At 39.0% G+C, this 60,948-nt stretch overlaps 5 protein-coding genes across 11 annotated transcripts; 4 read left to right on the forward strand and 1 right to left on the reverse strand.

Moving 5' to 3' along the window:
• Positions 1-683: 683 nt before the first annotated feature.
• LOC105055611 (ATG8-interacting protein 1) lies at positions 684-7,021 on the forward strand. 5 transcript variants are annotated; one of them, XM_073246577.1, is made up of 4 exons: positions 1,111-1,712; positions 2,250-3,090; positions 4,339-4,397; positions 6,648-7,021. In XM_073246577.1, the coding sequence occupies exons 1-3, from the start codon at positions 1,708-1,710 to the stop codon at positions 4,348-4,350; spliced, it is 858 nt and encodes a 285-aa protein (XP_073102678.1). In that variant the 5' UTR covers positions 1,111-1,707; the 3' UTR covers positions 4,351-4,397; positions 6,648-7,021. The 5 variants fall into 5 exon arrangements, with proteins under 5 accessions (XP_010935792.1, XP_010935793.1, XP_073102677.1 ...); XM_010937490.3 differs by lacking the exons at positions 1,111-1,712; positions 4,339-4,397 and adding an exon at positions 684-836 and having other exon boundaries at positions 2,262-3,090; XM_010937491.3 differs by lacking the exons at positions 1,111-1,712; positions 4,339-4,397 and adding an exon at positions 704-836.
• Positions 7,022-15,794: 8,773 nt separating this feature from the next.
• Positions 15,795-22,668, forward strand: LOC105055612 (uncharacterized). The gene is made up of 7 exons (XM_073247138.1): positions 15,795-15,982; positions 16,899-19,456; positions 19,630-19,713; positions 20,113-20,217; positions 20,338-20,446; positions 21,778-21,929; positions 22,063-22,668. The coding sequence occupies exons 2-7, from the start codon at positions 16,928-16,930 to the stop codon at positions 22,468-22,470; spliced, it is 3,387 nt and encodes a 1,128-aa protein (XP_073103239.1). The 5' UTR covers positions 15,795-15,982; positions 16,899-16,927; the 3' UTR covers positions 22,471-22,668.
• A 3,154-nt stretch (positions 22,669-25,822) lies between these two features.
• Positions 25,823-31,626, reverse strand: LOC105055613 (sec-independent protein translocase protein TATB, chloroplastic). The gene is made up of 6 exons (XM_010937496.4): positions 31,299-31,626; positions 28,410-28,531; positions 27,026-27,085; positions 26,697-26,826; positions 26,343-26,465; positions 25,823-26,232 (listed from the first exon to the last, which is right to left on the reverse strand). Exons 1-6 carry the CDS (start codon positions 31,516-31,518, stop codon positions 26,114-26,116), a joined length of 774 nt encoding a protein of 257 aa, XP_010935798.1. The 5' UTR covers positions 31,519-31,626; the 3' UTR covers positions 25,823-26,113.
• Positions 31,627-40,278: 8,652 nt separating this feature from the next.
• Positions 40,279-52,102, forward strand: LOC105055614 (uncharacterized). Of its 2 annotated transcripts, XM_073246447.1 has the most exons (3): positions 40,279-40,719; positions 49,487-49,642; positions 50,574-52,102. In XM_073246447.1, exons 2-3 carry the CDS (start codon positions 49,589-49,591, stop codon positions 51,732-51,734), a joined length of 1,215 nt encoding a protein of 404 aa, XP_073102548.1. In that variant the 5' UTR covers positions 40,279-40,719; positions 49,487-49,588; the 3' UTR covers positions 51,735-52,102. The 2 variants fall into 2 exon arrangements, with proteins under 2 accessions (XP_073102548.1, XP_010935804.1); XM_010937502.3 differs by lacking the exon at positions 49,487-49,642 and having other exon boundaries at positions 40,284-40,719.
• Positions 52,103-53,906: 1,804 nt separating this feature from the next.
• LOC105055616 (silicon efflux transporter LSI2) lies at positions 53,907-59,986 on the forward strand. Of its 2 annotated transcripts, XR_002165871.3 has the most exons (4): positions 53,907-55,720; positions 55,978-56,167; positions 59,054-59,158; positions 59,250-59,412. XR_002165871.3 is itself a non-coding variant. In XM_010937504.4 (3 exons), the coding sequence occupies exons 1-3, from the start codon at positions 54,515-54,517 to the stop codon at positions 59,513-59,515; spliced, it is 1,662 nt and encodes a 553-aa protein (XP_010935806.1). In that variant the 5' UTR covers positions 53,913-54,514; the 3' UTR covers positions 59,516-59,986. The 2 variants fall into 2 exon arrangements, 1 of the variants encoding a protein (XP_010935806.1); XM_010937504.4 differs by lacking the exon at positions 59,054-59,158 and having other exon boundaries at positions 53,913-55,720; positions 59,250-59,986.
• Positions 59,987-60,948: the final 962 nt, after the last annotated feature.

The raw sequence follows: 60,948 nt of genomic DNA on the forward strand, positions 1-60,948 counted from the left end.
ACTACATGTCATCACCAGTAACTGCTAATTTGTCAAAATGAGGCTAGATTGGGCTAATATTATGAGCTCCATGGACTCATTTATAGTAATTAAGTAATTTAACAGAAGTTTTAATCGATGTAAAAATAAAATTTTATATTCCGACGGAACGGACGATCTGACCGTCTCATTTTGTAAAAAAATAAAATTTAAATAAAATTTAAATGCTAAAATTTATCTATACAAAAAAAAAAATTAAAAAATAATAAACTAAAAAAATAATAAAAAAATAAAAAAAATAAAGGACATCAACCAAGATGCTTCACTAAGAGGACTGTTAAGATGGAATAGGATGGTGGGGTCATACCTTCGCCCAATGAGATATCTCTATTACTAAAAATATCACGATTCTAAAATTCAAACCTTTTCGAACCTTGAGCTTGTAGGATTTGACTATCGCTTCTTGAGTCAGTTTGTCCCAATCTTTCTTTTTATTGGAAAGGATCAAAGTGTTGGCAGCAGACTAGCTGGCACTCCAACCATGTAGTTTTAAAAAGTAGATAAATACATAAAAAAATAAACAAACAAATTAATTAATAAAGTACGCAATCGTCGGTGCGCTAATGACCCGCAATTTGTTACCAAAAAAAAAAGACCCGCAATTTACCAAGAGCTTCTTCTCACGTGCGTTGCACGTGACCAAATAAAGCCCCGGCATCACATCTCATCGGGATCTGCGAGTTGCGTAGCTTTGTTCGATGGTATTTTTTTCGGTCCTGGAATTGGAGAGGAAACCGCCATTCTTGTTCCAACTCCTGGACCTTTTTCTTGCCGACACGCAGGGGTTTCTCTCTGAGGTACTCTAAACGTTCCTGGATTCGATTGAATGGATTTGGACTGATGTTCTCTATATTAAGATTTTTCTTTCCTGGGTTCTCTGTCCTATAATTTAGGGTTTGGTCGTTCTTGTTTTGGCGAGGAGATGAAAACTTTCGTTTTTTGACTGTTTGAATGCCTTCTTTTTTCGATTTTGACTGCTTAATTGGTTTGGATTGGATAACTAGAGTTTGATCTGCGTCAAGGTATCTTAGCGGGCTGTTTTTAATAGAGATGTGTATTTCTATATGCAGAAAAGATGATCGTTTAGCTTTTTATTCTGTAATTCTATCTACATGATTCTTATGGAAGATAGCCTTTCCTTTGCGCATCTATAATTTTGTGATTTTGCGCTCTGAGAACTTATATGTATTATTCTCTGTGTCTTTCACTTTTGATTCGCTTTAGAGAGTTTTGCCATGGAAGGCTTTCGTTTCGAGATATATTCTGTGTTTTTCTTTTTCGCTTGATTTTGAGAATTCAAGAATCTATTTTAATTCGTCTCCTGTGTGTTTCCTTTCGAATCTTCCTTTGTCAAGGTGTGTAATCTTCGACAAGAGTGCCATGTTCTGGTGGCAGTTTAGCATTTATTTTCGTAAGTTTTTTTTTTTTGGTTTCATATGTATACGTCATTTTCTTCTTCATGCTTTGTCCATCTCTATGTTTCTTAAGAAAATAAAAGAAGGTATAAGAAAGTGCTTCCCGTGGCTAATTACATCCAAAAACTGAATCCCAAGCAACCCAAACAACCTTGCAGAACAAAGCAAGAACCAACACCTTAGAACAGGGCTAATCAAAACTAGTCCAAAATGGATACCAGAGCTTAGTTATTGCTTTATATTGGCCAATTTGATGGGGTAAGTGTGTGTGTGTGTGTGTGTCTATATATATATATATATGTGGTAGTTCATTTTATCATTTTAAAAGGTCTAGAGCAATATGTTATTTTAGCTTGTTGGATGTGAATGCGTGGTTATCTTAAAGTTAGATGGCAAATTCATTTGCTTCTGGTTTTTTATTGCTATAGTCAAGTTCCTTATTTGATTTCTTCCTTTTGGTTGAAAAGAAGTTCATGGAAATTCCTTATTTTGTTTTCAAGTTTAACACCAGATGGTTCTTAAAGTCGTTTCATTTCAGGATTTTTTCATTTACTTGTTGCAGCTCTGATATATGATAGTCTTTATGATCTTTTTTTTTTTTTTGGTGGATAATTTCTTGATTGGTTGGGTTGCCAAATTTTATGCTTCTAAATGAAAGATGCTTTGTAAAATTTTGGGCAGTTGAAAAGCATGCACCCATGAAGTCTTCATCTCTTTCTACCTGAGTTTGATAAGCATATACTTATTAATTTCACCTTGTCTGTATTTTGTAAGTCTGATTCCAATGTGCTTAAGTTTTCTGTTTAGGTTGAGGGAAATGGGAGACAATGCGAAAGAGGGTGAGGAGAATTTGCCCAATGGAACTGACTGGGAGGTTGTTTCTCTTACTGCATCCACATATGCTGCTGCACCTGGTCCCAAACCTTTTGAGCCCACAGATGAGGGTATAAATAAGGACTTTGACAAAAATGAGCAAGGATTTCCTGACACTATGTTCATGTCCAGACACTTTATTTTCCCACCTGGCAAGACTGAGAATCTTCCAGTAGAACCGGACTACATTGAAATTCACAACAAATTCAAGGGCCAAGATGCAAGCCTTGTTGAGGAAGATGATAATGGACCCAAAAATGCCCCTGAAGAAAGTTGCATGAGTAAATCTGATGACAGCCTACATGGAATTCAGTTCTTTGATAATGGAAAGAGTCTCTCTGTTGGTGATATGGAGTTTGGGGAAGGCAAGGGATTGCAACGGTTAAGCTTGCATGGTGAAGAATCAGCCATATTTAATGCTTACCATGCTGAATCAGATATAAGCAGCTCGATTCTATGTAGTGAGAACAATGAAATTGCCAAGCACAATGATCTTTCTTGCCAAAATTCAGATTCTCCTTCGGATTTTACAAATGCTTCAGAGTTGAATGAAGAAAACAAAAAGGATGCCTCTCGCCTTCCATGTGAAGCATGGTGGAAAAGGAAGGCAGTACTTTTGTATAATCATGCAAAGGAAGGGAATGCATTTTGGTCTGTCTTTGTGGCTGCTGCTCTAATGGGGCTTGTGATTTTGGGGCAGCGTTGGCAGAGAGAAAAGTTGCAGATTCAGCAACTTAAATTACAGTTTAGAACCAACAATGAGGTATGTTGGCTTCTGTTTCAAGGATTTATGCCATGATGTGCTCAATAATTAAATGCTCTTTTATCCTTGTGTTCTTTTAACCATCCCTTTGTAGGCATTCAAACATCTTTTCTTTTTGTTAGACAAGCATAAATTTTCTTTTAAAATCCTTAATGCCCTTTACAATGTGTTGTATATAAGTGCCTTATTGAGTTGTGTAGGCTTTGTTGCAAGGAATCTGATGGTCAAGAGTGTGGCCCAGGAAAAAAACCTGAGTGAGGGAGATAGTCAAGGCTAGCTGATTTGATCCATTCTTCTGTGTGAATGGAAAGACAATAACTGAAGAGTTTATGAATCACGACTAAATTTATTACAATAGTTTAGTCAGACATGGTGCAACCTTTCCTCCCAACACAAGATGTTCAAAGAAGAAAATGAGAGCTTGGTGGTTGTCAATGGTTTTCATGGAGTAAAAAAATGATAGAAAGAATACAAAATATGATAATATTTGCTTGATTCATATGGTTTGATATAACCTGATCTAGCATGACTAAAGCACTTGAGTTCGGATAGTCTTTGTTCACTGTGCATTATATGATCTTTTCAAATGCCCATCTGAACACTTATGGCACTTTTTTAAGTTGCTCAAGTAGTATATGTTGTGGTCTTCACCCAATGCTTGGCATTATTGTTGAATTCCTTACTCACTCCTAGCTATTTGGTGGCTGGCAACCCAAGGGCTCGTAAGGCACTGTATATGTTCTGCCTGAGGTTTAACTTGTTTAGGAAAAAAATTGTACTGCTTCTTTTGATACCTTGATACCATTATTTTTGTCTTCTTCTTCCCTTTCTGTCCTCTCTATTAATGTAATTGATTATTCTACAAATTTCAAAATGTCACTTTCTCATTGCTATTCGATTAGCACCTCGGTATGATATTTATTGATGGACTCAAAGGCAAATACTGTCAACACATCTGAAGTTTGACATGTCTCATATGGAAGCCTGTAATTCCCCTTTTATCCTCTTGCAATTTCTATTTTTTCTTTCTGCCTTTTGATTTCACCTGTTGCTAGGAGATGTTGCCAAGATGTATATAGCATCTATTTTTTTATGTAGGATTTGATCGCATCATCACGTTGACATTCAAATTTATCTGTTTGGTACAAATGTCGTCCTTATCTTCTTTAATATTTTACTCATTTCTTAAACTATTTGCAAATTCTATCTATAACATTCCTTCTTTTTTTTTCTTTTCATGTATTGCAGACTTCCTCTTAATAATTACATACCGAAAATTCAGTAGTTGCTTAAAGTTTTAATATCAGGTCATATGCTTGTCACTTGGCTTTTTTTAATGATCTGCTTGATAAACATTTGCTCCTCTTCGTTCTTTAGCCTCTATTGTTAATAGATGATGTAAATTTTCTGCTATTCCTTTAGAGAAATTCTGTGCACTGCGGGCGGTGTAAAAAATCTGATGTGGAGTGCACTGTTTTATGTGATTGGTCCACATAGCCACCACTTTTCAACGCACATTTAATGCCTACAGTTTTGTTTTTTCGTTTAAAAATTTTGTATGATGAAAATATTCTCGCTTTTTGAAAAAAATTATGACATCCTATGGCATATTATGACTTCCTACATGCAAGATGTCATAATATGGCCTAGAAAATTATGACATCCTATGGCATATTATGACATCTTGCATCAAATTATGATTTTCGGTATGCAGGATGTCATAATATGACCCAGGATGCCATAATATGGTCAGAATGTCATAATATAGGAGCAATTTTGTTCAACCACTTTCCAATGCGTATTTAATGTCTGTAGTTTCACTTTTTCATTTGAAAAATTTAAATGACGAAAATATCTTTGCTTTTTGGAAAAAATTATGATATTTTGTGGCATATTATGACATCATGCGTCAAAATTATGACTTCCTGCATGCAGGATGTCATAATATGGACAAAAGATGTCATAATTTTTTTAAAAGAGTAGGAGTATTTTCGTCATTCAAAATTTTCAAACGAAAAAGTAAAATAGCAGGCATTAAATGTGCGTTGGAAAGCGATGCGCTCCACCTCGGATTTTGTACACTGCCCGCGGCATACAAAGAATTTCCCATTCCTTTAATTAGCTGATTTGTGACTGTTTGATTCCGTAACCTATATAGATACCTAGAAGCTGCTCGAGCACTTTTCATAACCTTGGTCATATGATTTGTATATTGCTTATCGGCATCAATAAATATCATAGCTTTTTATTGCAATATGTGAAAATGATTTACTTTTAATTTTGATGTATCCTATCAGCATTCCCTTTTGGAAAAAATAAAACCAGCAAATGCATCATGTTGATCCATCTTATATTATTTTATGATTCAATTCTCTTTTTTAGATAGATTGGTCATGCCACTAGTAGTTTATTCTAGATGGTGGGTAAGTATGACATGTTAAGATGTCTATTAGCATCTTGTTGGTCACTCATCACCTGCAAAATTATTTTTCTGAGTGCTTGCCCTGCTGAGTGGTGATTTAACATAGATTCTACATCTTGGACCCAAGCCAATATTCGGGTAGCTTTGTAATAATGGAATCAACCAGCAAAAAGCATTAGAGATGCCTTTGTTCTGAACCTATGTGTGCTGCATCTATTAAGAGCAGCATGTGGAGTAAGTCAAATCTATGGATATTTATGGCCACCTAATCTTCAAGAGGAAATTCTGGTATTATTCATTTTTGTTATAAAAGCAGAATATATGCTATATTTCATGTGCTGTAGAGGCGGCTAGAGCTGGTTCACATGAATGGTGCAAAATATGTAGGGCCTTATAATTGGTGAGTTTTTTGTTCATTGCATTGTTATTGGCTTATTGCTATTCTTTAGTGCTCATCATGCTCTGCAACCTTTATCTGTATACCGTTCAGAACTTGGTTCACAAACTGTGTCTTGATTACAGCAAAGCTGCCTGATCTTTATTTTAACATCTTTTGCAAGTTAGTGTCTGGGTTGCCAGTTGACTAGGGTGTGGGTTTATGCATGGCAATATAGCACTGTCAGTTAACAAATTTGAGGGTTTGCTGCCTTGATTTTCAAGCTAGATATCATAAACTATGTGCTCAAATTTGGTACGCATGCCATGTTTTTTTGAATTATTTTCGGTTGTGATATGCCAACTTGTGATTGTGAGTTTGTTTTTTAAAATTTTAACCAAATAAATAAATAAATTAGTTGATCTCGGGATAATGAACTGCCTTTTTGGTTTGGTCGTTTCTACTAAATCAGCATGTGCCATAAATTGATTGTGAATAACTCGAAGTTTTTCTACTTGTGTATTGTTTTCTGTTTGTTTCGTAGCTGTGTTACTTTTGTATTTTACATGCCGCTAGTTATTCATGTCCTATTGACTTGCTCTTTTATTTTAACAAAAGAGTACTTCTGACCTGGCTCAAATCAGTATGCTCTGTTGCTACAGTAAATGATGAATTCGAGTTCTTACCACCGTCTTTTGTTAGTGCCATTGCCTTTTAGGTTGAATCTTATTTAATCTTGACAACTTGTTGATGCAACAGGGTATTAGCTGGACAGTGGGACCAATTAGCCAGTTTAAAGGCATTCTGGTAGGTGAACATCAATGCAATCCACTGACCTGCGGTGATGCTGTATTCAACCGTTGAGATTTTTGTTGATGATGATAATGATGTTGACGAAGAATGGTAGTGGGGTGAAGAGGGCCGAGGGTTTGCAGAGAGGTTTGGGAATGTAAATTACTACTGTGACTCTGGTAAAAATGCTGGGACTGTTAGATGTGATTGGCTGTTCAGATGGTGTTGGTGCATTCCGTGTGTTGACATGAACTCTTAAGTAGTATTATACATATAAATATGAGAAAGTTGTATATATAAAAATTTAATAATCCAGTCCCAGTTGGCTTATGCTGCAATAATTGTTATGATTTCTTATACAGTCAGGTAGGTGTTGTAGATTAAATAGGTGATTGATTCATGACAACAGATTCAGAAGCGAGCAGGGTAATGTGGTGGGGGTTGTGAACGGATAGCTCTCAGAATGGAAAGCGCCAGCACTTAGGTAAGGGCTGCAATCGTACGAATGTTTGCTCTGTGGATGGATGGTAGTCTCTTGCACTTATTTTATTTTGTTTATTTTTTTGAGATTGGAAAGGTCAGAGCTGCTCCAGTAGGAGACTGACCGCCTGAAAATTTTCTTCGAAGTACTGCCTGCAAAAATTCTCGGTGGGGGCCGGGTCGAAGTTTTTACGTGGAGGGATGAGTTTGTGGGGAGAGGGATGACACCACTTATGAGCCCTAACCTCTTAGTTGGACGAGTCTTGCATGTTGAAATTGAAAACTTTGTGGTCTCAATAATAGAAATATTATTGGCGCAAGACAAGACCTAGTGTTACATGGTGAATGAAATTGTTTGGTACTATATATATTTAGAGGGTAGGACTTTTGCAGTTGGAATGGCAAAATTATCTTTATTAAGTCATTTAATTATCAATCCTATCATCTTTCCTTGAAGTTAGTTGAGTAAGTTCTGTTTTCTTGATAGGCAAACAACTTTGTTCTATTTTTCCTGCTGTGCATGTCGCCTATTTGTTTCATCATAAGGATACGTCGATGTTTTTAACAGCGAAGTGAGTCAGTGCGGTGCTTCTAATTATTTTTCGCGTGGAACCAAAAGAGGGACAGGAATCCATGTGCATCATCTGTACAAAACTCCAAGTCGTTTCATGCCCATTATAGTTATATCCAACTCCGACCTTGCTTCATGCTCCAGGAGAAGAATTACATGAACACTGAGTTGGCAAAAGTGACTGGTAGAATTTGATGATTTATCTATAAGATGGAAAATATTACAGCAATTGGTGCTTCCTCCGGCACGCATCAGCAGAACCTGAGCATCCGATTCGGTGAGGCTTCAGATGGTCGCTTTTCTTTGCGTGCATCCAAATCTGGTTAGAGGAGAAAAATAATCTAATTAGAGAAAAAAAAAAAAAAAAATCAAATGAGACTGTAATTAGGGGTGCAATCATGTCAAGTCAAATAGTTAGAGGTTCAAGCTCAACTTGATTCAATATATTTTGCTTGAAACTTGACTCAAGATCGATCTAATCTTAATATCTCATGCTTAAGCTCAATTTGATGAAAAAAAATAATACACAAGACTGACTCGGCTCAAATATCAAACGAGCTATACTCGAATTCAAGCTCAAATTTTAATCTTAATCTACTCATTATATATATAGAGAGAGAGAGAGACATTTGGGTAAGGTCGATTGGATTTGGGTTCAGATCCAGTCAAATCAAAACTGGACAATAGAGATCTATATCGATGATCCAAGCCGTTGGATGTGATCTACTACCTCAAAATTGCTTACATACTCAAAATCATATAATTTGAAAATCCCAAGCCTATGCATTAAGTGATCAAAAAATACATCTAATTCAATTTTATTTAAACTGTCCAATTTTTGACTACTTGATGCATAGGCTAAGGATCTCTAAATCATATGATTTTTTGTGTGCAACCAATTTTGAGGTAATAGATCATTTTCAACGACTTAGATCATTGATGTAGGACTCCTATTATAAAGTTTAGATCTGATCAGATCTGAGTCCAAATCCAATCAATTTGATTCTAATCTAACTAACTAACTAACTAACTATATATATAATTAAAAAAATATATAATTTCAAATAGGTTTGTTAGTGTTTAAGCTGAGCATTTTATTATTCAAGCTTATTTGAAAAATAATTCAAGTTATTCAAGCTCGAACAGCTTAGCAAGTAATTTGGCTCATTTGCACACCTAATTACAATTGCTTATGCTTTCTCTTATCATCTACCTTATATGGCAAATGTGTTAAACGTATACATATATTTTAGAGGTGCTTTCCAGCATGTGGCCTGTTTGGTTTGTTATAAGCGGCTAAGCAAGTCTGTTCCATTTCAACAGGGTGGGTGGGCTCACTTCCCTTGTGCCAAGTCAATTTGGACCAACTTTCCCATTCGTGTACTTGAAAAGTGATATTGACTCCGGCCATGGCTTCCCTGGGCTCAACTGATATTTTTTTCTTTTTTTTTTAATCTTTTTTTTTTATACAAGCAGATGAACACACCATTTTGGTATAGGAGTAGTCCAAATAATCAAGGTACAAAATATCTCACAGATCTGACAGACAGACATCCCCTGACCTCCAAATCCAATCCTTCAAATGCTTCGCTACAAAGACAACAACCCGTCTGCTACACTGTTCACCTCCCGATAGACGTACCGGATGGATAATGTAGCGGAATAATGAAGAGAAGTCCAAATATCATGGATCAACTGATGAACCTCCTGCTGCTCCGAGCCATCCTGAATCCAGACAATGATGGTAGCAAAGTCGTCCTCGATGAAGATCCTCTCCACACAAAGCTTTCGTGCAGCAAAGTTGATGCCAGCCCAAGCAACGTAAAGCTCTGCTCTCGAGATTGAGGGTTTATAGAGATGGAACCATCTAGCTACAAGTAGTCGAGCATCAGGGCCGTGGATGACGAAACTAGCTCCACCTCTGCTCCCTCTAACACTACCATCAAAGTTCACCTTGACACACCCCAAGGAGGCTCCCAGGTGATAAATAAGGCCCGCCGGGGCATTGCAGGAGCAGCATGAGGTCCCAGTGGTCAGGGGTATCAAGGGAACCAGTGGCAACATCGAACCAAAAGTACTCCATAGTGAGGCACAAGGCTCTCTCAAGCACCCTATGCGAAAAAGCCATCTCACCCTCAAAGATAAGCCAGTTCCTAGAAAGCCAAATTTGATAAGCTATATAAATCATCTGTCCGCCATAGGAGTGCTCCGCCTCAGTCATACTCTGATAGATTATGCTCAGGAAAGACTCTAGCCATGAGTCCCTGCTCAACTCCCAGGGATAGATATCGGTCTGTCTCCAAATCAGTCTCGCCCACAAACAACGCAGGATGGCATGCTCGGTCGACTCCTTCTCGAGTCTGCATATTGGACAGGAGATCGTAATGTCCATGCCCCTCCCTCTGAGAAGAGTGCACATCGGTAGGTGATCCCAGGCAAGCTTCCAAAGGAAGAGACTCACTCTGAGATAGACAGCCACTCTCCAAATCTAGGCTGCATCAATCCTCCTAACTGCCATCGGTCTACACATCTAGGTCAGATCACGTAAGGGAATCTTCGGGCAACAAGACCGACCCCAAACCCTCACGTTCTTGTAGGGATGAATTGGGATCGGAGTGGCAAGAATTTGATCAATAAGTGGACCTCCGAACAGGCGATAGACCTCCTAGACTCGCCAACTCCTACCATCCTCAAACATCAGGTCGCAGGCTCACCCCTGAGCAGTCGCCTCGCTACTAACAAATGTCGGCCAACACGAAAGGGGGAGTCTCGAGATCCAATCATCAAGAGTCATGTCAATCGAGCAGCCATTTTCAATCAACCAACTGACCTCATCCATCATACTAAGCCTCTGAGCACAGATCTTCTTCCAAATGAAGGAACAACCATGAGCTGTCTGGATCAAGGACCCCTGGTTCCACTCCCCATATCGAGCTCTCATCATCATACTCCAAAGGTAATTTGGCTAAATAAAAAATCTGACAGCATATCCAGTGATCAAGGCCTCCCTCCTGACTAAGAGGGACTGGATCCCTAGCCCACCATTCCTCACCGACTAACAAACCACCTCCCAGGCCAGAAGGTGTGTCCCATGATGGTCATGACCCGAGCCCCAGAGAAAGTCTTGAAATCGATGCTCCAGCTCTCTGAGGTAAGAAATCGGTACAATCATATTTGCTAGGAGATAAATCAGAAAAGAACTCAAAACTGACCTCACAAGGATCGTCCTGTCCATCAAGGAAAGGATAAAGGCATGCCATCCCTTAAGGCACTCCTAGATCCGCTGCTCCATGGGTCTGCACTCAGCTCTCCAGAGCCACCTCCCCATGATCGGAATGCCAAGATAGGTCAGCATCCCGATTTGCTCCTAGATCTCAAGTTTTGTCTGTACCGCTTGCTTCACCTGGATCCTTGTCCAGGGGCTGAAGATGATCGAAAACTTCTAAAGGTTCACCATCCATCCAGATGATCGGCAATATGCCTCGACAATGGAGATAAAATACACCACATTTTGAATCAACACTCGACTGATGAAGAGACAATCATCTGCAAAAAGAAGGTGTGAAAGCGGTTGGGCACTAAGGGCAAGCCAGTAGGGCTCCAACCTTAACCCCCAAACAGCAGCCCTCAATTTTCGAGACAAAGCGTCAGCATACAAAATGAATAAGCAAGGGGATAGAGGGCAACCTTGGCGAAGACCAATAGAAGAGTGAAAAAACTCCGTCGGGGTGCTATTGATCAGGATGGCAAAGCTCGGAGACTCTACACAATCCATGATCCAACCCATCCACCACTCTAAAAAGCCCAACACTTGAAGAGTCTTTCGGAGAAGGGCTAGCTCATCCGATCATACGTCCGCCCCATATTTAGCTTGATCGCCATCAGACTGCGATGATCAAAGGCATGCTGGAGGTCATGCATAAACTTCTGTGCCAACAGAATATTGTCGGTGATGGATCGTTTACCAACAAAGGCACCCTGTTCCGGACTAATTAGATGAGGCATGATCAGCTTCAGGCGACTGATCAAGATTCTAGCACACACCTTGTAAAGAGTGGTGCAGAGACTAATCGATCTAAAGTGGCTCGGAAGTGATGCGTCAGGCTATTTCGAGATGAGAATGATCGGAGTCTTCTTCCACTCCATCGAAATACCCCTACACTCAACAATCAGCTGAATCACCTCCACAACTTCCTTTCGAACAATCGACCAGTACCTGCAAAAAAAGAGAGGAAAACCATTGGGTCCCGGAGCTTTGTCCTCTTCGAGGTACCAAAGGGTCCCCCTCACCTCCTCGATCGTCACCAAATGAGTCAGGGCAGAATTCTCCTGCTCGGAGATGCAAGTCACCGGTTGGGCCTCCTGGATGGGGCGGTCCTCCCCCAAAGGTGCTGACCAGCGATCCCTGAAGAACTGGGGAAGCTGCCTCCGAATCCCCTCACAATCATCCACGACTCTGCTATCACTGTCCCTCAACTGTCTGATATGATTGATGGACCTCTGGATCATAGTAGACTAATGGAAGAATCTGATATTTCTGTCACCCTCCTGAATCTACTGAATCCTTGACTTCTGCCTCCAGAAGACTCCTGCTGTCTTAATAGATGGTGGTGCTCTGAGAGCTTGCCCCGAAGCTCCTGTAATGTCGGCTCTTGGAGTCCCTCCTCTCGATCCTTCCTCAACTGCAACTCCATGATCTCCACCTCCACCTGCTCGATCCGTCTAAATATTTCACCCACCTCACGACAGTTCCACTGAATGAGCCTACGTCTGGCAAGCTCCAACCTCTGAGTCACCTTATACGTTGCATCCCTATGCATCGGCAACCTCCACACCTCCCGAATGAGGTCCCATAACTATGGATAGAAAGTCCAAAACTTTTCAAATCGGAATGGGGCCCTAGAAAGATCGAGACCATCCGTAGTGATGAGGATCGGACAGTGGTCCTGGATGATCCTCAGCAGGTGCTGAACATGGTATCCAGAAAAATGATGGGTCCACTCCGAAGATGCAAGTGCCCGATCGATCATCTTCCAGACTCGAGCCACCTCCTGACGGTTATTACACTAGGTGAACTGGGGACCAGCATAGCTCAGGTCGATCAAACCAGCCTCACTGATGAAGTCCCAGAACTCATGAAACTCGATGTCATCCCCTACCTGCCTGCCACCTCTCTTCTCATGAGGGCCCACAATGCAGCTGAAGTCACCGACGATGAGTGACGGCAGATCCTGCAACATCAGCTTGGATATCTCAACCCAAAGCACCCTTCGCTCCCTATAGTCGGTGCTCGCATAAATGCTGGAAAGGAGTCAGGGTCCGCCAGTTTACTCTGAGATGATCAGAGTCACCTGCTGCTCACATTTGTGGAAAACGTCCACCCTGACCAAGCCGCAGCACCACATCACCAGGATACCTCCGGACAGGCCCCTAGACTCCACTGCATAGGAGCTCCATATCCTCAAGATCTGCCATCTTGCCCGAGCAAAACTCGCTTCAGACAGTCGGATCTCGCTCGGGACACAAACATCAGAACTACACTGCTGGATCCATAGACCGAAGGTTGATGGGAACAAGGGCTTTCCTGCTCTCTGGGTAATCCAAATCAGAAGTCTCATGGAGAAGGCACAACTGGAGGGGGGCCTTCACTAGACCCCTTTCCATCCTGAACTCCTCCCCCAGCCCCATCATCCGTCGGATCAAGTGGCTCCACACTCACTCCCTCCTCCTAGTGGCCTGTCTCAATCTAACTACAGCATCCACATGGGAGAGGTCCATACTACCGTCCAACTGCCTCAAACCCCCTCCCACAATGTCCTCTCAAGTGTCATCCTCCGAGCATAGCTCCATCGTCTGCACCGACATCCCTATCCTGTAAGGGACAACTGGCCCCCGGGCGCCCCTGCCTGTCATCGAAGCCTCCTCGCCCACCACCTCTTAGGCCCTGACAGAGAAAAGGAGGACCCAAGACTCCCTTGGGCCATCCCTTTGGCCCTAGTCTTCCTTGAAGACCCTTTCTTGGGGCCAACCAAACCCAAAACCTTTTTATTGGGCTTGATTGGCGCCTGGCCCACATCAAACTCAGACGGCAGGGCACGCTTGGGCTGGGATGAGCCCATGGCCCATGGCCCACCCGCCAGGCCCGATGCCCATTCCAACGGGCTCCCCATGTCTCAATCCAAAACCCCATCGCCTAACGAGCAAAGGGGTTCGCGCCTGGCACCAAAGCCTCCTTGACCCCCCGCATGCATTCTGGCGCCATCCGCACTGTCCAACTCGGCAAGCGCTCTCCGTCGTGCGAATTTGGTCGGTTGGATCCAGCCATCCGATCCTGCAGTCGGGTTGACTCGCTCCGAGTCTGCTACTGCCCCAGCTCGTCCGAGTTGACTTGCGACGGATTGATGTATCGACTCTCCAGTCTTCTTCTTCCCTTCATCCGCCATCTCAACCTCCGCTTCACGCCATCGAATAGCCAGCATCCATGGTCCCAAGCGTGGACCATCTGCTCCCAGCCACCCTACCGACTCCTCTGCCTGGACCACATTCTTCGAGTGCAAACCAGCCCTCGCATCCCTAGAGAGCCCTCCGACCCGACACCCTTCCTCCAGTTGGTGGAAGAAGCTGCATCTCAGGCAGACAACCTCCAAGCTCTCAAACACAAACCGCTGCCAGAAAGGCCCATCTGGCTCCTTCATGAGCACCCCCGGCCTCAACAATCGGGAAAGCTCGATCTTTATGGCCATCCGGGCAAACCCAAGCTGTCTCATCTTCACTATGCAGTTGTCGACGAAGGAGAGAATGTCGGCGGGGTGCACAATCTTCTGGATCATCGATTCCTCCCAGTACTCCGTAGGTAAACATGACAGTCGAACCAAAACCAATGCAATGCTGATCACACCGCCTGTCGGAAAGAAATCCAGCCGCCACGATTTCAATGCCAACGGCTGCCCTGCCATGATCCACAGACATTGAAGGACCACATCACGTTTCTCAGCATCTCCAAATCGGAAGAGGAAAAAAACCCTCGCAAGGCCAAATGCCGCCACCGATCCCTTGATTCCAGCACGAAGCCAGAAATCTTGGGCCACTAAGTCCGACGCCACCCATCTTCCCAAACTTCTCGTCACCACCACCGTGGCTGCCTAAAGCTCCGACCTCTCCCTGAGGCTCTCCGTTGCTACCTCGACAACCTTCGGAAACCACCGCGACAGGTCGCTCACCTTCATCGACGATAGCTCCGACGAAATCTAGATGGTGCATTCTTGCATTGCCCTTCTCTGACTCGATTCCGACCGTTCAACACCTTTCGTGCCCTTCGGATGCTCCTACGAACTGCTCGCCATGACTACCAGCACTGACGTCAACGGCAGCCCTTTAGATCTCCTGCAATCACGTCAGAAAAAGTTCCAACACAAATCTTAAAGTGCCCCTCAAGCAGACACTGTAGCGAATAAAAAATTTAAAAAACTTTAAATTTTTTAAATAATTTTTTTGAATTTATCTCCTTTCAAGAGAAAGGAAGGAGGCCAGTTCCACTCACTTTATTAATTAACTAAAAGAAAAAGGTAACCCAATAGGGCAAGAAAGGTGCTAAGCGCCGTTGCAAATGAACGACTTTTAACTCATTTCGCACCCATAAAGAACTTTATTTCATTAAAATTTATTTTATAAAAAATTAATATTAAAATAAATTATATCCAAAAAAAACTTTTGATATATTTAATTAATTATTAAAAAATTTGATACGTGATGTATATTTTTAAGAATGACTTACCTCTATTTTTCTAAAAAAAAATATAAAATATATTTTATATTTTTAATAAATTTATTATCAGAAAAGGGAGGAGAAAAGGGGAAAAAAAAAGGGACAGATTTCTAATTAAACGGAGGCAGAAAATTAAAGTCCGGTTTGAATGTATAAAGCATTTTCTTTTCTGGATACGCCAGTCAGCCAGTGGATCTGGTTCTGATATCGGGCTTGGGTCAGACCTAAACTAACATGTTACGACGCACTGGGTCTCACGGAATCCTCCACCATGTTGACCCGATATTTTTACCTAATTTTTTAGCTCCTCCCACGCGGAGAGGCAGAGGTGCGAAGCGATCCTCCCCCCTCTCCCGAGTCCCCCACGCCCATTGAAGTCGGAAACCCTGGTCGCCGCCTCCGCCGCCGCCTCCACCTCCACCTCCACCAGGCCCTTTCCCCGTCGCCTCCGTGAGGAGCGTCGGCCAGCGGCCACCGACTGCCCAGGTAGGCTATAAGTCTTTTCCCTCTCTCTCTCCCTCTCCCTCTCTCTCTCTCTCTCTCTCTCTCTCTGCCTTGCTTTGCGTCCTCCTTCACCCTCCTCCAGCGGCGTCGCCTCCGGCCCTTCTCCACTCTCCGCCACTGCCGCTGCGCCACCTCCACCGTTGCCCCCACCCTCAATCACACCCGGCCGCACCCTCGTCGGCCTCATACCCCACCTCCAACTTCCGCCGTCGCCATCCCAAGAAGCCGCAATCTTTACGCGTCTCTCGGGTTGTGTTAACACCTAGGATTCCCACCGATCTTCTCTCTATTCAAGGCCAGGTTGGATCTGAGAAGAAGCCTAAACCCTAACCCTAACTTTGGTTGTATCAATGAGGTGGCTTCAAGGTTGGGTTCGGCTTTGGATCGCTTCTTTGCGGACCTTTGATTCAGACGATTTTTTCCAAGGGGAAGAATATATGCGGAATGAAACATATTTAATTCCCGCTCTTCCATGGGAAACCCTCAATTTTAATTACAAATATCTTTTTTTCAACAACCCCGCTAATCTAGGAAATCAAAATAAAGGTAGGAAAATAAGACAAAAATTACAATCAGGAAAAAAGTCTCTAAGGATCTGATGGTAGGGAACCTGTCCGTCAAGTAATTAAAATCGTAAAAATTGCAGTGTAGAAGACCCAGGAATTGAATTTTTCTTTCTTTATGTGTTTCACCCCCGGGGGGGTTTGGAGAAGGCATTCTTGCATCATGATTTTTGGATTTTTGCGGCATGCATTCTGCCATTTTGATTCAGTTTGTTTTCTTAAATTTTTTATTGTGGCAAAGGGGTGGAGTTTACCTTCTCGGAAAATTGATGTTATTTGTGATCTAACAGTTATTAGGGTTATAACCAGTCGCAATTAATTGTTGTTTTGTGCAGTTTATGCAATAGACTTCAGTTGGGGTCACATGAAACTGAATGCAGCTGAAAGTATGGATTTTAGGTACAATAAAACTGAAGAAAATGAAGACTGGGAAAGCACTGATGAGAGGAAGCATCGGTCAAGCAAGTCACAGAAGCACAGTGGTGTAGAAGAAGCTCAGAAACGGGATAGCGGAAGAAGAAAAAGCTCTGGAGATAGGAATGATTATAGGAAGAAGTCAAGTAGCTCAAGCAGTGGAGATGAAGGTGAGTATGACACAAAGAGAGAATCACGTTCCAAGATTCCGAGGAAGAATCCAGAAGAGAGAAGTGAAAAGAGATCGAGTGAAGGGTATCGGGAGAGAGAATCAGAGATTAGAAAAAGCAGGAATGAAGAGATTGAGAAGCATTCTGGTAGAAAATCAAGCACGAAACTTTCTGATAGTAGTTACACAGAGAAATCAGATTCAAAGGGTGGGAAAGCTGTTGACCATAGTAAGCATGGGTCTGTTAGGGATCGAATGCAGGATTATGGAAACGAATTAAGCGACTCCAAAACTAAGGTTGTGGATTCCACTGGTGATAAGGGTTTCAGATCCAGTACTAGGGAAGAAAAAAGAGTAGATGGGGAAACCAGTAGAAGTAGAGGCCGATTGGTTGCTCAAGAAGAAGATATTATGCCCGTCTCTGCACCTCATGAAGTTAGACCGGATATTCATGAAGATGATAAATGGAGAAGGGTGCAGGAAAGATCAAGTGAGGTGGCAGGAAATGAGGATGCCTACAAGTATAATGGCAAGCCACATGAGGAGAAATCTGAGAAAAATAGACAACAGCAAGACTCGGCATATGGCAGTCGTGATGAAGTTCAAAACCGGGAGAGGTCTGTTTCCAGGGATGAAGAGATTAGAGATACAATTGGGAGGGAAGTTAGACATAGTAAAAGGTCTCGAACCCCTGAGAGAAGTGGAAGGTATCACAGGGAGCAGGATGACCATGACCGAGGCTATTCAGAATCTGACAATGAAAGAAACATTGGACTTCGGAGCAGAGAATGGGAAAGAGAAGGGTATAAGGATGATAGGTCTTCCAAGGGAAAAGACAGGAGCTGGAATGACAAAAATAGGGACTGGGAGGGTTCAAAAGACCATTGGAAGAGAAGTCAGACTAGGCAAGATTCCAAAGATAGGGAGAATGATTTTGGCCATATTAAGGAGTGGGATTCTCAATGGCGTGAGCAGGAAATGCTGGATGGTGAAAATATTCACAGCAAACCTGGTTATAGAAAAGATTTTAGAATCAGAGCCGACAGTGTAAAAGCATCATCAACCTCCAGGAATGCTTATGAGAGTTCTGATTCAATAGAGATAAGACCCAACAAAAATCTTGACTTTGGAAAAGAGGAGCCTTCTTCTGTATATTCTGGGAGGAGAGCAGAAGTGGGTCCACAGCAGGATTTCACTTCAGGAGCAAATGATGGAACATGGGAGTATCCACCCGAGAAAAAGGGTAAAACAGCATATGGTTATGGAGATGAATCACAGGAAAGGTATTTAGATCATGGTTCACCTATGGATCAAAGGTCCACAAGGAATTCTTTTGATTCTTATGCCGGAGAAGGACGAGGGCAGGAGGACACAAATTATAGTCATACAGGACTGAGCCAAAGTAATGATTCTCAACATCCGTTTGGGAATGTTCAGGGATCAGGTTCTGTTAATAGGCCTCCCCAGCAAGGATCAAAAGGGGGCAGACCTGCAAGAGGAGGAAGAGGAAGGCTAACTGGGAGGGATGCTCAACGTGATGCAATTCCAATACCTATGATGGGCCCTTCATTTGGTCATCTCGGCTTGCCACCTGGACCAATGCAGTCAATCGGGCCAAACATGCCGCACTTACCTGGCCCACCAATCCCCCCTGGTGTTTTCGTTCCCCCATTTCCAGGACCTCTTATTTGGCCTGGAGCTCGAGGTGTTGATATGAATATGCTAGCTGTTCCTCCCAGCCTTTCTCCAATTCCTCCTCTTGGGCCTGGTGGACCTAGGTTTGCACCTAATATGGGAAGCCCTAATCATGGCATATACTTCAATCAACCAGGCCCTGGAAGAGGAGTTCCCTCTAACACAACTGGTCCTGGTCCTAGTACAATGGGACCTGGCAGCCGCGGGATGCCACATGATAAAGCACCTAGCAGTTGGGGTCCCCAGAGAAACAGTGGGCCTTCTAAGGGTCCTTCAAGGGGAGAGCAGAATGATTACTCTCAAAATTTTGTCGACACTGGTATGAGACCGCAGAATTTCATCAGAGAGCTGGAGCTCACTAGTGTTGTGGAAGACTATCCAAAGCTGAGGGAACTAATCCAGAAGAAAGATGAAATTGTCACAAAATCTGCTTCCCCACCCATGTACTATAAGTGTGACCTGCGTGAACATGTACTCTCTCCTGAGTTTTTTGGCACAAAGTTTGATGTTATTCTTGTGGATCCTCCATGGGAAGAATACGTTCATCGGGCTCCTGGTGTTACTGACCACATGGAATACTGGACGTTTGAAGAGATAATGAATTTGAAGATTGAGGTGTGTTTTTGCATAAGTTTTATTCATCGCTTGTGTTTATTTAAATAATATGCTTGGTCTCTATTTGATATTTCTTGCATGCTTGCTATAAGTATCTTTATTGGCACCTAATAACTCTCAGTATGCTGGGTTTTACTCCTTAATCTGTAACTCTTATCTGTTTATGTCATCAGGCAATAGCTGACACCCCTTCATTTATCTTCCTCTGGGTTGGTGATGCTGTTGGACTTGAACAGGGCCGGCAGTGTTTAAAGAAGGTCAGTTTAGTTTGGTATTCTACCATACTTGCTTAGAAGATCCAGTTTTGATCTTGTTACCAGTTTGAGTGATACCATCATTGTGACACTCTTCCCAACTTTTGGTCCAATTCTAGAAAGGGAGAGAGCAATGTGATTGATATGTTGATAACAGGAGGTTTCTGTCAATAGCCTGTTGGAAAGTACTACCCCTCAAACTTTATGGGATATTGTGGCAAAATTTTGCACAAAGGGTTTCACTCTTCCAATTTGCATTACAGGGAAGAGAGAGGGAGAGAATATATTTATCTGACATGGTTATCCTGCTGATTACCACGGTGTATTTTCAATCATTCAATGATTGGCATTTTTTATGGGGGTTAACCTGTTATCATTTTCTGTTTTTTGTTTTGTATATAGTGGGGGTTTCGGAGATGTGAGGATATTTGTTGGGTGAAAACAAACAAAACAAATGCAACTCCTGCATTGAGGCATGATTCTCGCACATTGTTTCAGCACTCGAAGGTTGGTAAACTTTTGGTGGACAAGTTTATTCTCTGTCTGGATATTTCAAGTTTCGGCTTTTTTCTAAGCTGTTGTCTTTGCAGTGTCTGCTAAGTAAAATAATCCTTTGTTATTGGATAGGAACACTGCTTGATGGGCATAAAGGGAACTGTTCGACGTAGCACAGATGGGCATATCATTCATGCCAATATTGACACAGATGTGATAATAGCTGAAGAACCTGCTTATGGTTAGTGTTTTCTGCTTTTAGCACCTATGTGTTGTTAGTTCAACCTTTGGATCTTTGTTTATCTCTGGTGGGACATTCCATTCTCTAATTGAAGAAAATATACCACCATTATTAATATAAATGGCATATTTAGATGTCGTTAGAAGGTATTTTTAACTGTTTTCTTATTTTCTATGGATATTTTCATTTGGTAAATTCACTCTTAAGGGCAATGTTGCTTGTGCTCTCTCCTCTTAGAATTGTATATTCTTTCCCCAGGTTATGGGCATTGATGTGCCTGTGCTGATGATTCGATTCCAGATCAAGCCGCTAGCATTAATTGGGTCATTCTGGCCTCGTTTTTGCGCATGACCATGAACAACTAGACTGCAATAACCTGCTAAGAAAGCTTTTGTACATTTAGCAGGTTATTTGCTAAACTGGAAAATGGATGTATTATGTCAGGAAATCTGAATCCTGGCAAAAGTATATTGCTATCTATTTGCATTTTGGCTCTCCAACAATTGCCAAGTCGTTTGGAGTTCTCTTCAATTTTTTCTAGATTTTGGCAATATTTTCCTCTGTCTTCCACATTGGTCTTGATGGTCTTCATCTTCATCTGTGTTCTTATTGTGGTACTCAAGAGGGTCACTCTGGCACTCAAGACATGTAAGACATCCAGCCTTCTTTTTTGTTTGGTGCCAAACCTGCTTGGAAATTCCTAGTCTACTCCTGGAAATTCTTGAGGCTCCCTTGTCCATTATTCCTCACCAAAATTTGATCCAAACCTTTTCGGCACAATGTAAAGCAGGTTAATAGAAGCCTGCTTTTGGGAAATCAGAAAAGCTGACAAGCACCTTTTTTCTCTGCCTCTTCACCCTGATAAAGTTTTCTACCAAAATAGTCAAATTTGTTTGTTCGGAATTATTTTTAGTCAAATAAATTTATTCAAATGAATCCCTCCACCTTGCCCCCAATGTTTTCCCCTTATTCTTGATAAAACTATGCTGCTACCAAAGAGCGCATTAACTTCACAATCTGGTGCTCTCCTTTATGCCATTTTGAATTTTAATATAGTTGTGCTATCAAAAAAAGTTTTCAGAGTAAATACTGTTATCAACGATTAAAAGACAATTCCGTCTCTACAGATTCTTGAAGATGTTCTCTTTCATTATCTCTAGGGCCACCGGTTCCCTTTACCGTGACCCCACTTATCCATCCTTGCTCCCCTTTAACGTAACTGTGAGAAATCATCTTTATTTTATGTCCCTTCTTTTGCTACTTAAATATTTGATTCCCAGTAAAATTTCTGAAGGAAATAACCATTTTTTTCATTGTCATGTACATTGCAGGTTCAACGAAAAAGCCTGATGATTTGTATAGGATCATTGAGCATTTCTCTCTGGGCAGGAGGCGGCTTGAACTGTTTGGTGAGGACCATAATATTCGTGCAGGTTGGCTTACAATTGGGAAGGGATTGTCGTCATCTAATTTTAATTCCGAGGTATGAAATTGCTTACCCTAGGTTTCATGCTCTTTTTTCTCCCCCCCTTTTAGATACCAAATTCTCTGATTTTTTGCTTGCATAGGTATCGTTTGCGTTCTGTAATCCTGATGACAAGATTTCTGTACCGCAGGCATATATCAAGAATTTTGCTGACAAAGATGGGAAGGTTTGGCTAGGAGGCGGGGGCCGGAATCCACCCCCTGATGCTTCTCATCTCGTGCAAACAACCCCGGATATAGAAAGCTTACGGCCCAAATCGCCTCCCCCAAAGAACCAGCTGCAGCAGCCCATACCTCTGATGTCCAATAACATTTCTAATAACAGAAGGTCTGTGGGAAATTCTCCACAAAATGCCACATCTATTCCATTTTCTGGGTTTTATCAGGACGCTTTGGGCCCAGACTCTCATTCCCCAATGGGAGGATTGAAGGGGCCAGATGGTGGCTATGGGGGGCCTGAAAATGGATTTTTTGAAGGTTTTGGGTTCAATGCTTGTGCACAAACAAGTGCTGATTATCATGAGTTTGAGTCTCACTGAGCGGTCAGTCTCTTGTAGCTGTAGTGCATGGCTATGCAATTTTTGTTCTCATTATTTTTTGATATTACAAAAGAAACGCTTTGTATCAGCTCTGATTCATTGCATGAGATTATGTCGCAAAAGTTCCGCAGCAGCAGCTGCTGCAAGAATTACAAACAAGTATCTGCCCTGTAGCTTCTAGCCCGTGTTGAGCCGTAATATTTTATTATGATTATCAAATGAGATGTTTCAAGCCACTAAAGTTGTTTATATGTGGGGTGTATGGGTCATAAATCCCCCTCTCTTTTTTCTGTTTGCTAATTTAGCCTCTCTGTTTTTTTCTTTTTCTTTTTTTTTTTTTTTTTTTTTTTTTTTTTTTTTTTGTGGTAAAGGATGAACCTTCGTTAACCCAATAAACTTCAGTTCAGCTTAGTTACAAAACTGCCTGTAGAATACATATAGTCAACAGGCCAAAAGTAATTTGAGAATACATCATTACAGATGGGATACTGTCTTCCTGCTTGGAGTGTGGCAAGGAATAAACAAAAATAAAATGAACATAAAGGGATACTGTCTTCCTGCTTGGAGTGTGGCAAGGAATAAACAAAAATAAAATGAACATAAAGCGTCTTAGGGGAGGAAGCCATCATACCAATCAGAGATTTGTGAGTTCTTGCAGGAGGAGAGCGGGCGAGTCTTGGAATCGTGTCATTAGCGTTGAGAGGTCTGTAAAGCTTCCCGAGTCACAACCGCACAGGGACCGGACCGGGCAGCAGCCGGAGACAGGATTGAGTTTGCTTCGCGTTACTCGAGTTATCAAATCATAGATGGAATACTGGGCTGCTGCATACGCCTTATCAGGAGATTTTTTTTAAAATTCTGCACAGTTATCCATGTATCCTGATTTAGTTAGTGTGTTGGGCTGCTGCATACGCCTTATCAGGAGATTTTTTTTAAATTCTGCACAGTTATCCATGTATCCTGATTTAGTTAGTGTGTTAAAAGCTGATGCCTATTCTGTTGCCTTCCCGAGACATGGATGTGTTCCATCTACTTGATTTTGCAATTATCCCATTCAGGGCTTTCACGGTGATTTACAATTGGTTGTTCATCTTTTTATCTCGGGAGACTTGCTCAGCATACAGTCTTTATTTACATGTTTAATTCATCAGGTCTATTTCTCTATTTATGCAGCTTGGGAGGCCATTGTTCTCTTATATATCACACTCACATTAGGTTTTGTTGGTCACTGTTTCTGCGCAGCTATTGTGTGCCAACTAGTTATAATGGATTTTATATTGTGCCGGGCAGTCGGTTGTTATGTTAAATCCCCATGATCTTGGTGTTTCTTTATATATTGGCAACAGAGTCTGTTAATTCCTCATTTTTGTGTCATGCAGATACCCTTTTCAGTGAAAATACTATATGTTTTAGCTGTTGCCACTATGCTTCATACGACAGCTCTGCCACAGTATTCGTTTTATGTTTTTCTTTTGCTGCTCTTAAGATTAAGCTTCATGACTTCGGCATTATCTATGCTGATTCTCCTGGACATGATATATAGGGAATTACTTGCTGCTTTATTTTTGCATGTTTGAGTTTACATAGCTTCCTCATGCTCTGGTCCAGCATGCATAGTAGGAATTTTGGTGGTAATGCTGAAGTTTTTCAATTATCTTCCTCTTCTCCTGCACAGACATTATTCCATGCTGTATTTCTGGGTTAATGTGTAATTCTACGACGTGAAGTTTTTATCTGAATTCTTTGCTACAGGGGGAACACATTTCTTATGGAAATGTTGCTGTTCAATAGGTGAATTTTATGCTGGTCTAGATGTTGTGGTGGAATATTTTTTTATTTTTGCTTCGTTTATTACTTGGTGATGTTGTTAAGAAGGAAAAATCTTTGAGTTGCAAGTGTCAGGCTGTTCATTCCTACAGAATGGACCTACCGTATGGTATTTCCTTTATGAATGTTGGAAGATATCTGAGAACAGTGTCTGATCATGATTTCTTGATGATTTTCCCATGCTATATCTGTATAGATCTTGATCGGCTTCAATTTATCTGGTTCAGATGTCTTTTGTCCCCCTCTTCTATGTTTTCTCTTCATGGTTCAAGCTTCTTCAAGTTCAGCAGCTCCTTCCTAAAGAATTTGTCATACATCTGCTCCTATTCTTGTGTACACCCGATAATGTGCCGGCAATTGCTCTACGTTTTCGCTAATGTGGCTGTTCCAAGAAGTTTGATATATTTGGTTTCAGACACAATTTTTTACTCCTTTTTGGGTTCTCACTGTTCATTATCTCTTATAGTAACATTGCTGGTTGTCTTCCATGAACCCTTAACTATTGTAATCAATTTACATATCACACATTTCTATTTTTATATTCCTGTTTTGGTTGTATTTTGCTGCTTGCTTTGTATATAACTATATAATACAGTACACTCTTTTGGCATGTAATCTGTTGATATAAGGTAATGAAAGTTGCTTCTGTTTTCAAAAACAAATCATTGATGGAATACAATGTAAAATTCCCTTTTTCTACTTTTCCACACGAGGTTTTCACACGAATCCTATTTTTCTACTTTTTCACAAGAGGCATACGTTAAAATCGAAATTGCAATCGTTCGATCTTTGCTTTCATAGCTTCTCATAAGATTTTGGTGCGGTAGATTGCTTGATGGCAGACTTAGCCGCTTAGCCCACTGCGCTGCCACCGCATCATTGGCATGTTCATGGAACTTGGAAGCACCTATGACCAAACGGCTAAACCAAATAATGATTACCCTGCTCCATTAGATGCAATATAGGTTCCTCATAATTACATATAAGTTGGAAGATGACTATCAGATTTTCCATAACTACTCTAAAAAATGAGGATAAAAATGATAAATATCCGTTGGAAACTATTTTTATATCCAAATTAATATATATATATGGATAAAAAATAAAAAATCCAACTGATATTTATATCCATATTTATCAAAAAAAATATAAATATGAATAAACAACAATCCGATTTGTATCCCAATATCCAAATCTATATATAATCCTATATAATTTTATATAACACTTATTAATTTTAAAAATATATATACAACTATATAAACATACTATTAACTTGATTTATTATCTATTTAATAATATTTTTAATTATATGATCATAAAATTTAATTATCTAAATAATATCTGTAATTATATTTATATTTTGAATATTTTAATTATATCCGTTTAAAACAAATATGAATATAAATTTTTGTATCCAAATAATATCTGTATCCATATTTGTATTTATTAAATAAAATAAATATGGATATAAATATAGCAATATCCGATCTATATCTGATCCAATTTTAATTCTACTTAAAAATATCAAAGAATCTCATTCTATTAGCTGCTTGATGGGGGAAAAAGACATAGACACGTATCCGAAACCCGCAACATGAGCCGGACAACTAGCTTGATAATTCTATGACCCATTAATGATGCTATGCCCATCTCCAATCACATTATACAAATATCACAGACACAAGCCTACAAGGAGTACAAGATTCCCTTCTATCACCAGAAATTTCTGACTTTATAGCTCCAGTTTTAGTATGGACAACGTTATTGTCCTCTTGACCTGTAGCTTCTTATGATGATGCTCGCTTAGAAATTGTCATCTATCATTCTCTGCCTTCTCAGATGAAGGTACTTGAGCAGCAGCATCTGGAGCAACAGGAGAAGCTGGAACTTCTGAGGAATTGGCGGCTGCAACTTCTGAAGTTGATGATGCTACTGTCAGAAGACATGCTAATCTTCATCGCATGAACGAATGACAGACAAAATTGAGGGCAAAATCAGGAGCTTCAATTCAGTGGCATGAAGTAGTCATTACAACGCTATACCTTGCGGTTGTTCTTCAGAAGGGGATGCCTCTGTTTGAGGTCTGGTAGCAGATGCAGCCAGCTGGTCTTCTGTGATTTTCAAAAGTTCTTCACTGGTGTATGGTCCAGCTGAATGCTTTCCATCTGCATAAATAAACTAGTTTGTGTAATTCAAAGAGAGAAAATAAACAAATTCAGAAGGTATGAAGCAACATAATGTTTGAAAGTGATACACAGCAACCAAAAACATAAGATGCACATTTTCCAAGAAATTTTAAGATATTGATGTCTCCCCAAACTATTTGCTTAAATAAAAACTAAAAAGATTGTTACCATCCTACCATATCAGGCATTAAAAAATATCTTTTTGCTCACTTGGGTCAATTACAACTTGTTGATTTTCATTGACATTTGGAGTAGGCTTGATGTTGTAATTTGTAGAAGATGCAACTTCATCAAGTCCTATCTCCCGTTCAAGGGTGCTCTTGAATTCCTTTGACACCTCCTGCAGCATAAGAACAATCAACCTGATATGTGCCCCCTAATTACACATGAGACAATGTTGCTATAGTGTCTTATTTTCTACAAAGCCGTTTCCATTCTTTGGAGATTTTGATAGTTTGTCATTTTTGTCAATAAAAGTACCCTATTTCTGAAGTCAAGTATGAAAAGCATAAGGAAAAATTAGAGCAGTTTTAACCAACCTGAAGCTCTCTTATCGTTGGCTGGAAAGCACGCAAAGTTTTTCCCAAGTTGCGTGCCACCTGCATTTAATTAACTTGCTTAAAAGACTGAATATATAGGTTTGGCCAAAGAAAAATAAATCTTGAATTTAATTGTAATTAGGAAAGGATAACTGGACAGTGAGATAATGTGCACATCATATATAAATATATATATATATAAAATAATACTCTGTAAAGGAGTATTGGAGTGTTGCCAACTCAGCTTCTCAAATAAATTTTATTGTGCCATCTGAAAAGAACACTTCTGCACATTAAATTATATTATTAATGTATACTATTATTATATGGGTATTAAATTATGTTATTAATGTATGGTATTAAATTATGTTATTATGTTATTAAAGCCTATTTATATAGATAGTTGAGAATATGAAGTGACCCTAAGAATTTAAATGAATATTATTTTATTATTTAGATATATTTTTTTTTTCAATCTGATCAGATCTAGAAGAAAAATTATTTTTATACATCCGGACCCGCGCAACATGCAGGTCTTCGACTAGTTCTTTTTTTATGCAGTCCATCATAGCCTCATTTTCCTTCCTTTTACATATAAACTATCTAAAGTGCTGTATTTTCATTTTTAGCTATATAACTAATTTAAGAATGTAATTTACCCAAAAAAAAAAGGTTATCTAATTGTGAGCTGATTTAGTGGGATAAGAACAAAAGGGCTACTCAATGAATACAAGTGTTAGCCGTGATATACAAACTACATTGATGCATTATGAGGACTGGAATTTAAATTTGAAAAATCAAGAGCTCCTCAATAAGTGAAAGAAAGGAACTGAAAAAAAGGCAAACACCTTAAAGTTTTGAAAAATCAACCATATCAGAAACATAACACAAGCATGAAACTACACATATGCACAAGCTCCATCCCATCAGTAAGAGGGTTGCCTTCAAACATGTTTCACCATTTGTTCATATCCAAGGTTATGAACTTTAAAACTATTATTGATCAATGATCTTGCATTAGATTCTACATCTACATTAAATATTCTCTAATCACCTAAAGGTGAATAAGATCATATATTTTTCACTACATATTGAGACTTGGACAATGCTATAGCCGACATGGTAGCAATTATTCAGCCTAATTGCTTATGCTAACAAGTTATTGGACCCTACACCACTGTTGTCACCACTATGGTGCTATTCAAATAGCTAGAAAAATCAGTTTTACCAGTAAATTAAGTGCAGAAAGATCAATCTCCACTTCTTTAGCACCATTAATTGGTCTACAAAGTTTTCTGTCCATGCACGACAGTCAAAATGAAATTATATGCATCATAACATTAATCTGAAAACAAGATTTTATTTCACATAGAAAGGAGCTTACCTCAGCTAGTCCTTTAGGACCAAAGACTAGCAAAGCCACCACTCCAATAACCAAAGCTTCTGGAGCTCCAACTCCAAACAAAGAAGCATAAACAACTTTACCACAACATTTTCCCTTCTTTTCTGCAGCAGAGAAAATTAAGAATCAAATATATCATGTAAATATGATAGTAAATTACCCAACAAGTAATGATAATTAAAGAACAGGTAGGTAATGAAGGCATCACATAAAGCTGACAGCTATAAGAATTGTAGTAGACACAACAAAAGAAATAGTAACTCAATTATCAGCAAGAAGATGGAATAGCGTGGAAGTATTAACAACTCTGCCTCCCATGGGAAAAGGTCAACAAATGAAACAGAACAAGTGAAGCAGAAAGAAGAATATTAAAAATCAGTCACACCCTATATCAGCTAGCCTGCATCTAGAAAAGTTTCAAGAGAAAATGTTCAAGTGAAGGACTCTCATTGCAGAGAAATATACAGGCACACACATACATATATACACACATAGATACACAGATACATACATACATACACCATGCATGCATGCATATATACATACATAATGCAGACGTGTCTGTGTGCTGCATACATACACACATATATAAAAGCCAGTAACTAAGATAAAAATTATGCAGAGAAAGATTTACTATGCAGAAAAGCACCAACGTTATATATTAAAGAAAATATTTGCAGAAGATACAGCCAAGTTGTATATCAAAAAGAATATTTGTAAATGATACAGTGAAAGTGCACTACAAATACTTTTAAATTGGCTAAAAAGGCTAAATACAAACAACAAGAACCAATTTCAGAAAACTAATATCAGAGAGCAATCACTAACTAGCATGAAATATAGTAACTAAACACAATCTAGTATTGGTTAAACATTTTTCTACAAAAAGAGAAAACAAAAAACAAAGTAATTTCACCAGAACTATTACAAATTTTAGGCCTTACAACTGTTATGTAATCGTTAAACTACTCAAAATTCAGCAACTTCCACTAAACTAGTGCTTGCAGAGTACCATAGAATAAGTTGCATGATGTGTAAAGAATGCTGTAGCAGATAGGATACCCCATAGGCAGGGCATTACTTCAAACTATCAAGGTTCAATGGGTTATTTGGGGCATCATCCTAGTTGATTTTTCATGATCTTTTATCCCTAATCCCCAAAAATATAATACTTTCTTCTCATAATTCTGGAGTAGTTATAACATACTTGTGGCACCCAATATTCATAGATTTAGGTTATGAATAGAGGTAGGAGTTGTTAGAGGAGGAACAGGTATAATCTGTATCTAACTTGATTTGGTTCAACTCATATCTGAAATTCAAAACCATGAGTTATTTATCAGTCGCAGGCTACTAGAAAAACTATAACCAGGTGGGAATGAAAACAGTAAACATTAAACCTAGAATACGAACCGACCTGATCAGACATTAAACCAGGTGGGAATGAAAACAGTAAACATTAAACCTAGAATACGAACCGACCTGATCAGACATGCAAAACTCAGATAAACCCAATAAAAATTAGTTCTGATGTCTTGACTGATCCTATGACTTAGAAAAAAGTGGAACTTTATATGAAAAGGGAACCAGCTCAAACCTAAATTGGAAAGGTGCTCCAACCAATCCAGCCAACTGCATGAGTTGAATACGAGTCTAAATTGTTGTATCAGAAGCTAGTTCCTGGTTCAGATTCGAGGCAATTGTAACATAACAATTTCTCATCCATTTCTACCCCTAGTTATTGAAAGAACAAGTTCAACACATTAGAAGCAACTTAGTAATCTATATGTTTATAAGAAATGGCGAGCTGTCCAGTTATGACTTCTTACCATATTGTGTGGCTTTTTCTAAGACCACTGCAACTTCACATGGCATGATAAATCTCTATTCATGCCATTGTGTAAGAGTTGTTAGTCCTTATACAACTCTTGCCTACTGACTTGCCTCCTCACTTACACTTGAGTACTCTCAAAAGCTAAGCTCTAGCGACGTTGCTCAAGTGTGCAATGTCAAGGCTCTGTACTATGTGACTGCCAATGCAATGATAACAAAGCAGCACATCAAGGTGGAATTAGCACCGTTGCAAAGGAGACATCACATAGTCCATCAACCCATGATGAAAAGGGGAAAAAAATTTAGTTTAATTATCACTCAACTGAGTTTCTTTTTGTTTCTGTGAAATTACACATAGACATCATTTACTTTTTCAAAAAAAAAAAATTGCAAGGTTCTATTTTCTGTTAATAACAATAATGGTGCTTACATGTGTTTGGCGAGGCTCTAAGAATCATGCTTTTGTGGAATTGGAGTTCATGTGTTATTGACGGAGCAATCCTTCCAAAGTTTCAAATTTGTATTCATTTTTATACTCCGGTTTATCCAAACCTTTACCTTCAACTTATAGAAACTCTTACACACAGAATCCCATGTTTCCATGAAAATTCACTCAAGACGCATTATGAGGGTCGAGTTACAGTCCTGCTTGTTCCTGACATATCCTGAATGTGATTGCTGACACAGGAACATCGAAGATAAGACATCCAAATACTAATTCGAACTCATGCTCTGTGAATTAGTCAAGCAGCTAGCTTTGTTAAGACTATGACACATAAGTTCTTACACAATCCTGTTTTCTGCTCCTTTATTTCCACTATAACGGTAATCGCTTAGGAAAGAAAAAGAAGGAATAAGAAAGATTTCCCCAAAATTCTAGGCAAAGTGGTCAACGAAAGAACCTATTAGCAGGCAAATATATATATATATAAATCTGCAGCCATTTTTTCCAGACAAAACGAAGATTTCGCACATAAATTATAGAAAACCAGAAATAAAGCTATAAATGAAAAAAAAAAAGGAGGAGAAAAAGGCTACCTCTGTGGCCGTAACCTTGCCGGAATGAGATGCCGAAATGCTTCAGACCGATCCACGACGAGAGAGGGACGAATCCCAGGCGGAGAATCGAGCCGTGGGCGAGGCGAGACGTTAGGGTTCGGGAAGAAACGATGGGAAGAGAGGAGGTGGAGGAGAGAAGGAGAGGCGTCGTGGGATGGGAATAGCAGCAGAGCGTGGGGAAGTGGGGGGCCGAGCCCATTGCCGAGAGAGGATGAGAGGGAGCGAGCGAGAGTGGCTGGGGTTGGAGCAAAGGGTGCGGGACGACAGCCAGGATCCTCTGAATGCCGGGCAGCCCTCCATGGCCACCATCACGAGATGGACGGCCATCAAACACCGCGCACGTGTCTTATTCATTCAAAGAAGCCAAACTGAAATTCTCTACTCGTATCGTACCTTTGATTTTGTTAATTGGGAGCGCTATTCAAAATCAAGTTTGTTCCCCCAATTGATTGAATTTGTTGCCAATTTTTAGCATCACAGTTGAGAGAAAAAACTGAAGATGAAAAGATTATACTTTTTGTACAAATATATATATATATATATATATATATATATATTAAGAAAAAATTTGTTGGATTTGTAGATTTAGATCAAAAAGTAAATCAAAGTTTCAAATCCAAAGAGAAGTTTGAGTTCCTAACCATTTTCTTTCAAATTGCACCATGTTTCCTAATGTGGCTTGCGTATCACACAATCCAAGATCCATGCCCGTGGGGCAATAGGCACGAGGGAAGAGTGGACAATCCATGATATGATTCATTGGTCTAATTTGAACTTGATACAAGATAAATTAGATAGAGCATTAACATTAATATACTCATTTTGTAGATGAATTGACTTACATTTCAATTTAAACAGCTAAACAGTTTTTTTTAGTGATAAAAGAAACGATTAAAAAAAAACCTTTTTAGTATTAAACTCTTGCAAATATAAATGATGTGTATATACACATGATGTATTTATATGCATATGCATATACACAAACATAGATATATATGTATACATCATCACAAAAATAATTTATAAATAGTTCAAGTGCATATTTTATATGGCGGCTACCATCAGTTAAATAAATTTTATACATATCCCATATGCATCTATGATTTTTAAAATTTAAAGGTGAGGTGATGGTTAGAATTTATAAAAATATGATGCCAAACTTTCTTTCTTTCTCCTTTATTTTTTTTTTGGGGGACAAGGAGTAGCTAATCCCTATCTTCTACTCCATACTGACCTACCTCATAAGGATCGAGGCCAATTAGAATTAACCTATTGCCCCTTGCTTTAAGTAGTACGAGGTGATATTGTGTGTACAAGCACTCGATAATAATATTCAAGACTATCTTTTAAGCATATAATATTTATCATTTACAATTACTATTTGCATGCATATACCCTTCAAATAATTATATTTATGTAACTATATCCATTTTTTAATTTTTGATTGATAATATTAATAAATAACCATTTTAAGTATAAAATGATACTATCATCCTTTTGCATTAGAACATTGGAACAAAAATAACACCTGGTTTATATTGTGATAACTTTTGGATGAATTTTCAAGAATATAAATGCATAAGCAATAAAATTATTGTACACTTAACATATTTATCTATTAATAGCTATATTCAAAAACCTAACTAAAGGGACATTATTGTTGAAACTGAATTATTTGAGGGATATATATACATGTAAATAGTGATCTCAAGGATAAGTATACAATAAAGAGATATTTGCAAGGATAATATATATATGTATATATATGAAATAATTTATTATAAAACGTAACCAAACAACAAAATTAGTCATCATTTCTTTTCATTTATTTTTTTCTTTTTTTTTTCTTTTTTCAAAGGTTGCTCCACACTGCCCTTCTCCTCCCCAACCACCCCACTCCTCACTCAAAAAAAAAAAAAAAAAGAAAGAAAGAAAAATAGTGGTTACTATGTCCAAATGTTTTTCTTCTAAAATGTGCAGATACTAAAAAAAATCGCTCTCAATCTATTTTATTGATCAAGAGAAGAAATCCTAATGAGAGAGGAAAAGAAAAACATTCTAGATGAAAATACCTATTGTCCATGTGCAATGTATGTGCCAGATGCTCATATATAAACATGTTAGCAGGGCCCATCAAGCCCAGGCTATGAGATGCAAAAAAAAGTTAAATAATCTACCTAGATCAAAGCAAGATTGTTTAATCATATCTCACAATTGCCTGTACAGATGGCTCGGAAGACAACAGTCCTCTTAATTGAACTTCTCCTCATGCCTTGCAGTACTTTGCCCATTCTACTCCTCTGCAGTCTTCTTTTCACGCTCCGTCCAGGTACCGGGTTAGCTTTAACCAGCAAATACAGCTGCCACAATCGCCAAAATTTGTATTGTGGCTACCCTCTTCTTTAGGAGTGTTGAAATGGAACTTTGATGCTTCTGTCTTCTAATGCATGTTGCTTAAGAGCTGGTGGTCGGCAAATCTTGCCCTCCTCTGTATCATATGCTGAGTTGTCAGCAGCATGGTGGGTGATGGGGATTGCTGTTTGTGATATGCAAGCAAATCAATTGTGGCTTGAAGGTAATTCGACAACTGTGGTATCCTTAGATTGCAAACCAGTCTTTTCTTGCTTCTTCAAATATTCCTTTCATAAAAGGTATTGTTGCTTGGAAAAATCGATTATTTCATTTTTCAGTATCCCATGTTTGTCGGGAAGCCAACCAGCCGGTTGATTATGGCCACTAAAGCTTTGCAAGAAAATATTGATTGGTCTGCCCCTGATCTCTTTGATTCTCATTTTTGTTATATTTTACAGGCTGATGGCAAGCAGATTTCTTATCCAAGGAGAGGCTATTCTATTTAGTAAGATCGTTGGGACTGTGCTATGGTAATTGCAGTACTTTTGTTTGATTGGAATGTTCTGTTGCTCTTCATAGCCTCTTGTCTGGGATGCCAAATGAAATCTACTCCATTTACAGCTCTTAAGATTAATCTGTTACCATGCTTGCTGATACTTCCTCCTTGTCAAGAATGCTTCTTTTGGGAGCTATGTATTCAGACTCTTAGCTTTTTTACTACTGCATTCTGGTGTCCAGATTCTGCTGTTGGGTGGATATGACTCTTAAGATTACTATGCTGCGTCGGATAGTTCTACCTCATCAAGATTACCTATGCCCTGATTTCTGGATAAACACTTTTATGTTCATTACTAAGCAACTCTACAATCCTAAGTTCTGCTGTTGGACTGCTTCATTAATGCATTACTGTTGCTTTGCAGTGTTGCAAATGTTCAGTCGTCTATCTCTGATGTGGGACGACTTCAATGGGACTATGGTTATAATATTGTGTTCAGTTGCTTTCTGTAGAAGGGTCATTTTGTGTGCCTTGCTACAGGCTTGTTTTCCTTTAATGCGCTCAGCTATTCTGAGTCATTCCTGTCCTGTATATCATTTTATTGAAGATTTTGTAAGTTTATCAGCCTGAGGGGTTGTATCTGTTCTTCTGTACTTTGTTACATCTTCTGACTGTGTACTTTCTATGTTTTTAATGAAGCTGTTGCTCCTCTCTTTTATCAAAACAAAGAAAGGAAAAAAGCAAGTCAATAATGCGATATCGCTATTGAAATTCAATCCAGTCAAGTTTCAAGACGAACCAACTTGGTTTGATTTGACTTGTCTTTTTTTTTATTTGAATTGTCGCATTTAGCATTCTACATTTTACCACGCTGTGCAAAACGTGGACAAGAATCCTCTACATGTCACACAAGCCATACCATGCCCCTTTCAGGGTCTTAAGGGTAGCAATGTTAGACCCAATTCACTGACCTAGCAAAAAACTTGACATAAAATTAGCTTGTCCGGATTTGTCATAAATAAGTCTTTGCTAGAATTGGTTGACCTTATTAGCCTCTGTTATTAAGGACGATAATTTTTGACATGACACGTGAATTCGATACAAACATGATATAAAAAAATTTAATTTCAGATTGAGTTTATGCAGGTTCGGATCGCAAAATAAATCGACATAATTACGGTCCACAAAATTTATGTTATTTGGGGGTTGACTCACAAATCCGAAATAGACCCACATAACCCATTTAAGATTTTTATAAATTTATTATAAAAAAATATTTCTATCAAGTCCATAACAATCTAAACCCTAACAACACTTAATCATTCTTTTTGCTAGCTTTAATTTATACGTACTGTTATTCTTTTGCAATTTAGTTGAACTTCAAAAAAAAATCAGATTTATTTATTTTTTTTAAATTTTTATATTAATTTTATTAATTGTATCACAAATGTATCATGTTTGTGTCGATCCGACATGATCCATTTAATAATCGAGTTATGCGAATAATTTATTTAATAAATAAATAATCCTCTACATGTCACACAAGCCATACCATGCTCCTTTCAGGGTCTTAAGGGTAGCAATGTTAGACCCAATTCACTGACCTAGCAAAAAACTTGACATAAAATTAGCTTGTCTGGATTTGTCATAAATAAGTCTTTGTTGGAACTGGTTGACCTTATTAGCCTCTATTATCAGGGACGATAATTTTTGACATGACACAAGAATCCGATACAAACACGATATAAAAAAATCTAATTTCAGATTGAATTTATGTAGATTCGGATCGAAAAATAAATCGATATAATTATGGTCCATAAAATTTGTATTATTTGGAGGTTGACTCACGAATCCGAAATAGACCCACGTAACCCGTTTAAGATTTTTATAAATTTATTAAAAAAATATTTCTATCAAGTCCATAACAATCTAAACCCTAACAACACTTAATCATTCGTTTTGCTAGCTTTAATTTATACATACTGTTATTCTTTTGCAATTTAGTTGAACTCCAAAAAAAATCAGACTTATTTATTTTTTAAAATTTTTATATTAATTTTATTAATTGTATCATAAACATATCGTGTTTGTGTCGATCCGACATGATCTGTTTAATAATCGAGTTATGCGGATAATTTATTTAATAAATAATCTGTATTCGAACTATGAATTCCAATCCATTTAATAATCGTGTCATGTTCATATTTAGATTATATGGATCGTATCGTAAATGGGTTGATCTGTTTACGATCCGCCAATACGAATTATCACCCCTACCTATTATCAAACTTGAATCTACATGATTATAACTCATCTCCATGTATAATCCATAGTTAACCTTTTCATCTTTATGATTTAATGAACCATCCACATATATCACACCCCGTTACCCATGTTGAAGCGCGGTCTTCCGTCGTGTTAACAAGTTAAAACACGTCAAGTTGAACTGTTAAAATTATACTTAACTAAAACGGACGTGTTTATGAAACAAGTTCTGGATTACATTTTAATTCAATAATCATTTTTTTTTTTTGGGATTTAGTTTTAATACGTCTACTAAATTGTTAATTAACAAATTTCCTACAACGCCTATACGTCAGCTTGATGCAAAGCCGATTCACTTCCAGCCTTGCCCGAAGGCGATCCCACTGGCCCCCAAAAATATCAGAAGCAAAATGGTGGTCCAAACGTCTAGAAGGTTTGCATACTCATGTTTATAGTAACACATAGCATCACACCAACCATGGAACACGTCATCTGTCACACTCCGCTGCACTGGAGGATTCAAACGATGGAGTCCTCCTGCGTTCCTTTCAGTCACTCCGGGCCCCGGCTCAGAAAAAAAGCCATGGGAGGGTGCGCCTAATGGCCTATACTATCCTTCGAAATGCAAAACGACAGCCCCCTCACCATCCATGGTTGGGCTCATTCCATCCTGTTGTGCACTGTCCTGTCCTGTCTAGACCGCACCAGTTGGATATATTGTGCCGTGTGGACCCCCTGGCCCTAAAAAGTGCCAGTCCCTACCCGAGGGGTACCTTTGGTCCCCAGCCCCCAAAAGCTAGTGCTCAAGTCTAGAGAGGTTGGAGCTTGGGAAAGGCTATTTGGATGGGTTCGGTGGTGGTCCGTTCCACTTGTTCATTGAGCCAGACTTCTCAACCTAAAATAGAAATCATTAGTAGGTAAAGCGTTAAGTGGTGTGAATGTAGTTTTATTCGGGTTGTGGAATCATCAAATGTGGAGTTCTCATAACTTTTTCATGCACATGGGTGGCTGGCTATTGACTGCTGGTTTAGAACTTTTTATCATTCATGCGCGCATGCATGATGGGTGCGAGAACGTATGATGTAATGTTTGAGCTTTTTAGTTTATCTACATCATTAATTGCAACGGATTAATGTCGCCTGGATGCTACTCCTATCTCCTCGATGTAAATAATAATAGCAATATGCCTGAAAGTTTATTTATAAATTAACCAGGCTCATCAATATATGATGTCACTTTCCGTGCGAACGAGAGTGTTTAGGTTAGGATTAGGCTTCCCTATCTAATTTGACTTGACTTAAGCACTTGATCGCCGCCCAAGAAGTCTCGATGCTGTTATGACGTGTGCCACTCTCTCAAGTTATCTCCACCATCCAAGTGTTTGAGTTTGCACTCGCATTGAGAGTTGCTGCACTGACATTTGAAAATGATGGGCAACTTTGAGGCCATGGTAGACTATAATTTCGATGTCATATGAATAACTTTCACTGCCAATGAGTTTATTTGCGTCACTGGTTGAATATGAATCACAAAGTCCACCACATATTATATATACCTCAAATTACTTTATAAGCTTGACACATGGGATAGTTAATTCTTTGTACCAGGTCAATGCTGGGCAATTATTTTTGCCTTCCACCTTGCCAATCGGATGGAACAAATATGATGTGCACCATCATGAAAAAAGAGATGATCACATGCCATATATAGATCCAAGAGCCAAATTAATGATTTTACTCACGTGCGTAGAATGATGATATGGTGCGAATCAGATTTGGCAGGAATTTGAAAAAAATTATTGCTTGGAAAAAGAGCCGAGTTTAGAAGCTTGTTATGTTCTTCCTAATTCACCATGATCTCCAGCCACCATCATTTCCATAATAGCAAGACGCAATCAAGGTTGTTTTATTCTTCCTAATTCACCATGATCTCTAGCCACCATCATTTCTATAGTAGCAGGATGCAGCCAAAGTTATTTTGTTCTTCCTAATTCACCATGATCTCCAGCCACCATCATTTTCATAGTAGCAAGATACGGCTACTATTATTTTCTTTGTAGCAAGATATAGCCATCATCATTTCTATGATAGTCAAATTCTGTTATTTCCTTCCATTTACTGAATGTCTTATGTTCCCTCTCTTATCTATATAAAGAGAGGCGATCTATGTATTCAATTCAGATTTCAATGAATGAAAATGAGTGTTGCTGATTTTTCTTATCTAACCCCTGTGTGTTAGTGGCGAGTTATAAACCCTAGAACTTATCACTTACATTCTTCTTTTCTTGAGTATGGCGTTCTACCCCTTTGTGATCTGATTGTGGCGATTTTCTTATCAATCAGATTTCAAAGGTTTCTTTTATTTTTTTTCTCTTTTTCTTATGCTCCAATCTTTATTCTTACCTACACAAGATAGTTATTTAGGCCTGGGCACATCAAAACATCTTATCAGGTGCCAGTCTTCGCAATCTCATCCATGTAACTTGAAAAGAAAAAAAAAATTAATAACCTTATGAATTGGACAGATATTTGATCAGAGAGAATGAAAGTCTGACATAAAAATTGAAATAAGTGATTTTAATTCCAGCCATTTGATTGATGGGAGTTTCATTTCGATTTTAATTTTAAAATAAAATAAGAATAATTCAATCTATTTCAAACTCAATCTTATTTTTTTCTATAAATTTAAATTTTTATTTCGATTTTGATTTTGATTATAAATTAAATATTTTAAAAGATTTGATTATTTTTATCTTAATCTATTTTGAATTCGGTTTTAATTTCGGTCACGGACTAAGCATGCACCTCCTTGGATTTAATCATAGACTCTCATGACGCAAGGTGGGTTATTAAACTGCGCGAGTACTGCTACTGATCGCTCGTTAATGATCACCATTCTATTCACATGGGACATGGCAATTGGGGATTGGCGCCTTACATGATATAATCAATGGTGTTGGTTGGGTCATGTCTGCACCTAGTCAATCGCCGACTTCAACATCCCCGGATGAACTCGACGGCAAACGGTAGCATGTGATCCACAGCTCTTTCCAGTTAGCTTCACCAATGGAGTCAATGCAGCATGGTAGTCGGCAAATATCATCCTATGGTGGTTTTGTACCCAGGACCACCACGCATGCTGAAAGCATGACACGTCGGTGGACAAAACCAGCCGTCCATCCATGGGTCCCACAGTCACATGAGTTGCGTTCAACTCGGGGAACCCCATCGAGGTCTCTCGACCTTCCAACGAGGGGCCGGAGAAGTACGCCCCAAACCCAACACATGAGCCCTTACCCAAAGTCAAAAGCCACGATCCGGATAATGCCAGCAAACTTATACTTAATCCCACCACTTAATCACGCGCGATCCTACACGAACCTCCACACGAAACCCCCGCCCACACCCTCAATCCATAGTCCCACACCGGTACCCACACAAAAAGGTCTGGGTGTCTCGAGGTTCAGGTTTTTACAGGGATAATATTAGAAAAGGAGACTCATGGTGGGGCCCGCGGCGAGCGCACGGGGGGTATCAGCTTCCACGCCACGGTTCAGCGATTAGCGTGACCTCCCAGGCGAAGGAAAAGGTCACCGCCAGCTACAATAATTACGTCATCGTCGCACACGTGACATCTCGTTTCTCTCACCGATTAGCAAATATAGCTTCGCTTCGTGACTTATCTACAGTTCTGCCACCACGTGTGTGGACATCTTTGCCGTTCGATGTTAATATCTGTTCCATCGGACGATTTTGATTTGTTTGAGATGGAGAAATAATTAAAGGAAAGGTAGGTTGGTAAATCGGTAATTTTGCGCCGACTAACCGCAAGGTTTAATGGCGTGCTCGACCTTCATTGCGACTCAGAGACAAGAGGAAGAGGGAGCAAGAGAGAAAAAAAAAAGGAAATTGGTGATTCCCCTTATGTTGAAGACTCTTTTATCTTGCTCCGTTGCTTGCCTCGAGTTTTCCCTTCGCTCTATCTCGATACGAGTCCCGGCGGAGATTTAATTGTTTCTTGCTTTCTTGGGTGGAGTGGTATTTATTTGGGATGCTTTTTGGGGTTTTCGGAGATATTTTTTTATTTTTGTGCTGGGATTTGGGTTGGGTTGGCCGGGATTGATCTTGAACGCGAGGAGATTGGGGGATAGAGAATTAGGGCGTTTTGCTTCCTTAGGTTTGAGGAGGGGAAGAGATGAGAGGAGTGAATAATAGCGTGGAGACGGTGAATGCGGCGGCGGTGGCGATCGTCTCTGCTGAGAGCCGGGTCCAGCAAGTCGCCGTTCCGGTAAGTCCGAAGCTCCTTCTAGCGATTTCTTCCGTTATGATATCTTGATTTAATTCTGTTCTTTCAGATCGATGTTATTGTTTGGACTTGGTGGTTTTTTTGCTAGTTTTGTGATTAATTGAATTAAAAATCGATCTTGCCGCGGTTTTGGAACGCGAGAATTATCTGTGAATTTCCAGTTCTTTCAGTTCTGATTCGGTTTTAGCGTTAAGTTTCGAGATCATTTTATTTCCAGCCAGATGAGATGATGGGCTGCGATGAGATCAATGATTAGTTTATTACCTACGTTTCCATGATTTTTCCGGGAAATCATTGTAGAATAGTGGTTGTAATCATTGTTCTTCGATTTACTATACCTGAAAAGTATCTAGCTTTAGGTCGGATCATTAAGTAACAAACCGTAAGTTTTTTCTTTTCTTTTTCTTTTTCTTTTTTTGCCTGAAGACAGACTTTTTTTTTAGTTTGGTACTATGTTATCTGGCTGTATGCAAATATTGCTGAATGCTTGGTTCTTGCCTCTCTTGGATGCTTAGAGTGAGAGGTTGCAGCTTACTCGTATCTGGAAACTCAACAATGATGGAACATCACTTGAATTGCTAGCCGAGTATCCATTTAACGATTTAGAGATGAACTTTTTTTGTGGGAACCATTTGAGTCTCATAATATTTCATCACTGTGGTAATATATTGTGTTATGGTCAGTCTCAGTTAGCATGTGCTTTTTCTGTTTTATCCCATATAGAAGCCTTGGTAGTGAATGCAGAATTTATTATTTTTTTTGTCTCTGTCTTAGCAACCAGTATTTAGTTTGTTGCTTTATAATCAGTTTTGCTAATGTTATCTTGTTACATCTGGGGCTTCAATTGTTATGTGGGTGAGATAGGTCAGGTTTTCAACTTGCCAGTCTATTTTGCTCTTGTTAGTCATCGATCTTGAATGATGTGTCACCCCATTAATTATGATTGTTGATGTATTTGTGGTTCAAGTCTCTGTTAGGTCACATAATGTAACTTCAAAGGATATCTATGCCAGGGGCGGCTCAACATATTTGGAGGCCTAAAGCTAAAAATTAAAATATAATTATTTAATTAAAATTTATATAAATTTTTTATTAAAATTTTATTTTTCTAACTTTTTGAGATGCAAAATTTTTAATCAAATTTTTATAATCAAGTTCTCCTAATATTTCTTTTTCAATTGATAATATAGCCAATCCATTTAATCTTTCTTGAGACATTGTTGATCTTAAGTAAGATTTTATTAATTTTAATTTTGAAAAACTTCTTTCTGCCGAAGCAACACTTACTGGAATTGTTAACATTATTCTAAAAGCAATATATGCATTTGGAAAAGAGTCGAGTCGTCTTATATTATTGAGTATATCCATTGGACTGTTATCTTCCACTTGTATAATTTCTTTTAAAATTTTTAGCTCTGAAAATAAATCTAAACCATCAATATCAGAGTAGTTATTATATTTTAAAGAACACTCAAGATTAAGACAATATTCTTTCAAACTATCATTATCTAATGACTTCAATTTTTTACCACTAAATAGAAAACCAAAAATATTTTCATATATCTTAAATTGTTCAAATCTATTTTGGAGTGAAAAAATTGCTTGATCTACTATATATAAGAAATAATCAATTCTAAATGATTCTTCAAGAGATTTTGTTATTTCATTGTCAACATTCTCATCAAATTGTTTCTTTCTGCGAATGATACGCTTATCATGAAATTTAGGTTTTATTTTCATTTCAAATGCAATTTCTTTAGAAGAAATCATAGTGGATGCAAATCCATCTTCTCTATATTTTTCAAAAAAAGAAAGAAGACCTTTTAATTGTTCTATAGCAACATCAATATGCATATCTGTTGATTGTAAACTTTTGCTAACTGAATTAACAGCAAATAATATATCATACCAAATAGTCATGCCTAATAAAAACTCAAAATTTTCAAGCTCATATGTTGCTAAGCAATTAGCTTCGCTTTTAGTTTTAGGATCTTCACTAACTTCTGCTAATTCCAATAAAGTATCTCTTATTTGTGGAGCTTGAAATCTTATTGCTTTAATACTTTCAATACGACTTTCCCAACGTGTTTGTGATAATGATTTAAGAGTTAGACCAGAAATATTATCTTACAAAATTTTTCATCGTTTAGTAGAAGAAGAAAATAGTGAATAGATACGTTGTACCACTCCAAAAAATGATATAGCTTTAGTACAAGAACTAGCCATATCACAAAGTACTAAATTTAAACTATGACAACCACATGGTGTATTAAAGGATCTAGGATTTATATCTAAAAGTCTTTTTTGCACTCCTTGCTGTTTGCCCTTCATATTAGATCCATTATCATATCCTTGTCCTCTTAAATTATTAATATCAAGTCCAATATATTTTATTTCATCCATAATGACATCAAAAAGACCTTTTCCAGTTGTATCATCTACTTTTAAGAATTCAAAAAAATATTCCATAATTTTGATTGGACTTGATGAAATATCTACACATCGCAATATAAAAGACATTTGCTCTTAATGACTTGTATCTGGAGTGCAATCAAGTATTATTGAATAATATTTTGCTTCTAAATTTTTTTTAATAATTTTATTTTTAATTTCATTTGCTAACAAATTTATCAATTCATTTTGTACATTATGTCCAAGATAATGGGTATGAATTTTATCATCTTTAATACGTCGAATATGTTCTTGCATTACCGGATCGAATTCTGCAATCATTTCAATTAGACTTAAAAAATTTTCATTATTTGTTTGATAGATCTTTTCATTTTTTCCACGAAAAGCTAAATTATTTTTACCAAGAGTTTTTACTACAGCAAAAATTCTTAATAAGACTTTTTTCCAATGTTCTTCATCTTTATTTATTTGTTCTTGAATACTTTTATCAATTGTTTTATTTTTTAATAGTCTCATTTCTAAATCAATCCATGAACACATATTAATAACATGCTCATTACTCATCTCATGACTCTTAAGTTTAGCACTAAGATTTCTCCAATCTCTACTACCAACATTAGCTAGTTTACTTATACTAGAAGCAGAATTAAATAATTTGCAACAAAAACAAAATACTCTGTCTAAGTCTTTTGAATAAACTAGCCATCTTCTTTCATGCTTCTCTCCGTTTGTCAACTTTTGAATATAGTATGTAGTAGAAAAATGTCTTGAAAATTCATCTTTAGGAAAATCTATATCATCAATTCTAATTGGACCTTTTTCTACTAATAAATCTCTCAAATTTGTATCAATATTTGTCCATTGACTTGGATCATAAATATTTTTAGGAATGCAATCATTTAAATTAACCGATTGATTTTCTTCACCATGACTTTGAAGATTATCTTGAATCTCTTCGTTGACTTTTTCTTCTTCTAATATTTCATTATCATTTAATTCTAAAGAATTATTAACTTGTTCATTTAAAGAACATTCATCAATATTTTCTAATTTATTATTTTTATTACTTGTAAAGAATTTATCAAGAGCTCCTTTTTGAGATTGTATTAAACTTTCAATTTTTCTTTTTTTTTGAAGCTTTGAATAACCAGATTCATATTTTCGAGTTGACATATTTAAATTCTTATTATGAATTATTAAAAAGATATAACTATTATAATTATTTTATATTTCTTAAATAGCCAATACAAGATCAACAATCAAAATTTTTAATTCAATGAATCAAATATTAAATAAAATAAAGACAATATACAATAATATAATATAAATTTTAAATTAAATAAAAAATAGATAAAGATTAGAATAATAGTACCTGATTGTTCAATGCTGATTGTAAATGAGAATAATAGCACCCGATTGTTGAATGCTGTGTAAAATATGGAGCATCCACTGCAACACTGTTCCACAATATTTTTATCAATTGTCTAAATATAACAATATAAAAGAAAAAGTAGCAATTCAGGTTAGTTTTATATAAAAAAAAAAGTTACCGTTGAAATTTGGCCGTTGAAGTGGTTGGATCATTTTAATTACCGCTGTACTGCTGCCGCCCGCCGCCCCTTTTTTTTTTTTCCCACGCAGCCACGCTACCTGCCCATCAGCCATCGGCCACGTGTTTTGATTTTTGAAAAAAAAAAAAAAATTGATGCCACAGCAGCACAGCCCTTTCATCTTCCGTGGCTGTGACCGGTCACCGGCCGATCGGCCGTCGGCGAGCCGCGACAGGCGACCTCACCCTCGGGGGGACTTGGGGGCTGCGCAGGCCGCCAGGGAGGGGCCTTCTTCGGTTCTTCCGGGCTCTGGCTTTCGAGAAACGAAGGCAGACCGGCGGCCCGCTGGCCGCCGGCCCGGCGCACCAAGCGGGGTGGAGGGGGAGTGCCGAAAAACAAAAAAAAAGAAGAAACTTACCGGTGGTGGTCCTGGACGGCTGACGGCTGTGCCCGTCGGCGACGGAATGATCGTCGAGGTAGTCGACGATGTCATCGAGCCACTGGACGGCGAGGCCGCAGTTGTCGCCGTCGGAGAAGAAGCGGAGAGCCTCCTCGAGGCGCTTGAGGACGGAGAGGTAGCCGGGGAGGTCGGCGTCGGGGTCGGAGAGGAGGGGCCGCAGCAGCCGCTCGAGGCCATGGACGGCGTCATTGCGTCAAACACCTTGAGAACGGCGGCAGCGGGGCTGACGGCGCGGTCGATATGGCCGCCGATGGCAGCGAGGGCGTCGCGGTGGGCGCGGATCGGGCGGACGGAGGCCTCGAGGGAGGGGAGGCGCTGGTGGATCTCGTCGAGGCGGGGGCCGGCGCGGGCCAGCGCTGTCGAGTGCCGACAGGCGGCCGGAGGCGGAGCCGCGGTCCCGCGGAGACATGGAGGCGGAGCCGCGGAGCGCCGGAGGCCTGGAGGGTGGCTCAGGCAGGACCAGGACGCCGGAGGCGGAGGCGGGGGGCCTCCTGGGGGCGGGGGCCTAAGGCAAGGGCTTCGGTGGCCTTGCCCTTCAGCCGCCCCTGATCTATGCCCAGAATGTACGTAACATAAAATTAAAATGCACAATACAATTTATTTGTATCCACTTTCCATTTCACAATTATTGATGAATGTATTGTGCTTAAAATATGTTATTGATCTATACATTGGATTAATGCACCATGTGCGATGTGCCTTCATGAGAGAATAAATTTGATATTGGATTGGAACAGTGATTGCACTCACCCAATATTTTTGCCTTTCAAAAACAAGCCTTAAATATAGTTTTAGCATTCACTAAGATGGAAGGTGCAAGGGTGTTATATTAACTACTTATTCAACGGGTTTAGTTAAATCCAGCTGGCATGGGCTGGAGGGCCTAGCAGTGGAAGGCTTAAATAGCTAAGCGATAGTGAAAACTATTGAGAAAAAAATAAAATAAATCTAGAAGTAAGAAAAGCCAATTAATTTTAAAGATCTAGAGACGAGGGAGCTAAGACTATGCTAATCTAAAAGGATAACTAGTAACTTTACCATCCTCAATACCAAGAGGGCTTCTCTATGCCAAGGACTCCAATAAATGCCTTGAAGAATGTTGCGACCAAGGATTCTACTAGCAGGTCTTGTTGTCATTCTCAAATTTCACCAGGACCTGCACAAAATCCATCACACAAGAGAAAGTGGAGTAGAATAGCACCCAAAAGAGAATTATTTATTGATTGATGAAAAGGGCTACATAGGTGGTATTTATAGGTTCTGAGACCCCTTACAAGTGATGGGACCAAGCGGATATCCTTGCAATTTAAAAATAAGTAACGAACAAACTCCTAATAAATACACACAACATATTCTTGCCGAAAAGGCACCTCTAAGAAAAAAGGTGTTCCGACAATGACGCAGCCACTGTCTGATCGCTTCTAGTGGTGGTCATCGTACTGTTGGAACACTGTCGGTTTCATCAGTCTTGGTCATGGACTCGGACTTGGTCCCTGGTTCTTTGGATGGTTGCTAATATGCTGTCAGATCTGAAGAAGTCGAACTCAAACTCAGTTTCTTGGTCTATAAGTCTTCTGGTGGGTGGTTTCTGATGGTGAACATGGAGTTGTCTAAACATGGAAATGTCTGACATTTTCTTGACGGCAATTATATTGCCTTGTGATCTAGTTCATGTTACTGGTGGTCTGCTTTGTAATCTGGTATTGGGGCTGTTTTCAATTAGCAGCGCCTTCTCTCGGCAGCATGATGATGGTCCTTCCATTGATATCGATGGTGTAACTTTGGTCTTGTAAATTGTAATTGAATTTGCCTTTGCATTTGAATGCCCCAGACTTTCCTAATAGGATGTGACAATTCTTCATAGGGAACACAATGCACCACACTTCTTCATTTAGTCCAGATCTCCAGTGAAAAGGATTTAAACACCATTGGCTTATGTGTACAATTGAGTCATCAAGTAAGATCATCTCTTATAGTTCTGGAAGATCTTCAGCCTTAAGACCAACTATGGAGGTGTGACATTGTATCCATCTGCATCAATAGCCATCTTCACTTTTCTCTCACAACATATTACACAACGAAAGATGCTAGCGATGACTATGGATTGGCTCTTTGCTTGGGGTCTAGAAGTTTCTTCTTGTTGCTCGGCTGGTGATTACAGAGCTAGAAATTTGTAAGTGTGCCGACGTGCTTTACATCATTGTTTGCACCAGCCTCAAAGTCTCCTTGTTTTATCAGAACCAGGCTTTATGATGTCTGGCTGAAGATCTGGTGCAGCCAGTTGGTCTTATGGTTGTGGTAGACTCCTAGTAGCTTTCAGCTGCTGCAAAGGAGTTCTCATGGGCAAAGCTTGGCTGAAGCAGGACTCCTTATATGGCTAGGAAACATTGGGCTTTGGCTTTGATCTGATGGCAGGGCTGTCACGGTCAAAAAGGATCAAACGGGCGATATGGTGCCATCAGTAGTATTCTAATTGTGTACGAACCTGATCAGGTGCTGGGATTGTCTAGGTCCGCTTTTGATCCGATGGTGGATTTGGGCCATTGGTTAGGTTTCTGAAGGTGAATGCTTTGCTATTGGTAGGATTCCAATGGTGAAGTCGCTATCATCAGATGCCTTCTAACAATGTAGTTGTTGCCTTTGAGGGCTAGGGATGCTGAGATTGTTTCTGATCCAGCAGTGGATGTTAGCCATATAGGATTCTGATGGTGAGAGCCTTGCCATCGGCAAGGTTTTGATGGTGGGGGTGTTATGGACAGATTCCTTCAGGGGCATGTTAAGCCTGGTTGCAACAGAAAACCAACTAGTAGCAAATATGGGGTCCTTGGTGCACAAACCGCCTTACTTTTGGCTAGGTTGGGTTACAAAAGCAGGGTTGCAGCTAGTCTAGCGTGTGTGAGGTGGAGCTGCCTGCAAGTGGATGACAAGCTAGGGTTAAGTCATAGTATACATCCATGCAGGATCCGAAACGGTCCTCAAACCATGTTGGCAAGCCAAGAGAATCTAATATCTCTCTCTTACTGAAACAAGAAAGTAAACAATCAAGGGAGGAACAGAGTTTGACTTGTAATAATATGCCTTATCCTACTTGTAATCGAAATAAAGTTTTGGCAGGCAGTTGAGATTAATTCAAGTTCAAGAATGGCTAGAAGTTTTGAAAGCATAAGAAGTTTTAAAACCACACCCTTTTTGTCCAAATAAAATTCTATGTTAAAATCAAATTAAAACCTAAGCATCATGATTTCATATAAGCAATCAACAGTCCGAAAGAAAAATTGTTAGCATACAACTACTAAGAAAGATTGAGCTCTGATACTAGAAGAGTTTTGCAGGCTGGAGGGCCTTGTGAAAGCTTCAGAACTACCCAGCGGAAAAAAATAATCTAAATCTAGAAGTAAGAAAGTAAATAAATTTTAAAGGTTTTTAGGCAAGGGAACTAAGAATTATGCTAATATAAAAGGATAGATAGTAGGTTTATCATCTCTCTACGAAGAGAGCTTCTCCTTGCCAAAGTCTCCACCAACTGATGCCTTGAAGCATGATGCAACCAAGGACTACCAATTGGCCTCACTATCATCACCAAAATCCACCATGCAAAAGAAAGAGGAGCAGATAGCACCCAAAAGAGTGTAATTCATTGACTTATGAAAACTCAGGGTACATGGGGGTATTTATAAGCTCTCTTATAATTGATAGGATAGGGTCAACTAGATGTCCTCATAGTTCGAAAAATAAGTCAAAAACAAGTTCCTTAATATATGCAAATGAGTTTTCTTGTCAAAAGGGCCCTTCTAGAAGAGTGTTCCGTGACCTAGCTGCCTTCAGAATGCTTCAGATGGTAGTTGTGCTACCATTGGATCTCATCTGACAGAGAAAGGTTCACTGTCGGTTTTCTCACTCTTGATCTTTGAATCATACTTGGTCTCTGGTTCTTTGGATGGTTTGTAATATGCCATCAGATCTGAAGGATTCAGACTTGTTATCGATTGCTTCATTTTCAAATCTTCTAAAAGGTGGCTTCTGATGGTGAGCAGGGAACCATCGGATGTTTTTTCTTTTTTTGATAGGGATTACATCGCTGTCGGAGTAAAGGTGGGATGTGGTTGCAGCATTGTTGGAAAACTTCTGACGGTGATTGCATCACTATCAGGCTTTTCTTTGGACAGTGAATTGTTGATCATTAATATCATTTTAACGGCACTTAGCTTGCCATTGGGGTGTTTTGAAATTAACATCCCAGATGTAGAACTTGAACTGGATGACCCTTTTCTGCTATTTATATAAAGAACTTTTTTGCTGTGGTCCTAAGTATCACTTCTTTAAACAGATTATCTCAAGCTTCTCAGGGATGCAAACATCTGCACTGATTCCCATACAAGATGTCTTTGATGAATCTTATTGGATGTTGATGTGATTTTCTTAATAGCAAATGATATCAATGAGTTGCCATGGCTTTTGGCTCTTATTTTCATCATGGACTGTGGTAATGCCTTGACACCATCTTTAGTGACTCCTCTCTTTATTAAGTTGCTATATCAGTGATGTTAATTCTACATGGAGTTCATCGTAAAGGGAAAGAACTGAATACATTTTGGAATTGATATATGATAATAGCTAGAATATTGTAGATTTATTCTTCTTAATCACTGTTTATATCTCCCCCTCTTGGGGATCATCAAAGGAGGTAACAAGCAATTGGCTTGTCTTTCTCCCTCAGAGATATCTCATTTTTTCTTCTTGCTCTCTCTGATTCTTTCTTTCCTCACTTCCCTTTGAAATTCAAACAGTAAGATGGACATCACATCGGGAGAATTTTAATCTATGATACTTTAAGCCTGAAATTCCAATCAAGAATATCTATTACTATCAGAGTCCCAATGTGTAATGTGAAAGAATTTCTAGGTTGAGCTTTCATTGTGGCTCACTATTGCAAATTCCTTCCTTGTTCCGTTCATTTCTCTTTATTAATTGTGATCCAACAAGGAGAATTGTGTGCTCAACCTGTTTATCAGCCTTTAAAAGCTGATTACCACAGCTGAAATTGAAGATTTGACTAGCAAGCCATGAGCAAACAAACTGTACATTTATTCCTCAATTTTATATTTTTGTTAATTCTTAATATGTGGTTATACTGTGTAAATCTTTTTCAATGACCCAGGTAACTGCGACTTAATTTTCTGTGAATAGAGGGTAAGGCAGATCTTGGACAGATCTTACTTAGAATTAGACATGTTGAGAACAAATGCAGTTACTACAACAAAATGGTTATGTTGAAATATATGTTTGGAGATTGTGAAAATGACAAAATTGGAATAACTTAATGTGTGGCCCTTGATTCTAAATTTTTTGTCTTTGTAACTAGAAAGTTTTCAAAATATGATTACACTCATTTATCCTATGTTTTTCACTGGCAGAGGAGAAGGTGGGGGGCTTGTTTCAGTGTTTACTGGTGCTTTGGATCTCATAGACATGGTAAGCGCATCAGCCATGCAGTCCTTGTTCCTGAACAGACACTACCAAGGTCAGATGCTCCTGCCCCTGAAAATCCGATCCACCCTCCAGCATTTGTTGCACCTCCTTCTTCTCCAGCTTCCTTCCTCCAGTCAGAACCCCCATCTGCCACCCAATCACCTACAGGTCCTCTTTCCTTTTCTGCTCTCTCAGCAAATTCCTACTCCCCCAATGGCCCTGCCTCCATATTTGCCATTGGGCCTTATGCACATGAAACTCATCTAGTCTCACCTCCTGTCTTCTCCACCTTCACAACTGAACCATCCACTGCTCCATTTACTCCCCCTCCGGAATCTGTGCATCTAACAACCCCTTCATCTCCCGAGGTTCCATTTGCACGGCTTTTAACCTCTTCTCTGAATTCCAACTGCAAACAGAGTGAAGCCTATGAGTTTCAGTCATACCAGTTTTATCCAGGAAGCCCGATAGGTCACCTCATATCACCCAGCTCAGCTTGTTCAGGCACTTCATCCCCTTTCCCTGATGTTGAATTGCGTACCTCTGCTGGTAGCTCCTTCCCATCCTTCCCAGTTGGTGAACCACCAAAGATACTGAGTGCTGAAGGAGTTGCTGTGCGCAAGCTGGTACCTTGTCATGCTCGGGATGGTGGTTCACTTTTGGATGGTCAGATCACAGCAGCTGCACCTACAGTGGATTCTGCTATGGCACCTCATAATAATGATCATGCCATGGATCACAGAGTATCATTTGAATTGACTGCAGAAGAGTTTGCACGCTGTTTGGGGAAGAAAACAGCACTTTCAGGGGATTCTAATTCGGGATCTTCACAAGTTGCAACATCCACGGGAGACCAGATTACTGCAGAAGCCAAGAAGAGCAATGGAATCTGTGTTGATGAAACCTACCATGACTTGCCTGAGAAAGCACAACCTTCCTTTGCCCTTCCAGCAGCTAAAGAATTCAAATTTGACAATGCTGATGGAGCCCCTGCAGAGCCTAGTGTTGGCTCTGCTTGGTGGGCAAATGAGAAGGTTGTTGGGACGTCAAGTGAGCCTCGCAAGAACTGGGCAGTTTTCCCTATGATACAGCCTGGGGTCAGCTGATACCTGATCCAAGATGCATCCCATACGTTGAGAGGAGCCTCTGCGGCTGGCTCTATGGTTCATGACCCACTTGGCAGCTTTGCTGGGAACAGGAGACCCTGGGCGTCTGCAAGCCAAACTTGTGAAGATCTTCGGTGGGTGTTGATGGTAAGAGGAACTATTTTGCTAGCTGCATCTCATATCTTGTCTGCATCTTGACAGGAAAAAATAAACAGAGAAGATGTTGATGTCTGATATGAAATGTGTAATGTGATATAATCTCATACAACATAGGACAGCTGTCTGCTCTAACAGATCATGTAATATGATGTGGCATTATGATTCTGTCATTATTTATCCCTCAGAACTTCGTTATGCCTTCCCGGTTAGCTAATTTGTTTGTTTCTTTGGTTTTAATTCGTGTTCAGTGCCATCATTTTGACGAATTATCAGGTAACTGAATCATCTTCACCTTCCATCTGAGAGCATGATCTCATGGAATTATATCTTCAGAAATTTTGAGGATGAAGTGTAAATTATTTCATTTAGCGGGATGAGACAATGTCATGAAGTTGCAAAAATTGCAAGATTTGCATGCAACCGTAGGGCTATCCACCTATACGTGACATGCGCAACACTTATCCCAATGTAACTCAACGCGTTGCTCAGCCCCGAGAGGATGTAGAGAGTTCTATTCAACCCTTCCGTCCAAACTCTCTCGCATTAAATGGTATAAGTCTCTGGGATATGTTGATTATAAGATAATCTAAACGTTTTAGAAAATTATTTATTTAAAAAATAGGTCCGTGGTGCAATAAATTACTACATTTGGATGGATATAATCTTATATGGAAATTTTATCAAATTTCCAATAATACTATGGAATAAATAATTCAAGTAATGATTTTTTTTGTTCCATCTATTTGTTGGTTATTATATGATAGGCATTAGCATATAATTTGTTATATGAAGACCACCATATGGATCATATCAATATTGAAATATATTTACATAAATTAAAAAATATTTTAAAATTAGTTATACATTTATTGGAATATACATTTCTCATTATAAAGAAAATTTATTATGTTTTTAGTTTATTAATAAATATATACTAATTATTAATAAATCTCATATAAGATTAATTATTAGTTATGTACTAATAAATATATTAGCACCTTAATTATAACAATAAATAAAAAATATAATTATAATATATAATAAATGTATATTAGGATTGGATAATTATTTGATAAGCGATATATAAATTATAATATATTAATATATTAATAATATAGTGATATATATGATTTAATTAATTAATATTAATGTAAAATAAGTAAGGGTATTGCTATTAAATAATGATAATTTTTTATTATCTATACTCAATAATTTAGAATGAAAAATTATTACATCCGTAGTATTTATTTTATTTTTTCTCTCAATAAAATAAATATGCAATCTATTATTTATTATGCTATCTCTCTTATTCTTGTTTCGTGCCAAACACAGCTATATTGGATTACTCCAACCAAATGAACTTTAAACATAAGCTCTCTTTAAATTTTATTATTTTTTTGTTTTTTTTTTTTGGCTCCTATCAAGATGAACATAAAATCAACCTCAATTACAACTCACAAACTTTCACACGCACACACATTCACAGATAACAATTCTCCAGTATTTGGCAAAAAAATAAATAAAATTTCACTGATTATTTGAAAGCATATAAAGATAGAAACATCCCTATAAGATATAACTTTTATTTTGCCTCTGTCTTCATTTAACAAAATTCAATTTTTTCTAGCAAGTATATTTCTTCGTTGTTCCGTTGTCCTCCCAGTCCCACGGCAGTGGAGTCCGCACAATCTCGGTAATGGCTCAACCGATTACGACCCCTAAACAGGACCTCCGTACTTCATGCACCAAGTGCAATTCGACCGCGTCAAATCCTATAATGGATAACACGCCACGCTACCCCTTGTATTTCACCAACTCCCGACTGCGTGCTATCCACCGTGAGCTCCGAGATTTGCCTGGTTCACTAGCGCCTGGCGCGTGCAATAGCTAAACAGGGGACCGGACGGAATTGGCGCACAGCTCAAACGGCCCTCCAGGCCCCACGTATTACTTTCCCGAAATGGGGTTTCCATTAGGCTCCAGTGGCGCAGTGACAACAGCGCCTGCTGAGCGGAACTTCGTGGCCATGTGGCCATTGGTGGCTGACTTTTCTTCGTTTCAATCTGCTGATTCTCTCTTCAAATTATGGCACCGCATTACACACCCATGACCTACCCTCAGTTCGGTCGGTCAGCTCCACAACCATTAGTCTCCTTCCCTTTTGCTCTAAAAAGCCAGCCAATATTTTTTCACTTTTGGATCATGATCTCCTGGTCGTGGCTCTGTGTATATTCTTTCTAAAATAATGAGAACAGAAGGCTGGTGCGGTTTTGTATATGTTTTGTGTTTTTTATGGGGTTATTAATTGTTTGAAAAATGGGGAGAAGATTGGCATTGATGTTTATTAGAAGTTATCCACTCCGATCCTTTTTGACTATCCCCATCCAATGAATCACTTAGCACGATCTCTATATCTTCCGCGGACCCTCTTCTTGTTCTTTCATTATTCATAGGATTTGATGTTCGCCAAACTCTCAAAAGCTTTAATAGTTTTCTGATTTCCTCCTCTAAGTTTCGGAGCATTCCAGATCATGATCGTAGAATTCGAAAGTAGAAAACCAGACCTTCCCCTTTACCTCCAGATCTAGAGGAGTTTTCGGCAAAATCCAGGAAACAAAAAGATGGCCATGGCACCCACCGTGAAGGTAGTACTAGGCTCCATCGCCTTTGGGATCTTCTGGGTCCTAGCCGTTTTCCCCGCGGTGCCCTTCCTCCCTATCGGAAGGACTGCAGGATCTCTTCTTGGCGCCATGCTCATGGTCATCTTCCGCGTGATCACTCCCGAAGACGCCTATGCGGCGATCGACCTCCCCATCCTTGGCCTCCTCTTTGGTACCATGGTCGTTAGCGCCTATCTCGAAAGGGCCGATATGTTCAAATATTTGGGTAAATTGCTCTCATGGAAAAGTAGAGGCAGCAAGGATTTGCTCTTCCGAATCTGTCTTGTTTCTGCCATCTCCAGTGCTCTATTTACGAATGATACTTCTTGTGTTGTTCTCACCGAATTCATCCTCAAAATTGCGAGGCAGAACAATTTGCCGCCGCAGCCGTTCCTTTTAGCCCTAGCTTCTAGTGCCAACATCGGGTCCGCCGCCACTCCGATCGGTAACCCGCAGAACCTGGTAATCGCTGTTCAAAGTAAGATTTCTTTCGGGAAATTCCTGTTTGGTCTCGTCCCTGCGATGCTTGTGGGAGTACTTGTGAATGCTGCCATCCTCTTGTGCTATTACTGGAAATTGTTGTCCAGTGAGAAGGATGTGGAAGTGGCTCAAGCAGCAAAGGATATGATCGCCGAAGAGGATGTCACTTCTCACCGTTTTTCGCCGGCGACGATGTCACACCTTGGTTCTATGAATTCTCAGGATTGGAATTCTATGATCGAATCGATTCCTCAGAGCCCATCGATAAATGGAGAGTTTGGGCATGTGGAGACATTGAGGAACAGAGTTAGTTATAGTGAGAATGACATACGGCCGGCCACAAGTGCTGGAACTGAGTCTGCAAAGGTTTCGAATGCATCGAAGGAGCTGGGGGGGGTTGGTGGAATTCCCCAAAGGAGAGAGGAAGGTGCATCTGGGAGGAGATATGTGAGAAATGGGAGCTGGATGAGTGGCATGAAAGAAGGGTTTTCTAACCTCTCTTTGGAGGAAAAGGAAATTCCCGTGGAGAGGTGGAAGAGATTGTTGTGGAAGACGGGTGTGTATGTTGTGACTATTGGAATGCTCATTGCTCTTCTAATGGGGCTAAACATGTCGTGGAGTGCGATTACTGCTGCTCTTGCTCTCATTGTACTGGATTTTAAGGATGCCCGTCCTTCTCTAGAGAAGGTAAATTATATATCTTGAGGTTTAGTTAGTATTATGCAAAATGAAAAGTTTTCATTCCTGTGCTGCATGCTTATGTGATAATGCAATCATTCTTCTTCTTTTTTTTTTTTTTCCAACACCATTTGGAAATTTTTGTTTATCCTGACAAGTTTTACTTTCATATAATTGAAAATGCATATTTTTCAGCAAAATTTATATTATCCTTTCATGAAAACATTCTAGATTGAGCTGATGTTTCTGTTGCAAATGCAAACCAGGTTTCTTATTCATTATTGATATTCTTTTGTGGGATGTTCATTACCGTTGATGGTTTCAATAAAACTGGCATACCAAGTGCTCTATGGGATTGGATGGAACCATACTCACGGATTGATAGTGCTGGTGGAATTGCGGTCCTTTCCCTTGTTATCCTTATTCTCTCAAATGTTGCCTCCAATGTACCTACTGGTAAGTTAATACTTTGTTTTTGTCCCATTGGCTAGTGGAATATACAGGATTGTAAGAAGGTTAAACTTGACACCTTATGATCAGTTCCAATAGGTTCTCTAAGTGCTCTTTTGCTACCTTAATAGTTGTCCTGCTGCATGTGAGGATTAAAATGTATTAAAATCTTCAGACTTACTCGGTGTTGCGTGTGTCTGAATTTCTGTTACATGTAGAGAAAATGGCTTCCATACTTGCCTTGCATATTTAACTTTTGGAGGGTCTACATATAGATGTTCTATCAACAGCTGAATTTAGCTTGTGTTCTTCCCTTTAATTAGCAAATTGGTATTATGGGGAACTCAGGTATAACATATAGGACACCTTTACGTTATAGTGATTTGGAATCACATATGATCCGCTTATGATGATGCTGCATAATCTAGAATACAAATTAGTATCTGCCTGTTTGCATTTGTAACCTTTTCCCTACTGTAACTAATATGAAACTGTCAAGGGAGCATATGAAAATATCTTTACACATGTCAGAAACAAGAATGAGTTAGGTGATCAAAGTTTTTGAAAAAAAAAAAAGCTGAAAACTATTAGAGGTCAAAGCTTTGAAAAAACAGAAAAACTGAAACATGTTCAGAAAATCCCTTATTAAATTGCCCAATAGATCTCCTGAGACAGCTCCAAGGGTTCTGTTGAACAAGAAAAATCAAAGAAAAACCACCTTACTTGAACAGGAACTTTCTATACAAACTTATACAGCCATATCCTCAAGTTCTGAGGAGACAGGCAATAGAGTCTGGTGGACGATACGAGACCTCGGGATCATAGTGTGATTAACAGCTGAAATCTCTGGAACTCATCTATTTATCTGTGGGCTGGGTTTGTCACAAGGTTGTCTGACAGACCAACCGTAACTTGCTTTTCTACATCAAAAAGATAAAAGAGGAAGTTGGAAATGTACTGCTTTATGAGCTCCTTCCTAAGCTGGAATTTTAGCCAAATACTCCAAGCTTGTTAGGAATATCTGAATCTGTTTTTTTCCCTGTTCTTTTTGTAAAGATTCAACATTCCAATCGTGACTTCCAGAAGAAACCACTTTTGATTGTGTGTTTGAATATTTTCCCTCTGATAAAGCAGCAATGGACCTCAACATACTTATTTCACTCATGAGATTGCTTGTTCATTTTGATTTTCATTTTGTGTCGCTCTTGGATGCTCGGATTGTCACTAGACAGCAAAAATGATTTCTTAAATCAGAATCCAGTTTCTTGAGATCATTAGCTTCAATCATTCCTCTAGTTTTATGAATTGATTCAGCACACGAAGTCCAAATGTAAAGAACTGGTATGCTACCTTTTGCGCTCATCTAGACAGAATGACACCAAGTATTGTTGGTAGAGATTCTAAACCATGAATCATCAGCCCATCCACAGGATGCAACATCAATTGTGCTAGTGAAGATAGTAAGATACACTGCATGGGACATGATTCTACTTTTCTTAAACTCCTCATTGCTTCTGTAATAGCTCCTTTTGAAAAATCAACTAGCCACAGCAGCATCAAAGTTCATACCAACTCCAGGGCGCAGTTTACAGGCTTTCTATCATGTGCAATTGTGCTCCCTTCCTAAAGGAATTTGATCTGTTCAAACGGAAAATGACTGGGCTTGTATGTAACAAAACTAATACGCATATAAAATGCTTTCTTTGAGAGAGAAATTGAGACTCGTTTGACAAGCTTCTTCAATATCAAGAGGGTGTCTAAAAATATTCTTGTGCAATTGACAGGGAATTGGTTATAAAATAAAAGATAGGCATGCGAGCCTGTGCCAATCCATGTTGTCTGGCATGTTCCTTTGCTGTCTCAGACCAGCACAAGGCATGCATGACATGTACCATACCGGTAAATGCCAGTCTGCCATGCAGCACTTAAAAACTTTATAAAACAGCAATGTCAAGCTACTTTCTTATACTGCTCTCATTTATCGCCATTCAGGAGGATCTTAAAGGCCAAATTTTTACTAGAAGTTTTCTTCTTCTTCTTTTGTTTGTTTAAGAAGTTGGTTCCTTGTTCTGAAGTGTCACTCTTAACCGATCTTGACTGACATTGCTTGATTGATCCGGTACCTTTAAATTCCCTTCGCAATCCTATTGCACCTGTCACTTTATCATTTCATGGTGATAATGTTAAGATCCTTCTTGACACTCAGTTCTTTCACTTCATGTTACCTACATGAGTGTGGAGTTGCTTTGGAGGCCTAGTAAGAATGAGATATAAATAACAGGGAATTAATTTATATTGCAAAGTTCACATGATGGAAGGTATAATTTAACTGATTTGGAGTTAGAAGTTTGAATATATCTTCAAAAATATTTCATACTCTTGACTTTACAAAACTGACAAACTAATGAAGCTGCAAGGGAACCGAGGATTGACATTTTATGACAGGGATATTTGGACTGTAGAGAAGATGATGTGGCTTACCGATAAAATGAAATTTCACAGGAACCATTTAACAATTTGAAGATAGATGTTTGCTAACTTCGAATACAAATTTAACAATTTGAGAGGAATTATCTTGTCAAACCCTTTCTTCTACAGATAACTTATATACCTACTTTTTTTTGATTGAAGGAGTGGGACAAAGTCTTGCTCATTTATTAGAGCCTATAAAAAATAAGATAACTTAAATACCTAATCATTGGAAGTTATGAATCTTATTTTTCAAAAGTAATCTAGTTTTTTAGATGCAATAGTTTATCATGTTATGGTTAAGCCATAACATGATGGTTGTTTTCTCCACACCTTTCATTCCTGCTGTTCCCCCAGCTATCATATAAATAGGAATTTAGCATCTACGGAGTTCTGATTCTGAATTTTTACTCATTATCGCAGTTACTGCATGATAATGCATGATAACGATAATAATCTTGCTGGTTAGTCTGCATTTGTCTGCAATGACTCAGTATTATCTCTTCATTAGTGTACCTCAGGTCCTTGGTAAGTAACTTATAAATGTATTTACTGATGAATTATAGTTATTAATATGGAGAACTGCTTTTATATGCGTAATATCTCTTCTGGTCTCTAGTTCTGCTACTTGGAACTCGAGTGGCAGCATCTGCAGCAAGCATCTCTCTGGCTGAAGTGACCAAGGCGTGGCTCATATTAGCATGGGCGAGTACGGTGGCTGGGAATCTATCATTACTGGGATCAGCTGCAAACTTGATAGTTTGTGAGCAGGCTCGTCGGGCTCAGTTTTTTGGTTACAACCTCTCATTCTGGAGCCATCTGCGTTTTGGGTTGCCTTCAACACTTGTTGTTACAGCGATCGGCTTGCTACTTATTAGGAATTGATGAATGGATCTGGTGAAGAACCATGTAGAGATGAATCTTTTGTATTTTACAATGGCATTTCAGTCCATGCCGAAAAAGACAAATTGGTAGCCGCTCTTTCATGGACATTGTTGAGGCGACTAATAGAAGGTATGCTTGATAGTTGAGGAAATTCTAAATAAAATATGTTGGGTCTTATCTTATAAAACAAGAGTCACCATAAGAGAGCACCCAAGCAGACGAGACGCTCAGTTTAAGCAACCATTGAGTGGATAGAGATGACCTGCATAATTTCAGAGCTTCAATACCCTGCAAGAAGCCTCCCTGACAACGGTATCATGTCTTTAACGTGTCAAGCTTGTTGCCAAATTTTGTTGCTCTTCAGCTGTTGATATCTTCGTTTATGTTTTATTGAGCAATACGATTAGTAAATGTCTTAGTAATTTCTTTGGGGTAAATTCTTTTAGTAAAATATCAGTCTTCGGTTTGTCATTGTCAAGTATCTTGTAGAGCAGACTCTGCCAGGCTAGTGCAATAGGACATACTTGAGATTTGGTTTGCCTTAACATTCAGGGTGAATTGTGGTCGCAACCTAAATCATTGGATTAACATTCTGTGGTCTGTCCAACTTTTGTGTGACAGGAAAACAAGAAAAGATAATCGAGAACTAGTTTGAAGGAGTGGTCAGTCCTTGGGGGACGTTGAGCATGTGACAAGATTGTTTAGTAGGTGAACTGGGCTCATCCAAAAAGGGACTGGTAGCACAGTCGAGTGCCAATGGGTTCAACTTGGAACTTGAATTGGCTGTGCTTTCAAATTTGAAATTGTTCATAAGGATTTGAGGGGAGGGAGCTGGGGCCTGAAATGAGAATGGGAATGGATAACTCTTATTATAATTATTTGGTTGGGGAAATCCTATTCAGAATTTCATTATAGGGCGAATGGGATGGCCTAATTCTCCTAAAAATTTCAATCTAGCTTTCTACTAATGATCCAAATCTCTATTTCGATTCCAAATCTCTAATTAAATTTCGATTCTAGCCACCAACCAAATATTTTGAGCGATGTAACTATTTTTATTCTCATTTCAATCCATTTCAATTCTTATTTTAATTCTAGTCATGGATCAAACAACCTCCAATATTTCATGTCTAAGCCTGCTCAGACTTTGGTCAAGAACTTCATGGTTTTAATCCTGATTGCCAAGTTAATTATAAGAGAGCCCCCTAACATTCATTTCAGATAACAAATGAAAAAAAGGAAAATAAGTCTTTTCTTTTCTTTCTAAGAAAATTAGAGAGAAAAAGGTGAATTAACCGGAGAGGTTGTTGACCTAACCAAGTAGCGAGCTAACAAAATGGGGCTTTGATGTGCGATGGAAGTGGAGTTTATCTAAAGTAATATTTAACTAGTAAATAACCTATGCATGTGCATGATATTATTTTTTTCTATTT

The sequence above is a fragment of the Elaeis guineensis genome, chromosome 12 (assembly GCF_000442705.2).
Source record: "Elaeis guineensis isolate ETL-2024a chromosome 12, EG11, whole genome shotgun sequence".
Lineage (NCBI taxonomy): Eukaryota > Viridiplantae > Streptophyta > Magnoliopsida > Arecales > Arecaceae > Elaeis > Elaeis guineensis.

Coding starts and splice junctions, on each gene's coding strand:
- LOC105055611 (XM_073246575.1), top strand. Junction 3,091..6,647: donor AGTTTAGAACCAACAATGAG/GTATGTTGGCTT, acceptor TTGATGCAACAG/GGTATTAGCTGGACAGTGGG.
- LOC105055612 (XM_073247138.1), top strand. CDS start 16,928: ATGAAACTGAATGCAGCTGAAAGTATGGATTTTAGGTACAATAAAACT. Junction 19,714..20,112: donor GCCGGCAGTGTTTAAAGAAG/GTCAGTTTAGTT, acceptor TTTTGTATATAG/TGGGGGTTTCGGAGATGTGA. Junction 21,930..22,062: donor CATCTAATTTTAATTCCGAG/GTATGAAATTGC, acceptor TCTGTACCGCAG/GCATATATCAAGAATTTTGC.
- LOC105055614 (XM_010937502.3), top strand. CDS start 40,627: ATGAGAGGAGTGAATAATAGCGTGGAGACGGTGAATGCGGCGGCGGTG. Junction 40,720..50,573: donor TCCAGCAAGTCGCCGTTCCG/GTAAGTCCGAAG, acceptor TTTCACTGGCAG/AGGAGAAGGTGGGGGGCTTG.
- LOC105055616 (XM_010937504.4), top strand. CDS start 54,515: ATGGCCATGGCACCCACCGTGAAGGTAGTACTAGGCTCCATCGCCTTT. Junction 55,721..55,977: donor CCCGTCCTTCTCTAGAGAAG/GTAAATTATATA, acceptor AATGCAAACCAG/GTTTCTTATTCATTATTGAT. Junction 56,168..59,249: donor TGCCTCCAATGTACCTACTG/GTAAGTTAATAC, acceptor TCTGGTCTCTAG/TTCTGCTACTTGGAACTCGA.
- LOC105055613 (XM_010937496.4), bottom strand. CDS start 31,518: ATGGGCTCGGCCCCCCACTTCCCCACGCTCTGCTGCTATTCCCATCCC. Junction 27,086..28,409: donor GTCCTAAAGGACTAGCTGAG/GTAAGCTCCTTT, acceptor AATTAAATGCAG/GTGGCACGCAACTTGGGAAA. Junction 26,233..26,342: donor TTCTGAAGAACAACCGCAAG/GTATAGCGTTGT, acceptor GTCTTCTGACAG/TAGCATCATCAACTTCAGAA.